Genomic DNA, 72089 nt, shown 5'->3' with positions numbered 1-72089 from the left:
TGGGAATTTCATCATTTGGTGGAGGGTGGACGGTACTGCTCTCATGTAGTGTATCCGCGGCCATTCGAACAAGGCGTTGTACCTCATGTCTTCTTCGATGACATGGAATTTGACGTTTTGGGTTATGCCGGCCACGTTGACTGGGAGGGTGATATCTCCTTTTGTTGTTTCACTTGCCATGTTGAATCCGTTGAGGACTCGAGTGGCGGGCACGATTTGGTCAAGCAGTCCGAGCTGCTTTATTACCCTCGACCTCATAATGTTGGCCGAGCTACTTGGATTCACGAGTACGCGTTTTATTTGAAATGTATTTACAAGGAAATAGATTACCAGTGCGTCATTGTGGGGTTTAGACAAGGTCTCGATGTACTCTTCGCTGAATGTAAGGGCATCCTCGGGTATATACCCTCGGGTTTGCTTTTCTTTGATAATGGATATTTTAGTCCTTCTCATCACGGGTTCCTGGGCATCGATGCCTCCCAAGATCATGTGGATGGCATGTTGTGGCTCATTTGTTTCGTTTTTCTTGGCCGCATCTCTTTCTCGAAACTGATATTTGGCTCGGTCGCTGAGGAATTCCTAGAGGTGACCTTTGTTAAGTAGTCGGGCTACCTCTTCTCGGAGCTGGTGGAAATCCTCGGTCCTGTGGTCGTGCATGTTATGAAATCCACACACCAAGTTATGATTCCTTTGCGAAGGATCTAATTGTACAGGCCTGGGTCACCTGACATCTCTGATTTTACTGATGGCAAATACGATGTCTGATACATCGATGTTGAAGCTGTATTTTGATAAGCGAGGTGCCTCCATTGGCCATGCGTTCCTATCGAATCTCGCTCTATTGATGAGTCCCCAAGGGTTCTATCCTCGGTCTATCCTTCTATCATTGCGAGGTGGGTTGCGCCTCGGGGCATTTTTTTGTCTTCAGTGTATGCCTGATATCTTTCTTTGTTTGGCTTTGGCTCCTTCACCAGAAGCCTGCTTGGATATACTGATCACAAGGGGACTCCTAGCTGGTCGTCTTCTACCCTGATCCGACTGGTATCGATTGTGGATGTCCGACCAGATGACAACGGGATACTCGACCAAATTCTGTTTCAACTGCTTTGAAGCCACCAACCTTGAGTGAAGGCCTGCACTGCCCAATCCTCGGAGACTGGTGGTAGTTCCATTTGGAAGCGAGATACGAACTCTCGCAGCATTTCATTCTCTCATTGCTTGATTTTGAAGACGTCAGATTTCCTTATGGCCACCTTGATGGCCCCGACATGCGCTTTATGAAGGAGTCTGCCAGCATAGCGAATGAGTCTATAGAGTTCGGGGCCAGGTTATGGTACCACATCATTGCCCCTTTAGAAAGTGTTTGTCTGAACTTCTTCAGCAGGACGAACTCGATCTCGTCGTCCCTCAGGTCATTTCCCTTTACTGCACAGGTGTAAGCGGTAACGTGCTCATTTGGGTCCGAGGTACCATTATATTTCCGGAGATTTAGCATTCTGAACTTCTTTGGAATGGGTTTTGGGGCCGCTTTTTGTGGGAACGGCTTCTGTACGAACTTCCTTGGGTCCATACCTTTTAAGATTGGGGGCGCTTCTGGAATTTGGTCGACCCTGGAGTTGTAAGTTTTGACTTTCTTATCGTTGGCTTCTATCATTTTCTCTACTGATTTGATCCTTCTGGTGAGGTCCTCGAGCATTTTTATGATGACGGGATCGGTCATCAACTCGTTATTGCTTGATCTCTCCGGTACCTGTTCGGTTGGGGGAGTTGATCTCTTAGGTGCACGCTCCTGTCAGTGTGGGAGCTTATGTCGACGTGTTGGGCGTCGCGTGAGACCGCGTCCACGAGGATTGGTTCCAGTGCATTCCCAGGGTTTTGTGGTGGCACACCAACACCTGGAACAACCATACCGTTTTCTCCGTGGTCCTCAAGATTGTTGTTTTCACCTCCATTCACTGAGTTAGACATTTCGACCTGAAATCGAAGATCTTGGACAAGAAAAAATGTGAAAGATAACTTGCGTCATGTAATGAAACCAACAAGAAAATAATCACTATTATTTTTAGCCCCACAGTGGGCGCCAAACTGTTTACCGTGAAAATTTGATTATGGGACTCTAAAAATACGTGATCTATTTTTATGCTAGTTGTTAAGCAGATGATGCTATGTGTGAGACTTAGAGACGAGATAAGAGTTAGGAATAAGGTGATAACCAAACCGATAGGCTAACAATCGGGGTCTCAAGCTTGTCGATTCGGGGGCCTCGAGGTCGATTCTGTGGCTCGGCTGGGAGCTGTCGAAGGTGGTCGAGGTATGACTAACAGTTATAATAAAATCAACGAAGGCTCTTTATGGCCAATGATAAGCGATAAATAATGAACAATAATGAAGATAATAAATGAAAGAAATAATGTCAAGAGAATGTGTTAGAGAGAAGAGAGAATGTTCTTGTATATTTCGTGTGGAGCAACTGAAGCAACAAAGGTTTAAAAAATGACAAGGATCCCCTTTATATAGGAGGGGAATCCCAACATAGTACAAAATACATTAATGACAAAGAAGAGGAGATGGGACAACTAGATGACACCCTGATTCAGGGTTAGGGCAGTCCACTAGGCTTTATCAGTCCTAGTCGTGTACCTTGGGAACTCCCCATTTCTACCATAGCTGTACTCAATATTGTCCCAAGGTCGGGCGTCGACGAACCTCGAGAGAGGAAACTCGACCATAGCCTTGTAGTCTCGAGGCTTCGAGATGATCTTCTGAGGTTCCTTGATGACGAGGAATTGGACCCTCCGATTTCACCTTACACAGACATGTCAATTATAAAACCTTGCGCAAAATGATTAATTTGGAAGTATTGCCTAAGTTTGAATGCGACAAAATCAAAATGTTAAATATGTATGAATCTAAGTATGTTAAACATCCTTATAAGTTATCTGAAAGAAATTTAAATCCTTTAGACTTAATTCACTCATATATTTGTGACATGAAGTCAATACCCTCTCATGGTGGAAACAAGTATTTCATAACATCTATTGATGATTGTACTCGCTACTACTATGTTTACTTACTTAGTAGTAAAGATGTAGCAATAGATGCATTCAAGCAATACATAAATGAAGTTGAAACGCAACCAAATAAGAAAATCAAAATGATAAGAAGTGATAGGAGTGGTGAATACGAATCCCCTTTTGAAGAAATATATTTAGAATGTGACATTATTCATCAAATAACGACCCCTTACACGCCCCAATCCAATGAGATTGGAAAAATAAATAATCAATTATTAAAGGAGATGATGAATGCTTTGTTAATACATTCTGGTTTACCATAGAACTTGTGAGGGTGAGTCATTCTTACAGCTAACCGAATACTTAATTGAGTACCCCATACAAAAACACAATCCATTCTATATTTGCAAAAAGAAAATGAAGGAAGTCCAACTTCAATTATTTTAAACTGTGGGGGTGTTTGGTAAACGTGCAAGTTCCTTAACCCAAAAAGGTAAAGATAGGACCGAAAACCGTTGATTATATTTTTATAGGATAAGGAACCAATAGTAAAGCATATCGATTTTTGGTAATTCTAATATTCATAATAATATGATTATAGAGTCAAACAATGTTGAATTCGTTGATATATATATATAAAGAAATGCAAGTCAATTGGTGAAGGATCCAAATGACCTCGGGAAGGAACAAAAGAAAGTACATCTTATGAGGAGGATCTAAGACGTACTAAACGGCAAAGAACATTTACTTTATTTGGACCAGATTTTGTGACTTTCTTATTGAAAAATGAGCCTCGACATTTAAGAAAGCCATGTATTCTTTTGAATTATTATTTTGGGAAGAGGTGGTCAATAGTGGAATAGAATCCATATTGGACAATCATACTTGACAATTAATTAAACTTCTTCCCGGTAACAAACCGTGAGGTTTTAAATGGATTTTTAAGAGAAAAATGAAAGACGATGGCACTATTGACAAGTATAAGGAAATACTAGTTGTCAAATTACAATCCTCATTCCACCTAAAATTTGCGGAATTCGTTTATAATTATAATTGATTCGTAGACCCGGTCGGCTAATTCATTTTAAATTTAAAATATTTCTATGGGGTCTTTTCATATTCCTTCTATGTCGTGGGGTTCAAACAAAAAAATATCTATTATTTTCTCAATATTTTTGATAAAACGAGAAGGCCTTGATTATTTAGACATATACTTTTCTATTACAAAAATTATGTCCATACAAACGTTAGTAGCATTACCTGCAGTGTATGGTATTGAAATCTCATTATATTAAGATAGTACTTGACAAGTTTAAGCACTTGAATTTTAAAGTTGCAAAGACTCGAACTGACGTGAATCTTGCACTTGCAAAGAATAAACGCCAAAACATATCACAATTGGATTATGCTCATGTGTTGGGATATTTAATTTATATCATGAATTGTATATGACCAGATATAGCTTGTGCTATAAGCAAATTGAGTCGATGCACGAGTAATCCAGGTCAATCTCATTAGATGGCAATAAAACGAGTTTTGGGATATTTAAAATATACCCAAGACTTTGATTTGCACTACAGTAAGTATCTTGCAGTGATTGAGGGATATTGTAATATAAACTGGATCACTGGTTCAACTAATTCTAAACCCACAAGTAGATATATATTCAATATTGATGGAGGAATTGTGTGTTGAAAATCATCCAAATAAATCTGTATTGCTCGCTCTACAATACAGGCTGAGTTCATAGCCTTAGATAAATCCGTTGAAGAAGTTAAATGACTTCGAAATTTCTTGGAAGATATTCCATTTTGGCCCAAACCGTTGGCACCCATATGCATAAATGGCAATAGACAAAGGACAATTGAAAGGGTTTTGAGCGTTATGTATAACGGAAAATCTTGTCATATACGACAAAAGCATAAAACCGTTAGATAATTACTCTCTAGGAAAATTATCACAATAGACTACGTGAAGTCAAGTGATAATGTATCATATACATTTATTAAAGGCCTAACTAGAGAGGCAGTTGAAAGTTCATCGAGGGGAATGGGACTATGGACGAGGATAAGTCATTGTCGCGGTAACTCTACTTAAAAGACACTAGATCCCAAGATCTAGGTGGAAGGTGTCACGACCCGAATTTCCCACCCTCGGGAGTCGTGATGGCGTCTCCTCGTGAAAGCTAGGCAAGCCAACTATTAGGGTTCTACACATTAACAATCAATCCAAACAGTTATAAATAGAAATTAAAGTTACACAGATGATAAATGCAGAAGAGTTATAACATGATCAACTAATCCAATACAAGTCTACCTACGGATCTGGTGTCACAACTTCACGAACATCTACGAGTTACTACAAATACTGATCTGAAAAGAAAGTACAACTATTCTCGGAAAGAAAAGAGACAGCAGAAACCTAAAACAGGGAAGGGGGACTTCAGGCTCTTCGGACGCCAGCAGATCTACCTTGGTCTCCCTGGACTAAAGGCAGCTACCTCAGCTACTCAACTGGTCAGGTACCAAAATCTGCACAAAAGAGTGCAGAGTGTAGTATCAGTACAACCGACCCCATGTACTGAGTAAGTGTCGAGCTTAACCTCAGCGAAGTAGTGATGAGGCTAGGACACGACAATCATATATAACTATGCAGTAAAATCATATACAGACGGAATCACAATAACAGGAATTAACAGAATAAGGTGGGAAGGGGACATGCTGCGAGGAATAATAGATTCTACAATAAGTCAATAAAGAAACATCAATAAAGAAGAATAATGATCATCATATCTAAATCAACAAAAATAATGAACGGTAACACGTGCATGGCATCACCCATCATGCTTTTACTCTCATCCTCACCATTTGAAATAATAGAAACGACACGACATCACCCTTCGTGCATTTCCTCACATAATCATGGCACGACATCACCCTTCGTGAATTATTCCTCACAATATCGGCACGACATCACCCTTCGTGCATTAACTCTCAAATCATGGCACGACATCACCCTTCGTGCATAACACTAATAATATCGGCACGACATCACCCTTCGTGCATTACACTCACTCATAATATCATGCACAGCATCACACTTTGTGCTTTACACTCTTCCTCACCCAAACAATAGAAAACAATACGTCCTGGCAAGAGAATCAACAATATCAACAAAACATCCCGGCAAGTAATTAAGCTATAACCAATCTCGCTTCAATAATTACTTTACAAAATGAATCTCAACTTGAGTCAATACTTGACAATAGTCAATTATCAAGAAACTTTCATAAACTTTGTTCATCATTGTTAATCATCAATTTAAGCATGATCGATACATAATAGAGTCACAAAAATCATGATATAAGACTCACGGGCATGCTTGACACCAATGTATAGATAGTCATCACCACACCTATACATCGTACTCGATACTAACACATAGCAAATAGACCATAACTCTTATTCCCTCAAGCTAAGGTTAGGCCAAACACTTACCTCGATTCCACGAACAAGATTAACCCAATTTCCCATGAAAAACCCTAGATTTTGAAGTGAAATCATGTAAAAAGATGTTATAGATTGAAGAAACTAAGTTAGAAATCATTTACCTATGATTTGGGGAAAAACTCTCTTCCAGAAAATTGTCTATGGAAGTTTAAGGTTTGAAAAGTTGTAAAAATGGAGAAGAATCCCGTCAAAAATCCGACTTATCAGGTGCAGATGTCGCAATTACGACTAGGGGGTCACAATTGCGAACCCTGAGAATTTCTGCCAACTTCGCAATTGCAAAGGAAAACGTCGCATTTGCGACCTCTGGCCTATCTGACAATCTTCGCATTTGCGAAGAATATCTCGCATTTGCGAGAAAGGCTAGCCTTGAGGTCTTTGAATTTGTGAAGCGAAAGCTCGCATTTGCGGTCCCTAAGTACATTGCAATTCGATGCCTAATCTCGCAATTGCGAGATCAGGGGCCTGCAACACAACTGCAACATACCAGCAATTTTCCTAAGTCCAAATTCACTCTCTAGCCTATCCAAAACTCACCCGAGCCCTCGGGGCTCCAAACCAATCATGCATACAAGTCTAAAAATATCATATGGACTTGCTCGTGCGATCAAATCATCAAAATAACATCAACAATTATGAATTAAACCTCAAATTCATGAAATTACTGAACAACATTGAAATTTCCGCTTTCTCAACTAAAGGGCCGATTTATACCAAATGAACTCCGATTCTTACCAAATTTCATAGATTCGACTTATTTATTATTTTCAACCTGTACGGGGCTCTAGAACAAAAATATGGGCCCAATACCATCAAGAAAATGCATCATTTCATTTTAAAAAGCCTTTCTATTTTCCAGCAAATAATTTTCTTTAAAAATTCTTTTCTCGGGCTAGGGACCTTGGAATTCGATTCCGCGCTTACGCCCAAGTCCCATATTTTACTACGGACCCTACGAGACTGTTAAATCATGGGTCTGAGTCCGTCTACCAAGAATATTGATCAAAGTCAACTTTAACAAATTTTAAAGGTCAATTTCATTATTTTTCTAAAATTTCACATAAAACTTTTCCGGGAATGCGCCCGAACTGTGCACGCAAATCGAGGTAAGACAAAAAGAGCTTTTCAAGGCCTCAGAACTCATTTTTGACTTCTAAAACAAGAGATACCTTTCGGGTCATCACATTCTCCACCTCTAAAACAACCGTTCGTCCTCGAACGGATATAGAAAAGTACATGAGTTGGTGAAAAGATGAGAATAACAACTCCGCATATCGTACTCGGACTCCTAGGTTGCTGCCTCAATAGGCTGACCTCTCCATTGCATGCGGACTGAAGGGTAATTCTTCAATCTCAACTGATGAACCTGCCGATCTAAAATAGCTACCGGCTCCTCCTCATAGGTCAAGTCCTTGTCCAACTGGACAGTGCTGAATTCTAATACGTGGGATGGATCGCTGTGATACTTTTGAAGCATAGACACATGAAACAGTGGGTGCACAACTGATAAACTCGGCGGCAATGCAAGTTTGTAAGCCATTCGATAAAGAATCTCAAAAGGCCCAATGAACCTAGGGCTTAACTTTCCCTTCTTCCCAAATCCCATCACGCCCTTCATAGGCGACACCCGAAGCAACACTCGCCCTCCGACCATGAATGCCACATCACGAACCTTGCGGTCGGCGTAACGCTTTTACCTGGACTGACCTGTACGAAGCCTGTACTACATAATCTTAACCTTATCCAAGGCATCCTGTACCAGATCTGCACGCAACAACCGAGCCTCTCTGGACTCAAACCATCCAACCGGCGACCGACACCGCCTACCATATAAATCCTCATAGGGAGCCATATGGATACTCGACTAGTAACTGTTGCTGTAGGCAAACTCTGCTAATGGAAAGAACTGATCCACGAACCTCCAAAGTCTATAACACATGCTCGGAGCATATCCTCCAAAATCTAAATAGTACGCTCGGACTATCCATTTGTCTGAGGATGAAATGTTGTGCTCAACTCGACCCGAGTATCCAACTCTCGCTGAACTGCCCTCTAGAAATGCGAGGTAAATTGCATACCTCGGTCAGAAATAATGGACATGGGCACACCATGAAGATGAACAATCTCACGAATATAGATCTCTGCCAATCACTCCGAAGAATAGGAAACTGCCACATGAATGAAATGTGCTAACTTAGTCAGCCTATCAACAATAACCTACACTGCGTCGAACTTCCTCTAAGTCTATGTGAGTCCAACAACGAAGCCCATAGTGATTCAATCCCACTTCCACTTAGGAATCTCAATCTTCTGAAACAAACCACCAGGTCTCTGATGCTCATACTTTACCTGCTGACAATTCAAACACTGAGCTACATACAACAATATCCTTCTTCACCCTCCTCCACCAATAATGCTACCGCAAGTCCTGATACATCTTAGCGGCGCTCGGATGGATAGAATACCGGGAACTATGGGCCTCCTCTAGAATCAACTCACGAAGTCCATCCATATTCGGCACACAAATACGACCCTGCATCCTCAAAACTCCATCATCTCCAATTGTAACCTGCTTGGCACCCCCATGCCGCACTGTCTCTAAGGACAAGCAAATGAGGATCATCATACCGTCGATCTCATATACGCTCAAATAATGAAGAACGAACGACTATGCAAGCTAGCACATGGCTGGGCTAAGAAACATCCAACCTCATGAACTAATTGCTAAAGCTTGAACATCCAAAGCAAGCGATCTCTCACGGACTGGAATATACGCAAGGCTGTCCATACTGGCTGACTTCCTACTCAAAGCATCGGCCACTACATTGGCCTTCCCCCGATAGTACAAAATGGTGATATCATAGTCTTTAAATAGCTCCGACCACCTCCTTTGCCTCAAATTGAGCTCCTTTTGCTTGAACAAATATTGCAAACTCTTGTGATACGTGAACACCTCACATGACATGCCATATAAATAATGCCTCCAAATCTTTAGCGCATGAACAATGGCTGCTAGCTCCAAATCATGAACTAGATAATTCTTCTCGTGAATCTTCAACTGTCACGGAGCATAAGCAATAACCTTACCATTCTGCATCAACACTGTAGCAAGTCCAATACGAGATGCGTCACAATACACTGTATATGACCCTGAACCTGTAGGCAATACCAACACCAACGCCGTTGTCAGAGCTATCTTGAGCTTCTGAAAGCTCGCCTTACACTCGTCCGACCACCTGAACTAAGCACCCTTTTGGGTCAACCTGGTCATCGGGGCTGCTATAGATGAAAACCCCTCCACAAACCAATGATAAAAGCCTGCCAAACCCAAAAAACTCCAGATCTCTATAGCTGATGTGAGTCTAGGCTATTCCTTGACAGCCGCAATCTTCTTAGGATCTACCTGAATACCCTCTGCTTATACAACATGACATAAGAATGCTACTAAACTCAACCAAAACTCACATTTTGAAAACTTAGCATATAACTGACTGTCCCTTAGAGTCTGGAGAACGACTCGAAGATGCAGCTCATGCTCCTCCCGGCTGCAGGAATAGATCAAAATATCATCAATGAAGACAATCACGAAGGAATCTAAATAAGGCTTGAACACTCGGTTTATCAAATCCATGAAATCCACTAGGGCATTTGTCAACCCAAATGACATCACCAAGAACTCATAATGCATGTACCGAGTGCGAAAAGTTATCTTAGGGACATCGGATGCCCTAATCCTCAACTGATGGTAGCCAGATCTCAAATAAATCTTCGAAAACACTTTTCCATCCTGAAGATGATCAAACAAATTATCAATCCTTGGCAATGGATACTTATTTTTGATTGTGACCTTGTTCAACTGCCGATATCCTTTGTACATCCTCATCGATCCATCCTTCTTCTTAACAAACAACATCGGCGCACCCCAAGGCGAGACATTAGCTCTAATAAAGCCTTCATCAAGCAGGTCTTGCAACTGTTCTTTCAATTGTTTCAACTTTGGCGGGGCCATACGATATGGCGGGATAGAAATGGGCTGTGTGCCCAGAGCCAAATCAATGCAAAAGTCAATATCCCTATCGGGTGGCATCCCTGGCAGGACTGAAGGGAATACCTCTGGAAACTCACGAACAACAGGCACAAAATCTATAGAAGGAACCTCAATACTAAAATCACGAACGTACGCCAAATAAGCCAAACACCCCTTTTCAACCATGTGCCTTTATATAAGAAACAACCTTACTGACAGAATGACTGGGAGTCCCTCTCCACTCCAATTGAGGCAAACCTGGAAAGGCTAAGGTCACAGTCTTGGCGTGACAGTCCAATACAACATGATAAGGAGATAACCAATCCATCCCCAAAATGACATCAAAGTCTACCATATCGAGAAGTAATAGATCTACACGGGTCTCAAGACCCCTAATAACAACCACACACGAGTGATAGACTCGATATACAATAATAGAATCACCCATCAGTGTAGACATATATATAGGTGCACTCAAAGAATCACGAGGCATAACCAGATAAGGGGTAAAATAAGATGATACATAGGAATATGTAGACCCGGGATCAAATAGAACATAAGCATCCCTACTGCAAACTGAAACCGTACCTGTGATAACTACATCGGAGACCTCAGTCTCAGATCTGGCTGGAATAGCATAACATCGGGGCTGGGCCCCACCACTCTGACCCTGACGGCCTGAGTAACCACCTTAAAAACTCTGGAGCGACGATGCATTGATAGGAGTTGGTGGTGCACTGTAGGGCAACTGATCAGAATACTGCATATAAGAACCACGACCACCTAGAGCACCATGAGAAGCCTGAAGTGCTGAATGAAACGACTTGGGAGGATGGCCCCTACCAAAAGAATCCCTGCCTCCAGATGAGGCACCACTAAACCTGCCTGAATGATGGGGCCACTTGTCAGAACCCTGACCACTCCCCTGTGGTAGAACCATCTCAACTCTCCTGGCCACATTGGCCGCATCCTGAAAAGAAATCTTGCTCCTTGTCTCCTTAGCCATCTGCAATCTAATCGGCTGAGTGAGTCCCTCAATGAACCTCCTCACCCTCTCTCTATCAGTAGGAAGTATGATAAGAGCATAACGGGCCAAGGCAATGAATCTGGTCTCGTACTGAGTGACAGTGATAGAACCTTGCTGGAGGCGCTCAAACTACCTTTGATAGTCCTCCCTCTGAGTACTAGGTAGAAACTTCTAAAAACAATAGCTGAGAGAATTGATCCCAAGTCAAAGCCGGTGACCCAACTGGTCTAACCAAACAAAAATCCCTCCACCAAGTCATGGCAGAACCTGACAGATGAAAAGCAACAAAGTCGACCCCATTAGTCTCCACTATCCCCATATTCCGTACAACCTCATGACACTTGTCCAAATAGTCCTGGGATCCTCTAAAGTTGTACTGCCATAATTAGTAGTGAATAGCTTGGTGAACCAGTCCAACCTCCACAAAGCATCAGTAGACATAGCTGCTCCATCACCAGTCTGAGCCACTGTCACACCCCATATTTTCGTACATGAAAATACGCCATAAATAAATTAATGAGAACCCGGAAGTGAGATGTCACATCCCGCAGTGTTACATTACGGTGATGTCACATTTTGCAATATTAAGTTACAACGATGTTGTACCCTGGAGTATTGTTCGTTAAAGATTTCGTTTTCAGTTAACTGACGTAGAATGGGGATTGAGATCATCTTGAAGTTAATGTACTTACACTATTTATAACAAGCAATAAATAAGTGTTATGAAGGATAAAGGGGTACACGGATTAACGAAAACAAGTTTTGTTAGAAGTGGCCAATTTGGAATAAAATATGGGTCGAGCGATAATACCCGATAATTATGAACTAGTACCATGCAAGATACCATATGACCACGATAGTATAATATATAAAGTATATATGAAGTATTTTAAAAATAAATAAAATTTTAAGTAATTTATGATAATTTTTAAATTATGCGAGTAATTGATTAATTACCGGATAATAGAATATTACTCAGTTAACTAATAAACAAACAAAATTTAGCTAAGTAACTCAAAGCCACATGGCACAAAGCCACAATAGCTAAGAATGACTCTTAGTCATTCAAGCCATGTGGCTATTTGTAGGGATTTCATTACATTAAGTTTTATCAACAAGACTTGTAACCAAGTCTTGCATATGGTTATAAGCTTTATTATTAAATATTCTAATTGTATGGTCATAGATAAAACAACGTTTGCAAATCTGTTCAAAAACCAAAAACGTGAAGTAGAACCATTTTCGTTGAACAAATTCAACGTCTTAAGCCAACATTTTGATTAAAAGTTCAGAAAGCAGTCAGATTTCGTTTCAAAATTTCAAACGGAATTTTGTCCATATTTTGCAGAAGAAGATTCGTTCAAATAATTCCAGGAACAGGTATGTTAAGGCTAAGCTCTTCTTTCATTTGGCATGATCTCGTCATTACATTTATATCCCAGAATTTACGTATATTTTGCTAGTCTCGCAAATTACGTATATTTTTCTAGTGTTGTAAGTTATAATATTTTCCTTAGTGGGATTTCATATTCAGTTGAGTATTTCCTTCTTCCAGTCAAGAGAGCAGAGAAGTTACATATATACAGTATTAAAAGTATTTTCATTACCATCGAGCCATAATCGATGGCAGACCCCTATTGGGCAACCTCTGATCAGATGGTAAGTTATATACCAAGCCTATTGTGGCCGAGCGCGTATGAGCAAGCACAGTTGGTCGAGATACAGAGCCTAGTATGGTCGAGCGCTTATGAGCGAGCCTACTACGATAGAGCAGTTATATATATACCGAGCCTACTGTGGCCGAGCGCTTATGAGCGAGCCCAGTTGGTCGAGATACAGAGCCTAGTATGGCCGAGCGATTATAAGCGAGCCTACTACGGTAGAGCAGATATATATGTATACCAAGCCTTATAGGGCCGGACAACTATTTTACTTACTATATTGAGAGAATTGAGTCAGTATTAGCAGGTAAGCATATCTTCAGATTATCTTTGACTTCCAGCTACTTGCAGTTATTATATTATCAGTTCAGTTTCAGCTTTCAGTATATTGCCTTACATACTCGGTACATTATTTCGTATTGACTTCCCTTTTGCCTGGGGATGTCTACAAGCCGTGTCTAGTAGAGTCTTGTTTACGGGTATGTCGTGCACCACACTTATAAGCAAGAGGCTACGGGGCATTTAGGATTGTCACTCTTTCTTCTTACTCTAGATCATATGGTAGAGCTCACTTATAAGAATCCAAGTTCCAAAATTCAAGGAATTGGATTCTTGTATGATGCCTACGTTAAATAAATGTGAGGTCTTTAGCAGATCATGAGTGTGCTGAAAGGTGTAAGCCTCTTGATAAGGGACCTTAAGGCAAGAATATTTATCCACATTTATGGTAAAAGACAATGCTTTTAATAAGTAAAAGAAGCAAGGTGAAGAAGGGTATGAGGCGCCAAGTTAGTGAAGGCTATCAACGTTTATAATTGAGGCAGAGGAACATAAGCTTTTTGAGTTATATTCAACAATAACAAATGTATGTACAGTTGATCATACCCATTTCAGTTATGCCCTGTGGAGGCTAATGGGTGTAGTTTAAGAAAAGGACAGAACATCAGGACCTGGCTGGGTTATAGTAAACCAAGATGGTGAATGGATTGTTTGTGTTAGTTGACATTTCCGAAGGATATTGCAAGTTTGCTAGTAGATCTCCTTGTGAGACACCTAGATGGTGCACCTTAAAATATTAAAGCTAGATATAAGCACTGGAAGCCTTGAAAGAATCAATATTATCTTAGTATGGCTCCCGCCCCAGTAAAGAAAGAATGCTAGGCAATTGAAAGAGCCAAGGGATGGAGCAAGGGGATCCAAAGGCAAAAGAAAGTTTTGTTCGAGTTTTTAAAATAAAGCAGTAGACATAGATAATTAGCGGGAGATAAGAATAGAGTTAATGAAGCATTATGAGTAAGATATGATACACGGATGTTAACGGTAGGTCAAAAAAAATGATGACAGTATTACAGAATTTATAGTCAAGTGAGGGGAAAGATAAAAGATGACAGGCCTTGAGACAATGAAAGAATATAGGCCATAAAGTCATATCCTCACTTCGAGAAATAAGTTCACAACTCTGACGCAATCACCAAAAGGAAAAGTTAGACCCTAGAGTAATAGAAGCCAGTATGGATTGGTGAACAAGATAAACTAAACATGAAATAGAGATTGAGTGAGTTCATAATAGTCGGCATCATAAGAATTTCATATCGTATTCTGGCAATAATAGGACGGACAACAGAAGAAGGTTCATGAGAAATTTAGAGGATTTTCATTCAAGAAGACGCTTCCCTAAAGCAAGCAATGTTATCAAAGTTAAGCTTAAGGGACTATATATACCAGTTACATTAAGTATTACCCTCGTGACTAAAGGGATTTGTCCTCCTTGGTACAGAAGGAATGCTGCAAGGTGAGTAAGGGTCGTTGATGACGTGAAAGGATATCAAAGATGAAGAAAAAAACATCTATAGGAAGGTCGCCATAGCTCCAAATCTAAGTACTCCTCTAAGGGGGAAATATGGAATGATAAAGGAAGGATGCGATAAAAACAAAAAAGGAATTAGATTACACTTATTTAGCTCCTACGTATATGCTACAATTCCAAAACATTATGCCAACACGACGTCAATGAGAGGAAGTAAGGGTCCCTGCCCGAGATGTTATTAATAGAAAAGAAGTCAGTGCAAGGCATAAGTTAAGACAAAGGAAATATCCAAGAAAGATTTCGCATAATATTGACATGAGAGTGGGCTAACGAGTAGTTAGTAGTTGATTCAGGAAGAGCCTAGTCACGACTAGACAAGAAATTAAACACAAATCAGCAGATCATGCAACATAAATGTAGTAAACTCCAGCATGGATAATTCAGCCCTGCAGTTATGACATTGTAATATTTGAGATATATTCATATAACGATTGGAGAAGTTAAAAAGGTACTATATGAGTGTTACAGAAATAAAAAAGAGTGCCACTAGGAAGACAGCCAAAATATCAGTTCAGAAGCAACCATACAAGAACAAGGACATGGAAGTAAGCAACTACAGATGATTATAGGCAAGTAAGGACATAAAAAAGGGGGTCCGTAATAAGCTCACAGCTTTACGAGAGTCAAGGGTTCTCCCTAAATACTACAATGAAAGACTAGCTGAGGAGATAAGAAAGAAGGCTTCAACCTAAGCACAACAACCTAGAGAGAAAATGGTCGTGTAACAACAATCTCGTAACAACATTTTAAGCATCCCAAGGAAAATGGCACCTACCTTGGCTAATGAACGGAAAGTAAGAATTAAAACTAATATTCGAGATCATATGAGTTGTATGAAAACTCTGGCAAGTGTGGGCACTAAGATAAGCCAAGGATAGAATAAGGGGAAGAAAGACCAGGAAAAGTAATTGCACACGTTTAAAGAAAGTTGAGATGGAATGAAAGGAATTATTCGATCAATGATCTTGAGTTACTAAGTTATGGATACACTCAAGAATTTGTAGCATTATCCAGGCTGACCAGGCAGCATATTTGTTGATTATCATACAGCCATAGAAGACTCCAATATAAGTAAAAAGAAAGAATTGAGCCAGGGCATAGACAAAAGATTGAATTGTTAGAAGATTGCACCATGGATATCCCTCAATGCCTATGAAAGGCTAAAGTAATAACCAATACCATGAGCCACAAATCGGAAGATAGCTTAAGCCTACGTAAAGGCTGATCAGAAGGAAGAGGAAACTAAAGAATTACATCACCTAAGTAAATCAGGAGTCTGATTATTGGACCTAGAAAAATTATAGAAGTGTGCTTGAGAACATGACAGTATCGCTCTTAATATTAGACGTTCAAGAGAAATAACACAACGACCATAATCTATAATGGCTCTACAAGGAAGCCAGTTAGAAGAATTACCAGCCTCATAAGAAGTCAGTACGAAGCTCCCACCGGATTGTGTATGCACCATAGGTGCGAGTATTATAATAGAGCTTCAAGTTATGGACATGAATTACACCTAGGTAGAAGGGAGGTTATGAAAGAGATAGAAGATATGATCCGAGAGTTTAAGGTAAGTAAGGTAAAGGTGAACAACATACAAGATACCTAAAGACAGAAGATCGTGAATAGTCCATACTTCAGATAGAAGGCTATAAGCACGAGGACTCAATATCCAAGAATAATAGCAACTGCGTCAGTAACATATCTTCCAACCTATGGTCTATGTATCGAAAAGCCTGATTATAAGAGTAAAGGATAGTTAGAGACGATGTGATGTCTCGCTTGATGTTCCAGAACAACATAAGGAAATATATGGTGCAAGCAAGTTGAAGGAAGGCCGCGGATAGAATAAATAGATATGTATAGATCCCAAGATAAAGTATAGTAGAGTGACAAAGTTTTAACGAAACATGAGTAAGGATGAGGAAAGGCAAGTGGAAGGGTGACGAGAACGGATAAGTCCTCGGGCTTGAAACCCATGAAAACAAGAAAGCTAATGGTTTTTCTAAGTTATAAAAAGTTCAGTATAGCCTGAATGAATTCAAAGGAGTCTAAGACTAATAACATTCAGAAGAAATGGAATGCTGCCCTGTAAATAGAATGAAGGTGTAATTATTATAGAAGAAAATAATGACGTTTGGGCTTCGATTGAGTAATGATCTGCTGAATAAAAGAAAGGGATCTCATGAATTGGACAGGATTAAAATACCCACGCAAGCTAAATCACATTAGGATACCGTGAGATACAGTTATGAAAATAGGGTATCGCCCCAGGTGGATCAATTTAATCATTTCAGATGTTCCCCAATAAAACGTGAATCCTAGCAGCAATATTACATAAAAGGTTAAGTTATCAGGGGTGGATTATGGATTAAAATTGAGGTGAATCAACAACGGATGGATAAAAGTTATAAAGTATGAGAGAGATTAGGCCGTCATTCTTAAGATGAACAGTAATTTGAAAGCATTAAAGGACATAGATTTATACATATGGGATAAGTAATAAAAGTAACCTGGAATTTGGTAGCAGACCTCAGTAACGAAAATTGGAGGTAAGAGTTATGGTATAGTATGACCTATGTAGATGCAATAAAGTCATACGAATGGATAAATAAGATATAGCAATATTCGTAAGTTCGACAAAAAGTGAAGAACTTCAGGATTGGTTAAAATTTGGAGAAAAAAGGAGAGGAGAGTCGCATAAGCACACTTACAAGGTCAGTATCGTAAAAGCTGCATGATGGGAGGTAGCAACAGTTATGAGATTGGACGGAATTTGATCACAAGTCATGGCGTGGGAAAGAGGCCTAAAAAAGGGGAATACCCTAGCCTTGGGAATTATTCACAGAACAGTTGCCTAGATGGCAAGAGGACTACTAAAGTATTCGCAAGAGCTATGGGATATGAGAACGATAAGCGCATCAGTCAACATTCGAGGACGAATATTCTAAAGGGGGGAATGATGTTACACCCCATATTGTCCTACATGAAAATACGCCATAAATAAATTAATGAGAACCCGAAAGTGAGATGTCACATCCCGCAGTATTACATTACGGTGATGTCACGTTTTGCAATATTAAGTTACAACGATGCTGCACCCTAAAGTATTTTACGTTAAAGATTTCGTTTTCAGTTAACCGACGTAGAATCGGGAATGAGATCATCTTGACGTTAACGTACTTATGAAAACAACTTTTGTTAGAAGTGGCCAATTTGGAATAAAATATGGGTCGAGCGATAATACCCGATAATTATGAACTAGTATCATGCAAGATACCATATGACTGCGGTAGTATAATATATAAGGTGTATATAAAGTATTTTAAAAATAAATAGAATTTTAAGTAATTTGTGATAATTTTTAAATTATGCGGGTAATTGATTAACTACCGAATAACATAACATTACCCAGTTAACTACCGAATAACATAACATTACCCAGTTAACTAATAAACGGACAAAATTTATCTATGTAAGTCAAAGCAACGTGGCACAAAGCCACAATGGCTAAGAATGACTCTTAGTCATTCAAGCCATGTGGCTATTTGTAGGGATTTCATTACATTAAGTCTTATCAACAAGACTTGTAACCAAGTCTTGCATATGGTTATAAGCTTTCTTATTAAACATTCTAATTGTATGGTCATATATAAAACAACGTTTGCAAATCTGTTTAAAAACCAAAAACGTGAAGTAGAACCATTTTCGTTGAACAAATTCAACGTCTTAAGTCAACATTTTGATTAAAACTTCAGAAAGCAGTCAGATTTCGTTTCAAAATTTCAAATGGAATTTTGTCCATATTTCGCAGAAGCAAATTCGTTCAAATAATTCCAGGAACAGGTATGTTAAGGCTAAGCTCTTCTTTCATTTGGCATGATCTCGTCATTACATTTATATCCCAGAATTTACGTATATTTTGCTAGTCTCGCAAATTGCGTATATTTTTCTAGTGTTGTAAGTTATAATATTCTCCTTATCGGGATTTCATATTCAGTTTGAGTATTTCCTTCTTCCAGTCAAGAGAGCAGAGAAGTTACATATATACAGTATTAAAAGTATTTTCATTACCATCGAGCTATCATCGATGGCAGGCCCCTATTGGGCAACCTCTGATCAGATGGTAAGTTATATACCAAGCCTACTGTGGCCGAGCGCGTATGAGCAAGCCCAGTTGGTCGAGATACAGAGCCTAGTATGGCCGAACGCTTATGAGCAAGCCTACTACGGCAGAGCATTTATATATATACCGAGCCTACTGTGGCCGAGCGCTTATGAGCGAGCCCAGTTGGTCTAGATACAAAGCTTAGTATGGTCGAGCGCTTATGAGCGAGCCTACTACGGTAGAGCAGATATATATGTATACCGAGCCTTATAGGGCCGGACAACTATTTTACTTACTATATTGAGAGAATTGAGTCAGTATCAGCAGGTAAGCATATCTTCAGATTATCTTTGACTTCCAGCTACTTGCAGTTATTATATTATTAGTTTAGTTTCAGCTTTCAGTATATTGCCTTACATACTCAGTACATTATTTTGTACTAGCGTCCCTTTTTTGGGGGCGCTGCATTTCATGCGTGCAGGTCAGACAGACAGACGAGTAGGGCTCTTCAATAAGTGTTGCCCGAGCTCAGCTTGATCGGTAAGCTCCATGCCTTTTGGAGTTTTCGGGTCTAGAGCCTTATGTATATCTTGTATATATACGTATATATGTCATGAGTAGGTCGTATAGCCGTTCCGATGACAGTATATCCATTAGTAGAGGCTTGTAGACATATCTTGTCAGTTAGTGCAGTATGTTGGACTTTCAGGCCTTGTATGTATATTTGGTTGGTTTGTCAGTTGTAATAAATATGACGCCCTTGTTTGCCAAGCTTTATATTCATATTTAGCCAGCATTCGTTGTCGTCTTGTAATGTGGCCCATGGCCAAAAGTAAGATATCATATGTACAGAGTCCCTTAGTTGCAAGTTGGTAAGCAATGATAGGTAAGGCACTGGGTGCCGGTCTCGCTCACCCAAGTTCGGGGCGTGACAGCCACAACACCCGGCTGAACTACCCCAACTGGATGAGCTGCTGGAGTCTAAAACTAGGGAGCCATATGCTCCGGAGTACGAGTAGCGTGAGTCTTTTCTCCTCCCCCAGCCTGAGAGACGGTTGGTGCTACAGGAAGTATGCCTACCTGGGCGACACTCTCCATAAGGCCCACTAGACGGACCAAAGCATCCTGGAGTATAGAGGTGGCGATGAACCCCTCTAGAACCTGAGCTGGCCCTGCTGGAACGGTCTGGGCTGGAGCCTCCTCCTCAAATTTTACCTGAGGCTCTGCCGCTGCTGCTGCTGCTCTGGGCTGAGCCCTGCCCTGCCTCGGCTTCTGGAATGGCCACGGTCTCGTCCTCTTCCCCTCGTAGGAGCTTCTACTAGGGGCTCGAGCTGCTGATCAGCGGATAAAGAAGCACGTTTTCTCGCCATCTGTAGCCTCTAGGGGATAAACATAGACCTCTCTGTACCGATCCCTCAGACTCTACCTAGCTTGTTCGTGAATTGTGAGACCTAAGCAACCTAGAGCTCTGGTACCTACTTGTCACGACCCGGATTTCCTACCCTCAGGAGTCGTGATGGCACCTACTCGTGAAAGTTAGGCAAGCCAACTATTAGGGTTCTACACATTAACAATTAATCCAAACATTTATAAATAGAAATTAAAGCTAAACAGATGATAAATGCGGAAGAGTTATAACATGATCAATAATCCAATACATGTCTACCCTCGGATCTGGTGTCACAACTTTACGAACATCTACGAGCTGCTACAAATACTAGTATGAAAAGACAATACAACTATTCTCGGGAAGAAAAGAGACACCAGAAAGCTAAAATAGGGAAGTGGGACTTCAGGCTCTTCGGACGCCAGCAGATCTATCTTGGTCTCCCTGGACTGAAGGCAGCTACCTCAGCTACTCAACGGGTCTGGTACCGAAATCTACACAAAAGAGTGCACAATGTAGTATCAGTACAACCTACCCCATGTACTGAGTGTCGATCCTAACCTCGGAAAAATAGTGATGAGGCTAGGACACGACAATCATATATGCATATGCAGTAAAATCATATACAGACAGAATCACAATAACATGAATCAACAGAATAAGGTGGGAAGGGGACATGTTGCGGGGAATAACAGATTCTACAATAAGTCAATAAAGAAGCATCAATAAAGGAGCAAAATGAACATCATATCTAAATCAACAAAAATAATGAACGGTAACATGTGCACGGCATACCCCTTCGTGCTTTTACTCTCATCCTCACCATTTGAAACAACATAAACGGCACGGCATCACCTTTCATGCATTAGCTCACATAACCATGGTATGGCATCACCCTTCGTGCATTATTCCTCACAATATCGGCACGACATCACCCATTGTGCATTAACTCTCAAATCATGGTACGACATCACCCTTAGTGTATTAACACTCATAATATCGGTACGGCATCACCCTTCATGCATTACACTCACTCACAATATCATGCACGGCATCACACTTCGTGCTTTACACTCATCCTCACCCAAACAATAGAAAATAATACGTCCCGGCAAGGGAATCAACAATATCAATAAAACATCCCGGAAAGGGATTCAACTATAACCAATCTCATTTCAACAATTACTTTACAAAATGAATCTCAACTTGAGTCAATACTCGACAATAGTCAATTATCAAGAAACTTTCATAAACTTTGTTCATCATTGTTAATCATCAATTTGAGCATGATCGATACATAATAGAGTCACAAAAATCATGATATAAGACTCACGAGCATGCTTGACACCAACGTATAGATACTCGTCACCATACCTATATTTCGTACTCGATACTAACATATAGCAAATAGACCATAACTCATATTCCCTCAAACTAAGGTTAGGCCAAACACTTACCTCGATTCCACGAACAATATTAAGCCTCAACTACCGATTTACCGCTCGGTTCCACTTCTAATTTGCTTGTATCTAATCACAATTTACTTAATAATAATAATATATGCTAAATAACCCAATTCTAATGCATGAAAATAGACTTCCCATTATTTTTTCCAAAAAGTCAAAAATTGACCTCGGGCCCGCTTGGTCAAAACTCAAAGTTCGAACCAAAACCCGATCATCCATTCACTCACAAACTCAAATATGTAATTAATTTTAAAATCGGACTTCAAATCGAGGTCCAAATCCCCAAAATTAAAAATTCTATCTTCTACCCAAAAACACCCAATTTCCCATGAAAACTCCTAGATTTTAAAGTGAAATCATGTAAAAAGATGTTATAAATTGAATAAAATTAGTTAGAAATTGTTTACCTATGATTTAGGGATTAACTCTCCTGAAGAAAATCGTCTATGGAAGTTTAGGGTTTGAAAATTTCTAAAAAAAGAGAAGAATCCCATCAAAAATCCCACTTATGAGGTGCAGATGTCGCAATAGCGATCCCTGGGAATTTTTTCCAACTTCGCATTTGCGAAGGAAAATGTCGCATTTGCGACCTCTGGCCTATTTGACAATCTTCATATTTGCGAAGAATATCTCGCATTTGCGAGAAAGGCTGGCCCTGAGGTCTTCAAATTTGCGAAGCAAAAGCTCGCATTTGCGGTCCCTGAGTACATCGCAATTGCGAGATCAGGGGCCTCTAACACAACTGCAACATACCAGCAATTTTCCTAAGTCCAAATTCACTCTGTGGCCTATCCAAAGATTACCCGAGCCCTTGAGACTCCAAATCAATCATACATGCAAGTCTAAAAACATCATATGAACTTGCTCGTGCGATCAAATCATCAAAATAACATCAACAATTACGAATTAAACTTCAAATTCATGAAATTACTCAAGAACATTGAAATTTCCATTTTCTCAACTAAATGTCCGATTTATACCAAAGGAACTCCGATTCTTAACAAATTTCATAGATTCAACTTAATTATTATTTTAAACCTATATCAGGCTCCAGAACCAAAATACGGGCCTGATAACATCTAGAAAATGCGTCATTTCATTTAAAAAAGCTTTTATATTTTTTAGCAAATTATTTTCTTTAAAAATTTTTTTCTCGGGCTAGGGACCTCAGAATTCGATTCCCGACATACGCCCAAGTCTCAGATTTTACTACGGACCCTATGGTACCGTCAAATCACGGGTCCGGGTCTGTTTACCAAGAATGTTGACCAAAGTCAACTTTAACCAATTTTAAAGGCCAATTTCATTATTTTTCTAAAATTTCACATAAAAACTTTCCGGAAACACGCCCGGACTGCGCACACAAATTGAGGTGAGAAAAAAAAGATGTTTTCAAGGCCTTGGAACCCAATTTTGACTTCTAAAACAAGAGATGATTCGAGTCATCGCAGAAGGAGATCAAACAAAGTCATTAATGACGGTCCAGCATTGCCAAATCCACCATTTTTGTAACACTAATTTAAGATTTCCTCCACTTTTATTTTCTATTTTATTTTGCATAAATAGCCATTTTAAACGAAAGGTCATCTTGAACAGTTGCACCTCTTCGTTTGAACCCAACCTGATGGCTATAAATACCAGACAATTCTCTCAAATTTTTCTTATGAAAAGTAATGAAATACTCTCCTTCCTTATGCATTGTTTCAAATAACAAAAAGTAGGCGTGTGATTGCTACCGCCATTTGTGTTCACTAAAACACTGGGGTTTAAAGCACCGATACACCAGTTGTGTAATCCGTTCTATCCTGGGATAAAATAATCCTAAACTTTGGGTATTAGGAGGGGATTAAGTTCCTTAGGGAAATACTATACATTTAGTAGCTAGCTCAGATTAATTTTTTGCTTCTTCTACATTTCTATTTTTTCGTTGTTTCTATTTCTAAAATTATTTGACGAATACAATTATTAACACTTGTAAGTTCCTAAGACGATGTAACGACCCGACTGGTCAATTTGAGCAATTGCGTCCAGTTCGGCAGTTTGAGGTCACGAGTAGCTTTAATAGGGTATTATGCATTGCGTGCATCAGCGGTTCGGGTTATTAAGAAGTTCAAAAAGGATTTTTAGAAGTGACTTTCATTTGAGAAGCTTGAAGTTGAAATAATTGACCAAGATTTGACTTTTGAGTATTTGACCTCGTATTGGAGTTTCGATGGTTCTGATAGGCTCGGGTAGTGATTTTAGACTTAGGTGTACGTCTGGATTTGGATTTGGAGGTCCGTCGGGCAATTTGAAGCAATTTGGCGCAAATTAGAAAGTTGAAATTTTGGAAGATTGAAAGGTTTGACTGAGAGTTGATTTTGGTGATATCAGGGCGGGAATGCAATTTCGAGAGTTGGAACAACTCTTTTATGTCATTTGGGACTTGCCTGCAAAATTTGGTGTCGTTTGGAGTTAATTTGATATGGTTTGGACGCACGGTTGCGATTCTAGAGGTTCTTGAAGTTCAATGTGATTTTCATGCATTTTGCCGTCCGATTCGTGATTTTAGTGGTTATTTTGTTGTTTCGATCGTGCAAGCGAGTTGATGTTATGTTTTCAGACTCGTGAGAGTGTTTGGATTAGATCTTCGAGGGCTCGGATGAGTTTTGTACGCGTTCCGGAGTGTTTGAAAGAAGGTTCAGTTGTGCTGGTGTTTCTGTCTCGCATTTGCGAGATCATTTGCGAAGTGTCTCATCACAATTGGATGAAGACAATATAGTCTAGTCTTCGCTTTGCGAAGAATTCTTCGCTTTTGCGAGTTCGCATTTACGAACCCAGTGTCACAAATGCGACATCAGCAGCCTACTAAAAGTTGGACATTCTGAATCTTAGCTTCCTTTTTCCATAATTTGAACCCTAGGTCCGAGAGTGGGCGATTTAGAGAGAAGATTTTCATACCAAATCATTGGGTAAGTGTCTCTAATCAAGTTCCAACTATATTTTGTGATTATATCTTAGATTTAACATCAAATTCATGAGAATCTAAAAGAAAAGTTGGGAAAAATTGTTAAATCTTTCAAAAATGAAAAATAGTTATTTGAAGGACGAATTGGTATCGCAACTTGATAATTATGGTATAGTTGAACTCGTACCGGAATGGGTGGAGAGGTTTTGTAAATTTTGCCGAGTTTTGAGGTGCGGGCTCGAGGAGTTGACTTTTGTTGACTTTTTAAAAAATTGTATAAGAATTATAGCTTTGTTAATTGAAATTATTTTCTCTTCCATTTTTTGATGTATTTAAATTGTTTTTGGCTAGATTGAGCCGAGCGGTGATGAATTGGTAAAGGAAAAGTTGAGTATTGAATTGGCCGAATTGAGGTAGGTATCTTGCCTAACCTTGTGTGGGGGACTTCCCCTTAGGATTTGAGTCCTCTACGCTAATTGTAGTCCGTGCATGCGAGGTGACGAGTGCTTGCTCAGTCTAATTTATGTAAAATTTGCCTTTTAGGGTTCTAAGGTCCTTAAATCACTAAGTGGGGAGTTGTTCTGATATGATTGGGTTTCCTATATGCTAGTTTCACCTCTATATGCTCTATACGATGGTGTTAGCTCTTCTTTATCTCTTACTTGTTATTTGGCCCTTATTTGTCTTAATTAAAGTGATTGCCCTCCTTATTATTTTGTTATTTCTTAATTGTGAGTTCCTCTATGACTCCGTGCATATTTGCTACATGTCCAAATTGTTGTGGTTGCCTGTGTAGTTATCACGTGCCTTACATGTCTTGTTGTTTTTGTAAAGGTTGTTGCATTCCTTGATTCTTACGTGATTCTCTTGTTGTCGTATTCTCATACTCTTGGTGTTAGAAATTCTTGTAGTTGAGTTGTTGAATTGTTGTTGTTGATTTTAATTATGTACGGTGGGATCGGGTTGCACGCCATAACAGGAGGAATAAGGGTGATATATCGAGGAGGAATAAGGGTGAATTGATATTATACGATAGGATCGGGTTGCGCGCTGCAATATATTATGTTTATTATGATATTGATATTGTACGGTGGGATCGGGTTGCACGCCGCAACAGGAGGAATAAGACTGATATGTTGAGGGGGAATAAGGGTGAATTGACATATCTTGTATTTTGGTATCCCCTATTTTACTGTATTGACTTTAGTCCATTCATGCAAGAATTTGATAATATGTATTTCCGGTTTTCACTGAGTTTTGAGGATCGAGTTATTTACTTGACTTATTGACTTGCCGTTATTCGCTGAGTTCTTTTCCTGATACTATTATTCTGGTGAATTAATTTTCAAAGTAAATTTTCTACGTTGAGTCATTTCCTCCTGCCCTGCTGAGTTGTTAGTAATATAGTGATTTAAAATAAAGGAATTAATATCATTCTACCTTGTATGACTTTTAAATTAGAACTCGCCGTATATATTTCAGTATTACAAATTCTAATAATTGTTATATTTTATTCCAATTGGTTTCTCAACTAAATTTCCTTAACCCTCTGAGGGTGTATTTTCTTAGAAGAAATTGCTATTAAGTTTTAATTTAATAGATCCCATATTAAAGGCGATAGCGTATTTGATGTTGTATTTTTATTTGAAAATGGTATTTTCTTCACTCAAATAATTTCTAAAAATAAATTCTTCTTTTCTCATTGATTTCCTATTTGGTTTAGAAACTGAAATTTAATTTATGTTATATAAATGGGACTCCTTGAACATCTTAACTTGCATTTGTTACGGTCATTATGTACTGAGTAGCATGTGGATTTTATTGTGCAAAGTAAGATGGAAATATGTGGGCACAAGGTGCCATGTATGTTAAAGGTTTGGAAATTGTGATTATGGTATGGGACTTCGAGGATAGAGATGGTCGGAATTCTGTATTCAGCTATGTGGGTGTTAATTTACTCGGTTATTTCTCGTTACCATCCATGTGTTCCCCTTATCGTCTCCATTGTTTGTAATTTGATTTCTTCCTGTTATTGGTATTATTTTGTTACCTTTATCTTGCTAGCTTTATGTCATATCCTATTCAGTTTATTAGACCAGTAGGTGTCTTGACTGTTCCTCGTTGCTACTCCACCGAGGTTAATCTTGATACTTACTGGGCACCGCCGTGGTGTGCTCATACTACACTTCTGTACATTTTTATACAGATCCAAGTATTCGCTCATTAGTGGCTATGCAGATCGTTGCTGTGGAGACTCAAGGTAAAGTTGCTATTGCGTTCACATGCCTCAGAGTCACCTTCTACTGTATTTATTTCCATTGGTTCCTTTTGTTTTGGAATAGTGATGCATTCATTATGTATAACTACTCTTAGAAAGGCATATGACTTGTACTACCAATTTTGGGAATTATAAATTGTCAGAGATTTCTATTTCGAAATTGTCCGATGTTAGCAAATATTATCGTTATTTCTGTTAATATTAGGCTTACCTAGTTTTAGAGACTAGGTGTCATCACGACCTCTTCGGAGGGATTTTGGGTCGTGACAAGTTGGTATCAGAGCCCTAGGGTCATAGGTGTTACGAGTCATAAGCAGGTTTAGTAGAGTCTTGCGGATCGGTACGGTGACGTCTGTACTTATCTTCGAGGGGATACAGATCTATTAGAAAATTCCACTTCTTTCATTTTTTATCATGTGACATTGATTCAGCTTGAAGCATATATCTTACATTCCTTTATATACACTCGTGTATGATGTTGCACTCTCAGTGTCCGCTATGCGCCATTGGTTCGTGATGCTACAGATGGGCTACGAGGGAGCCAGAGATGCTCAGACATTATCTCAACGTGTCATCTAGATTGAAGATGAAGAGATATTGAAGTACTATTTAGTTGTTCACATGGCGTGCAGCGGGTCCCAACATCTGGTTGACAAGTACGAACTTTAGAAGGTTTAATTGGTTGACTAGTCGTTGTGATCATGGTAGGGTCATGAGGTGGATGTTGATTGAGGATAGTTGGTGGTACTGGGGACTATGTGGTTCCTATGAGATTTCTACTTAGTGGAAGGTACATATTGTCATTCAAGGCACTGAAGGAAGCGAGTATGACGGTCAAAAGAATGGACATGAGCTTAGTGGATGAACTGGAGTACCTTGTGATTGGTGTTGTACGAGCTGTGAAGGTTAGTTTTGCGGATCATCAGATGTTGCTTTCTATGGCTTCGTGCCAAGTGGGGGAGTGCATTAGCAGCATTTAGATTGCAGAGTCAGGTGTTACCTCATTTTTGGCCTGAGAAATGTATAAAGATGGTATTGGAAGGTTCCCGAAATTTGTATATGACTAAGATCTGAGACCTTGCATGGGATGATGTTTGGGCTTACGGTGTTTCTAAATCATTAATGAATCTACATTTCAGTATCAAGGGGAGTCGGAGGAACAACTTCAGATTCACAAAAGGTCTATTCAGCGTGGGCATCGTGGTTGCGGCAGAACAGGGTGCTTCAGAGGAAATGTGGTGGTTTATGAGCTTCTGGGATACGTGGTTCATGCTAGTATTATCTGCACTTGGGCTTTGACTGGAACCATTGCACATCGAGGGGGAGAAGTATTACCCTAGATGAAAGACAAGGAGTATCCAAAGAAATGGGTTAGCTCTGTAGTGTTGAGTCAGCATAGAAATGGAAGTAATTAGTCCTTTTGAATGGGAATTCTCTACCGGCATTTGTGGCAGAACTCTTGGGTTGGACGGTTTTTATGGATCGGTTTAGTTAGGAAGATGCACTCCTAATGGTTTAGTTGCGTGCGGACGGATCTCGGAGAGTTCTCGATGGTTTCGGCAACGGCCTGAGTCAGCTGGCTGCTATGGGCATAAGGAGTATATTGTACATTATATTTTTCTCCTGGATAGATATTAGAAGTTAATATAATGTTGGCCTTATTGGATAGCATGCGTGAAGAGCGTGCATTTGGAATGCACCTTGAGTTTTGAGTCGTAAGTGCGGGGCTAGTGGCATGATGATTACTGGGTTTTGAGGTTCAGGTTTTCTTACGCGACCAGAAAATCTATATGAGTGCTTCAGTAAGATGATGGGGTGAGTGATGTATCAACCATTTTATTTGCGTAGTAGAGTTCGAGTATGGAAATTTTGGTGTTCCTGAGGTTTTGGGCTAGATGTCCCCATATGCGGGCTATTTCTTGTTTGCGGATTGTGAGGAAATATTGAAGATGGGATAACTCATAGCATACATTATCGATAGGTTTCTAAGGACTTTTGGAATGATATTTACCTATTTGGAAATGACCAGGATGTGGGTTGGGGGCTATTTGGAAGCTCAACGAGAATATGACTTTTGTATCAGGTCAAGTTGGGTGCTCTTGTGAGATTGTTATCGCGGATATGTTACCAGGAAAAATGGACATTATCTGTACCTCTGGACTATCTTATGTGCTACTCTTTTATGCTATGTTAGGCTGTAAGGTTGTATAATTATTCTCCATGTTACATCTCGCATTTTCGTACGTTAAAGTTTCATCTTCTGTTAATTGACGTATACTCGGGGATGAGATTATCTTGAGGTTAACGAATTAAGGAAAACGAGTTTCGTGAAAAGTAGCCAATTTGGGATAAAATACGGGTCGAGTGATAATACCCGATAATTATGGACTAGTACCATACAAGGTACCATATGGCCGTGATAGTATGATTTATAAAGTATATTAAAAATAAGCAAAATTTTAAGTAATATGAGGCAAATTTTTAATTATGCGAATAACTAATTAATTACCGGATAACGGGACATTACCCAGTTAACTAATAAGTGGATAAAAATTAATAAATTACACCCCCAAAATGTGGCAAGAAGCCACAAATCTAAATAATGACTAAGTAGTCATATAGTCCTATCTGACTACCTAGGAATTATTGGAATTTAATAAGTAAAAGGTCTTGTTCCATTAATTTGGACAAGAAAGAACCAAAAACGTCCCTAAATCCTAAAGCAAGATATATACTCCATTTCCTAATTCAAAAGGCTTAAAAAGGCAGAAGCTTAATTCGTTCCTAACACTTCAGAGAACAGAAGCTTGATTCGTTCAAGGCTTCAAGAACAGAAGCAAAATTCAATCCGATTTTTGGGGTTCTAAATTTAATCCACGAAGGTTTTCAACAGAAATTGTTACAATCGTAGCAATGTAAAATTTTGCGGTTCCAAAAAGAGTACGGTGCAATCTTCAAGAATATTATACGGAGTTTTCCCTAATCTAGTTATGTTAAGTCCATCTCTTCTTTCTTTTTGGCATGATCCAAGTTATACAGAAGAAACGAGCAAATGCACAGTTTTCATAAACGACTCTATTCATAGAAATACTAGGGGTGTCTGTGTTCTTTATTCCCCATATGACATATTATTATATCTTCTGTTCATGGGTCTCAGAACAATACGCAGTTGAAAAAGTTTATCCGGAAGGAATATTGAGATTATTACATATTTTTCATGCATTTAATTCATTTATACATGTACATTGACTCATGACCAGATGGTGTTATATACGAGTATGTATATATATATATGGGAAAAAGGTTACGGCGTTTTATACTCATCACCACCTGATCAGTTGGTATATGTTGATGATGTTGCCCACAGTGGCCGAGATGATATGATGGGATGCCCTCAGTGACTTGATAATGTTATGTAAACCTATACCCATGCATGACACAACATTTATATACACGTGCATAGTATTATAAATGTTTTTGAATTTACAAAGTTATTCATATTTACAGATAGATTTCTTTATTCCATGTTTCATCTATGCCTTTTTACGTACAGATTTTCATGCCCTACATACTCAGTACATTTTTTGTACCGACGCCCTATTTCACGGGGCTTGCGTTTCATGCCCGCAGGTATAGGTAGGCAAGCTGACGGTCCCCCTTCTTACGATCCTTGATCAGCGAGAGTTGGCGTGCTCCACTTGATCTGGAGCTGTTTTTTATCTTGGTACGATATGTTTTTGTGTGTGTGTGTGTATAATATATATATATGGGTATGACGTGGCTCATACCCATCTTTGTACAGTTATATTTCTAGTAGAGGTCTGTAGATAGTGTGTCTAGTTGGATAGTATGTAGCCTTGCCGGCTTCCAGTTTTGAGGTATATAGTTATCTATAGCAGCCTTGTCGGCTTGCCCTACGTATGTTGCACATATATGTATGTATGCCTTTTTGGGCACATCTCCTTCATGTATATTATTCTCGTAATTCAGCAGATGTTATTTAGGTTTATATCTTAGACGCACGCTTAGGGGTCTTGGACAGGTAGGACTCGGGCACCCGTCGCGGTCCATCAGTTTGGGTCGTGACAAAAATGGTATCAGAGCAGTTCTGTCCTACGGTTGTCTACAGACTGTGTATAGTAGAGTTTTGTTTATGGGTGTGTTGTGCACCACCTTATAGACATGAGGCTGCATGACATATAGGATATTATCCTCTATTCTTATCTTAGATCGTGCAATATAAGGATTCTTGTTCCTAACAACATGCTATATTTGCAGTGATGCCTCCAAAGACTACAGCCGCCCAGAAGGGAAAAGTCTGTGGCTGGTGAGACTACTAGTCGAGCACCATAAGTTACCAGGGCTCGAGGAGAGTCTCATAGTGAGATTCTATATCAGACTTCACATACCCTGCCCTTTCCAGAAGAGCTCCAAGGGGCACCAGCTCCAGCGCTCACCCCTATACATTCAGCACCTCAGCCAGATACACCGGGTCAAGAGATAAGAGATGCTATTCAGCATTAACTCGATTAGTAGCTGCGCAGGCTCGATGTCAGGAAGTACGTATTGGTCATGCAGATAGGTACGTTAGTGCGAGGGTCCATGAATTCATTAATTTACACCCTCCGATATTCACTGGGGCAGATCCAAACGAGGACCCTCAGGTATTTATTGATATAGTGCAAAGGACGTTAAGGGTAATGAAGGCCACTACAACTGAGTCAGTTGAGCTAGCTTCCTATAAACTCCAAGATGTTGCAATTAATTGGTACGAGTCTTGGGGATTGTCTAGAGGTGAGGATGCCCATCCAGCAACATTGTAGGAGTTTACAGAAGCTTTTTCTTCGTCATTATCTACCACCAGATCTTAGACAGTTAGATTTGATAGGTTCTTGACCCTTCAGCAGGGTAACATGAAGGTTTGGGAGTACAGTCTTTAGTTTGATTCGTTGGCTAGGTATGCACCCACTATTGCATCTAAGATGGAGGATCGGGTTCACCGGTTCATGATGGGGTGAGAGCCTTACTTGCTTAACGATTGAATGTCAGTCTCACTAAAGCCATACATGGATATTTCTCGTATTCAGGCCTACGCTCAGGGTGTATAGGAGCTTAAGAAGAAACAGAGGGCCGATCGTGAGCATGATAGGGCCTAGAATAAGAGAGCGAGATCTTTGGGTTCTTTTGGTAAGTTTCTAGGTGGTCAGAGGCAATAGAACCCGAGGTATCCAACCTAGCCATCGGCTAGCGCACCCCTCCATTTGGCGGTAAGAGATTTGATCGTTCTACATATTTAGTGTTTGGTCAGAATTTCAGGGCCTGAGGTTCTCAGTATAGGGGTGAGTCAAGTCAAATGAGGCCACCCTTGCCACGATGTGCGTAATGTGGTAAGCAGCATACCGGGCAGTACCGTATGTGATTAGGTGTTTGTCATACTTGTGGTTATCTAGGCCACGTTATGAGGGATTATTCAATGAGAGGTGATGCAAGCATAGCTCATCCAGCGGGATGTGTAGCTGGTTCGTCATCATCAGTATGCCCCTAGGACAAGGTCCACAAGCACCAATGAGTCGTGATAGAGGCAGAGGCAGAGCATGTAGCTCGAGAAGTCCTCAGAACCAAATTTATCCGTTGGCAGGACAACAGGACCAGGAGTCATCGCCTGATGTTATTACTGGTATATTATCAGTCTCCTTATATGATGTATATGCACTGATTAACCCAGGTTCCACCTCATCATACGTTACTTTATTGATTGCTAGTAAGTTTGAAATAAAAATCGAATTGGTTAAACCTTTTGAGGTGTCTACACCTGTTCGGGACTTAGTGATAGCTAAGAAAGTATATAGGGGTTGTATAATAGTAGTTCATGGTTGATCTATCGTAGCAGACCTAATCGAGTTAGATATGGCAGAATTTGATGTTATAATGGGTATAGATTGGTTGGATTCTTGTCATGACAACGTTGATTGTAGATCAAAGATAGTCCGATTTCAATTTCAAGAGGAGCCTCTTTTGGAGTGGAAAGCTAATACGGCTTCGCCGAGAGGTAGATTTATTTCCTATCTCAAGGCAAGGAAGATGATCAGTAAGGGTTGTATTTATTACTTAGTTCGAGTTCAGGATATAGAAGTAGAGTCACCAACCATTTAGTCCATCCTAGTGATTAATGATTTTCCCGATGAACTTCTGGGTATTCCGCCAGAGTGAGAAATTGAGTTTGCCATTGACCTACTACCAGATACTTATCCAATATCTATTCTTCCCTATAGAATGACCCCCACAGAGCTGAAGGAGTTAAAGGAATAACTACGGGACTTGCTTGAAAAAGGCTTTATTAGACCTAGCACATCACCGTGGGGGGCACCTATGTTATTTGTGGGGAAGAAATATTATTCCTTACGGATGTGTATTGATTATAGACAGTTGAATAAGGTGACTGTCAAGAATAAGTACCCGCTCCCGAGGATTGATGATTTATTTGATCAGTTGCAAGGTGCCAAGTGTTTTTCAAAAATAGACTTGAGGTCCGGGTGCCATCAAGTAAGGGTTAAGGATGAAGATATTCCGAAGACAGCATTCAGGACCAAATATGGGCACTTTGAGTTTCGTGTTATATCGTTCAGTTTGACCAATGCCCTAGTAGTATTCATGGATTTGATGAACCGTGTGTTCAGGCCCTTTTTAGATATGTTCGTAATTGTATTTATCGACGATATATTGGTGTATTCTCTTTCAGAGGCTGAACATACAGATCATTTGCGTACTGTGCTCAAAACTCTACAAAAAGGGAAATTGTATGCAAAATTCTCTAAATATGAATTCTGGTTGAACTCTGTAGCTTTCCTTAGGCATATCATTTCGGGTGAAGGTATCCGAGTAGATAAACAAAAGATTGAGGCAGTAAAGATTTGGCCTAGAACCACAACACCGATGGAGGTTCACAGCTTTCTCGGTTTGGTAGGTTATTACAGGAGATTTGTAGAGGGATTTTCTTCCCTTTCAACACCTTTGACAAAGTTGATTCAGAAGGGAGCAAAGTTTCAATGGACTGACGCTTGCGAACAGGTTTTCCAGGCATTAAAAGATAGATTAACTTCAGCACTGGTTCTAACGCTCCTAGAAGGGACCAATGGTTACGTTATCTATTGTAACGCTTTAGGCGTTGGGTTGAGTTGTGTGCTGATGCAACATGGCAAGGTTGTGGCTTATGCTTCTAGACAACTAAGAAAGCACGAGAAGAACTACCCGACCCATTATTTAGAGTTAGCCGCGGTGATTCATGAACTAAATATGTGTAGGCACTACTTGTATGGCATCGATGTTGATATCTATATGGATCATAAGAGCCTCCAGTATATCTTCATGCAAAAGGAATTGAATTTACGCCAAAGGAGATGGTTGGAGCTACTAAAAGATTATGACGTTGATATTTTATACCATCCGGGGAAGGTAAACGTAGTAGCCGATGCCCTGAGCCGTAGATCTATGGGTAGCCTATCATATTTACAGCCAGAAAAGAGGGGAATAGCCCATGAGGATCATCAGCTAGCTATTCTCGGAGTTCGGTTACTGAACTCAAGTGATATTGGAATTACTATTCAGGATACAACAACATCGTCTTTAGTAATTGAAGTAAAGGAACGCCAATACGAGGATCCTGTGCTAGTTCATTATAGGGATATCACCTCTCAGAAGGTGAATACACCATTTGAAATTACAGAAGATGGGTCCTCAGATATCGAGGACGATTATGTGTCTCTAATATTGCAGGGCTGCATCAATAGGTTATGGGAGAAACTCACTATTCTCGTTATTCTGTCCATCTAGGAGTGACAAAGATGTATCATGATATCAGGGAAGTGTATTGGTGGGACGGAATGAAAAAGGATATAGCAAAGTTTGTTGCTCAGTGTCCTAACTGTCAGCAGGTTAAGATTGAGCATCAGAAATCCGGTGGGTTATTACAGGCTATAGAGATTCTGACTTGGAAATGGGAAGTAATCAATATGGATTTCATCGTAGGCTTACCTCATACCCAGTGTAAGTTCTACTCAATATGGGTGATTGTTGATAGGCTTACAAAGTCATCCCATTTTTTGCCCGTTAGAAATACATATTCCGCAGAGGATTATGCAAGGCTTTATATTAAGGAGATAGTACGACTGCATGGTGTCCCTGTATTTATTATCTCGGATAGAGGAGCTCAATTTACAACTAACTTCTAGAGGTCCTTCCAAAAAGGATTGGGGACTCAAGTAAGTCTTAGTACAGCATTTCATCCCCAGACAGACGGACAGGCTGAGCGTACTATTCAGACACTGGAGAATATGTTACGAGCTTGTGTAATAGACTTCAAAGGTAGATGGGATGATCATCTTCCGCTTATTGAGTTCACATATAATAATAGCTACCATTCAAGTATTCAGATGGCTCCATGCGAATCTCTTTACGGACGGAAGTGTAGGTGTCACGACCCAAAACTAACCCTGTCGTGATGGCGCCTAACATGGTACTAGGCAAGCCGATACACTAGCAAAACCAATCAATATTTTCATTTTTAAGACAAAGCCAAAGGTATTTAACAATAAACCCGCATAGGGAGTTTAAATCAAAACAACAATGCGGAAAGAAAGCCCGGCATCAGAGTGTCACTAATCATGAACATCTACTACAACCGTCTGACAACATAAAGACTAACATAGCCTGGAAATAACTGAATACAATTAAGGGAGGATAAGGAGGGAGAAAAGCAGGGCTGCAATCACCAGGCAGCTACCTTACTAACTCCGATGGACCTGCCACTGAGTAATCAACACCCGCTACCAGGTTCAGAAATACCTGGATCTGCACACAAGGTGAAGGGAGTAATGTAAGTATGCCAACTCAGTAAGTAATAAAAGTAAATAGAGACTGAGCAGTAGTGACGAGCAATAAAACATATAGAGTTCATATCATGAAATCTCAGTAAGATACATCAGGCTTTTAAAATCAGGGGTTTGAATCAACTCAGCTCATTTAAATCCAGTTTCAGTAAAACCATATAAAATATCTTTCAAGAGTTTTCAACAAAGAGATGAAACAATGAGTAAAAATGATGAAAACATAAAGAAAGAATTACAAGAAAATATACTCGACTTCACACCATAACAAAAAATGGCCCATATTTTTAAGTTTTACCCGACCTAGCCCATATTGTACATATTTTGAAAGCACTGGCAAATTCAAAATCTTGTTTTCTTACAACCATTGCTTCTAAAAGCTATGGAGTTAAATCTATGTTCTCACAAGCATTGCTTTCACTCTCTTTTCTTCTCACATCTTTTACATATGGTCCAAGGGGCCGTCCACCATTACTACTTCTTCCATGTGTCACCTGGTTGCAATGTAAGAAAATTGAAGATTCAACATTCCACTATTGAAGGTCATTCAAAGCTTTGCTTTCAAAAATAAGATTTTTTAAGTTTGTTAGTTATTTGGATTGGGTGTTGTTCCAGTTGATTGAAAATATCAAAAGGAGTTCAAAATTTAAATTTGAAGTGATTTGGAGTAGATTTGAGCAAGATTTGAGTTAAATTTCAGAAAAAACGCAAGGAAGAAGACGAAGTTAGTTTTTTTGTATAATTATGTATAATCTTGTATAATAGTGTATAAACACATCTTATACACTATTATACGTTTTTATACACCTTTATACAAGCGTCTGTAGACGAATTCTTCCACGATTTTTAGTTGCAATTCTTGTTCAAAATCAGTCCAAATCTTCATTAAATGACTTCAAATTTTATATATAACCTCCTTATACTTATTCTAACAATTCTAGATAATATCCACTCCAAATTTCTCACAAAATCAAATTTGAAATATAAACCCACATATTTAAGTTTGTTAAAAATCAAATTTTCACAATCCAAATAGATTTGGTTTGTTGAACTAATATTTGATTTACAGTTACTGATTCGAAAATTAACTTAAAAGCTTGAACAATCTTTTTTAAAATTAAATAGTAATTTTGAGAACCTATTGGAGTTGGATGTTGAATCTTAACCTATTATTCTTGGGCTAGTTGGTTGTAAATTGAAATGTGGGCTATAAAATTGAAAAGTAGGGATCCCACTTGTTCTTATGTGAAATTTTCCCAAACATAAATAGCCCCTCAGGCAAAACTCACTCGTATACAGCCCCTCGGGCAACATAAATCAAGAACAACCCCTCGTCGAACATCACTCGTGAACAGCCCCTCGGGCAAACCTCACAGTCACTCATATAACGCCCCTCAGGCATTACCTCACAATCGCTCGTAAACAGCCCCTCGGGCAAAACATCATATCACTCACTAAGGGTACTCGTGCTCACTAGGGCTGTACAGACATTGGAGGGGCTCCTACAGCCCAAGTGCTATAACAAGCCACCTCGTGGCATAAATCAATCAGTCATGCGGCCTCAGAAAAATCATGAATCAATAACAACATGTTGCGGCATGCAGCCCGATCCCATAATATCCTCACAACACTGGCCATCGGCCTCACTCAGTCAGAAACCTCTCAAGCCACTCGGGCTATCAGTAAAACAGGGTGCTCAGCCCAAAATATCATTTTATGCATTAAAACGGAATAATAAAGATTGAGTTATGAAATCAGTAAATGCAGCATGACTGAGTATAGATCTTACATCAAAAACAGTGAAAAGATAATAAGAAAAAGCCCCTAAGGGTCCAAACAGCTCTAGCACAAAGCCCAAATATGACATTCAACCCAATTTATAGGAAATTCTTTCTAAAACACATAAGTATCATATAATTTAAGTCAAATACGCAACTTTATAGTTGCTACGGGACGAACCAAGTCACATTCCCCAATGGTGCATGCCCACACGCCCCTCACCTGGCATGTGTGTCACCTCAAAATAGTAAAGCAATGTGAAATCCGGGGTTTCATACCCTCTGGACTAGATTTACAACCATTACTTACCTCAAACAAGCCAATTCCAATACCGAGCAAGCGAAGCGATGCTCCAAAAATGCCATCTCGCGCGTTTCGACCTTTGAACGGCTCGAAACTAACCAAAAATAACTGAAATACATCAAACAATGCTAAAGCCACCAATCCCAATTGAAAAAGGTCGAATCTTTAATCAAAAGTCCAAAATCGACCAAAAAGCCCAACACGGCCAGCATCTCGGAACCCGACAAAGCTCGAAAAATCCGATAGCCATTCAATTATGAGTCCAACCATACTAGTTTCATCCAATTATGACTCCGAATCGATGTTCAAAAGTTAAAACTTCACTTTATAAAACTTCAGGCAAAATCCCCCAAGTTTCACTTTGAAATCATCAATCAAATGCCAAAAACGAAGATAGATTCATGAAATATAACCAAAACCGAGTAGAGAACACTTACCCCAATACATATGGTGAAAATCGCCTCCAAAGTAGCCCAAATTCGAGCTCCCCAACTCAAAATATGACCAAATGAACAAACTCTTATTTTATATATTTTTTTGCCTGCTATTCTGCCTCGATTCCATGCCAAACGATCTCGAAATTCCTTTTTGATGCCTCCAATAGATTTTTAGTGAAATTTTAGTCAAGTTAGACTCTTGAATCACTCCATTTGACCTTATATTGAAGGGCATATCTTGGTTTCAATATTTGAAAATAGTGCAGATTTTTAAATATTAATTTAGTGGTAATTTCGTAATTAATCTGAAAAATCTGGCAACCCAATTCTTAGTAAAATTACAATAAAATCATCATACGATACCCAAATTTGATGATTCTTTTTGCTATGACTCCGTAATTACGATACGGATCTATGCTTCAATAAAAACAGAAATAGAAGCTCATTTGCTTAATGTAGAACCATTTATGCTTGGAAAACGACGTCGAAACATAAAAAACGAGCGTAACACAATCCAAACCTATCTGAAACTCACCCGAGCCCCTTGGGACCCTGTTCGAACATACCAGCAAGTCTCATATCTAACACGGACCTACTTGAGGCCTCAAAATACACATAACAATATCGAAACGACGAATCACACCTCAATTCGAAATCAATGAACTTGAAACTTCAATCTTCCACAACCGATACTGAAACCTATTAAATCATGTCCGACTGAACTCAAATTTTGCACGCAAGTCACATTTGACATTATGGACCTGCTCCAACTTCCGGAATTGAAATCCGACCTCGATATCAAAAAGTCCACTCCTGGTCAAACTTTCCAAAATTCCAACTTGTGCAATTTAGGCCAAATTCTACTACGAACCTCCAAATCACAATCCGAACATGCTCCTAAGTCCAAAATACCCAACGGAGCTAACAGAACTATCTGAAATCCAATCCAAGGTCAAATTCTAAAAAGTCAAAACTTGGTCAAACCTTTCAAATTTAAAGCTTATAATTGAGAATCATTCTTCCAATTCAATTCCGAATAACCTGAAAACCAAAACCGAAGATTCACATAAGTCATAATAATTCCTATGGATTACTCATGCCCTCAAACAACCGAGTGAAGTGCAATTTCTCAAATGACCGATCGGGTCGTTACATCCTCCCTCGCTTAAACATACGTTCGTCCTCGAATGTGCCCAGAGTTGTTCCAAAAGCCATCAACTCATTGTATAATCTCATTATGCACATACCCGGGGGTGATCCCACGTTACCCTATTCCATATAGGTCGTATAATGCAACATGACTGAAATTTGTTAATCCAACCTAGTCCATAAGTCTTAGGGCCCAATTTCCAACATCCGGAATTTTCTATAAGATGAGAACCTCGCATCTACACACCGTATAATTCCGAACAAGCTATATCAAACCATATCCATAACCCAAGATGTAATCACATGATATACTACATAACTCAAACACTCATGGCGATAACTCCTAATCACAGTAGATGCTCAAAACAACCGAATACCGGTAATACACCTCTTAACAATCAAAGCCTCATTCTAACACTTTCATATACTACCAATGATGAAAGAAACACGCAAAAACTCATAACCATTCGTCAGATCAACAATTCATGGAGCTCCCTCTTCTCCGACAAGAAATATAGCGGATTTCTAAGTCCACTTCCGATATTATCCTTCCAACCATGTTGTAACCAATTCTGATAGTATTCATTCTTGGTCCAATGACCTCATCCCATCCAACACGACCACTTGATGACATGGCACATTAATACAATCTAAAGCCATAACCTGTGCAACTCGTGCACCCAATAAAAACATCCCAAATGTACTCAAATCATGAAAAAAATGACTCAAACGAGAGGACTGTCCCACAAGCTTAACAAGTACTGCCACAACGAAATACTGAAAAAATCCATCACACCCCGTAGGACCATCATACGAATCAAACATAAAGGTTCATACCTCAACATAATTTTGCTGCAATGTGTGCCCCATCCAAATACTAATCCATGGCATATACCTCAAGCCACCTTGCTCAAAATCAATAACCACACGCAACAACATCAAGTACTCAAACTGCATTACCATAACCATGGAAAAGCAAATGACATAACACCACACGAAACCCGAAAGAGCATAACCAATACGCCATCCACCAAGCAATACCCAATACTCTTCCCGCTCAAATTCCAGTAAAAGACTCCAATAGAACCGCCCATATGTGCATATAACCAACAAATCATAACCCCTCGTAACATAGAAGAGTAGCTCATAGATCACTCCAGAACATGAATAAGCACAACAACAATCGAATGCACATCCCTCAACAATAGTAGTTCGGAGTCAACAAATCCGACCCGGTACAAAACATACCTCCATGTTGGGCCTACCAATGAACCCCAAATCAGCTCTAGTCCCCCACGATAGATAAATAATCCTCCGAAAGTCTACAATGATTGAATCACAACACATACTAAGCTCTGACTAACCTTGACTACTTTTTACAGTCCATAACCACGAAACAATCTACTCACGAGAACTCCCAGTCTTTAAATCCATAGAACATATGAATCACCACCTTTGATCTCAACTCCACTGCTTGAATGCCGATACTTCTTCAATTACATAGTCACCCTACGAGGAATACTTATAAAGTTCTTCTATGCCACAAAGCAAAATTTGAACTCTAGCAGTCGATCAAACAAGAGAGTGCCGCAATATCAATGAAGTATCCATAACTCCCGCACATCGCCCTTTCTGAAATGTATACTCACATCAAGTCATACCAGTTAGTAATATCATTTACCTAGTCATCAGAAACTGCCCATGCTACCTAAGAATTTATGACCTTCCTTTCAGAACAGAACTGTGACCTTACACATGAAAATCCCAACCCTACACAACACACCGCATATACCATGCCATCCCATGATAAATATGATAACTTCATAATCCACTCTGAGTTACAAGCAACTACGTACTCAACTAGCCAAGAACTTTTCATTTGACCCCATCTAGGAGAAGATCACTATACATCACATGCTCCTCACGCCAGTAGAAAATATACCTCTCTAACTGTGGTAGAAACCATCATGAACTCACTGAATCCCAATTGCTCAAAACCCAACCGTCAAGACTGAATCCTTCTAACCCAACCAAGCTACGCAGGTCACCAAAACTCAAGAGCATTGCCACGAAACACCTGTAGAAACTCATTACCTCATAAACACCCAAAGAACTAATCATACCCATTACCATGCCGATCCAACCTACTACCAAGTTGTCCTATCTATCCGAGTTCCTTCTGAATTGCATTCATATTGATACTTCTCCTCAATAGCTCAATCCCTAACCCAGACTCACCACACGAGACCCTAACATAAATCACACTGCCCTAAGGCTCATAAGCCACTGAATGCTCTCTTAAGCACCCCAAAAGTACCACAATCGAGGTACCCATTCCAAAGAGACCTTCTATGAATTTCAAGTTGTTCATCTTACTTTCCTAATACTGAAATGTAGAATCCACAACGATGTAGAAATACTGCGAGCCTCGACACCATCCAATGTAACTCTCAACTTTTAGCCACATACAAACCCGCAAAAATTCTCGATTGCTAGATATAAATCTTGAATTCATTAGAACCATTCTCGAGAGTTATCAACTTTGCTCAAATCTCAATTAGACTGATCAAACGAGTCGATCGACCTGAGCCCCATTAGTAATCCAACACCCAAGGATTTAACCCCACCATAATAAAACCAGATAAGTTTCTACTCCGCACACATTACATCCTTCACCAATAACAACTCAAATCATTCCATGATTCTCATATACTCATAAAACTTAATACAACTCGTATCCAGGAATTCCCTTTACTCGAGTCATCCTTGATCTCAACCTCTGCAAGTCATAACTGATTTACCAGTATATCTCAAACTGAAACTAATACGACACTTAGTCGTGCAATCAACTTATCAATAATAGACTCCCCCACTTGGATCAAAGCCATAGATCAAAACACACAAAAACTCACAATGCCAATACTCTATTACTACCATAATACCATAGTGAGATTGAACTAAATCACTCATAAGCTCGTGTAACACAAACCATCTAGTACTTCAAATCATCTGCAAATCTCGCACTCACCCTCGTAACAGTCAAGACAACTCTCATACGCAATCCAAACTATATCTGCAGCACATATAATTCACTAGTAAAGGAAGACTCGCTACAAAACAGCATAGGGATCACACGCCCTCAGGACACCCCGCAGGAGATAACCCACCTACTTCATCTCAAACTAACATCTCTTTATACCCTTCCACCGTCATAAACATTATGCAATCACTTAATCTTCCTAAGTCTGAACTCATATCACGACATGAAATCTACTTCATTCCCTAACTAAACAATATGAAAAGATCCTTTAACACACCCATAACTCGGGGCTATACATCAAATCAAGATGAAAATCAAGCACCAAATAGTTCTTTCTACCCTCAAGCAGACCCTCCTCGTCACATCCAAATCATAGGATCACATCTCGCAGTCACATCATGCTCATCGCGTAGCCATCACTTCCACTAATAGGGATACTACCGAACATATAAATCCAAAAGCATGCGCTCACACAATCAACACCTTAGTGCTAAAGCTACAGGCAAAGCCCGACCCCAAGTCCTCCAGACTAGCCCAACATCAACACACAAAAATCACATCTCGCCTCTCATTCATGCGTGCATACCAACGCGTGGAAGGAATTTCAAGAGTTACATTTCAAGCTAAATTAATGTCGCACGATAAGAATTCAAGAATGTGGGATTTACTAAAGGTTTTGCAGCCTCTCGAAGATAAGTACAGACATTTCCGTACTGATTCGGGAGACTCTACTAAACATGCTCATGACTCATGAGACCTATGTAACCTAAGCTCTGATACCAACTTGTCATGACCCAAAACTAACCCCGTCGTAATGGCGCCTAACGTGGTACTAGGCAAGCCGACACATTACCAAAACCAATCAATATTTTAGTTTTTAAGACAAAACCAAAGCTATTTAACAAAAAACCTGCATAAGGAGTTTAAATCAAAACAACAATGCGGAAAGAAAACCCGACATCAGAGTGTCACTAGTCATGAGCATCTACTACAACTGTCGGACAACATCAAGACTAGCATAGCCTGGAAATAACTAAATACAATTCAGGGAGGATAAGGAGGGAGAAAAGCAGGGTTGCGATCGCCAGGTAGCTACCTTACTAACTCTGATGGATCTGCCACTGGGTAATCAACACCCGTTACCGGGTTGAAAAATACATGGATCTGCACATAAGGTACAGGAAATAATGTGAGTACGCCAACTCAATAAGTAATAAAAGTAAATAGAGACTGAGCAGTAGTGACAATCAATAAAACATATACAGTTCATATCATGAAATCTCAGTAAAATACATCAGGCTTTTAAGATAAGGATTTTGAATCAACTCAGCTCATTTAAATCCAGTTTCAGCAAAACCATTTAAAACATCTTTCAACAATTTTCTATGTAGTGATGAAACAGTAAGTAAAAATGATGAAAACATAAACAGCCCCTCAGGAAAAACTCACTTGTATATAGCTCCTCGGGCAACATAAATTAAGAACAGCCCCTCAGCGAACATCACTCGTGAACAGCCCCTCGGGCAAGCCGCACAGTCACTCATATACAGCCTCTCGGGCATGCCTCACAATCACTCGTAAACAGCCTCTCGGGCACAATATGAATCAAGAACAGCCCTCGGGCAAAATATCATATCACTCACTCAGGGTACCCGCTCTCACTGGGGGTGTACAGACTCCGGAGGGGCTCCTATAGCCCAAGCGCTATACCATGCCACCTCATGGCATAAATCAATCAGGCCCTCGGCCTCATAACAAGCCACATCGTGGCATAAAACAATCAGGCCCGCAGCATTACAAAAATCAGGAATCAATAACAACATGCTGCAACGTGCAGACCGATCCCATAATATCCTCACAACATACGCCCTCGACCTCACTCAGTCAGAAACCTCTCAAGCCACTTGGGTTATCAGTAAAATAGGGTGCTCAGCCCAAAATATCATTTTATGCATCAATACGGAGTAATAAAGACTGGGTTATGAAATTAGTAAATACAATATGACTGAGTATAGATCTTACATCAAAAACAGTGAGAGGATAATAAGAAAAAGCCCCTAAGGGTACAAACAGCTCTAGCACAATGTCCAAATATGGCATTCACCCCAATTTATAGTAAATTCTTTCTAAAACACATAAGTATCATATAATTTAAGTCAAATACGCAACTTTATAGTTGTTATGGGATGAACCAAGTCACAACCCCCAATGGTGCATGCCCACACGCCTGTCACCTAACATGTGCGTCACCTCAAAATAGTAAAGCAATGAGAAATCTGGGGTTTCATTCCCTCAAGACGAGATTTACAATCATTACTTAACTCAAACAAGCCAATTCCAATACCGAGCAAGCCAAGCGATGCTCCAAAAATGCATCTCGCGCATTACGACCTTCGAACAGCTCGAAACTAATCAAAAACAACAAAAATACATCAAACAATGCTAAAGCAACCAATCCCAATTGAAAAAGGTCGAATCTTTAATCAAAATCCCAAAATCGAGGAAAAAGCCCAACATGGACCGCATCTCGAAACCCGACAAAACTCAAAACATCCGACAACCCATTCAATTATGAGTCCAACCATACTAGTTTCATCCAATTCTGACTCCTAATTGATGTTCAAAACTTAAAAATCACTTAATGAAACTTTAGGCAAAAACCCTCAAATTTCACTTTGAAATCATTAATCAAATGCCAAAAACGAAGATGGATTCATGAAATATAACCAAAACCGAGTAGGGAACACTTACCCCAATACATATGGTGAAAATTGCCTCCAAAGTCGCCCAAATCTAAGCTCCTCAACTCAAAATATGACCAAATGAACAAACCCTTATTTTAAATATTTTTCTGCCAGATGTTCTGCCTCGATTCTCATACCAAACGATCCCGAAATTTTCTTTTGACATGTCCAATGAATTCCTTGTAAAATTTTAGTCAAGTTAGGCTCTTGAATCACTCCATTTGACCTTATATTGAAGGATATATGTTGGCTTAAATATTTGAAAATAGTGTAGATTTTTAAATACGAATTCAATAGCAATTTCGTAATTAATCTGAAAAATCTAGCAACCCAATTCTTAGTAAACCGACCATAAAATCCTCATATGATGTCCAAATTTGACGATTCTTTTTGCTATGGATCCGTAATTACGATACAAATCTAATGCTTCAATAAAAATAAAAATCTTATCTCACTTGCTTAATGTAGTACCATTTATGCTTGAAAACGACGTCGAAACATAAAAAACGAGCTCAACACAACCCAAACCTATCTGAAACTCACCCGAGCCCCTCGGGACCCTGTTCGAATATACCAACAAGTCTCATATCATAACACAGACCAACTTGAGGTCTCAAAATACACATAACAACATCGAAACGACGAATCACACCTCAATTCGAAATCAATGAACTTGAAACTTCAATCTTTCGCAACTGATGTAAAAACCTATCAAATCATGTCCGATTGACCTTAAATTTTGCATGCAAGTCAAATTTAACATTATGGACCTGCTCCAACTTCCGAAATCGGAATCCGATCCCGATATTTAAAAGTCCCCTCCTGGTCAAACTTTCCAAAATTCCAATTTTCGCTATTTCAGGCCAAATTATGCTACGGACCTTCAAATCACAATTCGGACGCGCTCCTATGTCCAAAATCACCCAACAGAGCTAACAGAACCATCAAAATCCAATCTGAGGTCAAATTCTAAAAGTCAAAACTTGGTCAAACCTTTCAAATTTAAAGCTTCTAGCTGAGAATCATTCTTCCAAATCAATTCCGAATAACTTGAAAAGCAAAACCGACGATTCACATAAGTCATAATAATTCCTATGGAGCTACTCATGCCCTCAAACAACCGAGCAAAGTGCAATTGCTCAAATGACCGATCGGGTCGTTATAGTAGGTCACCTATAGGGTGGTTTGATGTTGGAGAATCTGGATTACATGGTCCAGACCTGGTTCAGCAAGCCATAGAAAAAGTAAAGCTTATCCAGTATCGACTAGCTATAGCTCATTGTCGTCAGAAGTCATATTCTGACATGCGGCGACGAGATTTAGAGTTTGGGGTTAATGACTGGGTATTCTTAAAGGTGTCACCTATGAAGGGTGTGATGAGGTTTGGCAAGAAAGTCAAACTTAGCCCACGATATATTGGGCCTTATAGAATCATTCGGAGAGTGGGCCAAATAGCTTATGAGTTAGAATTGCCCTCGGAATTGGAGCATGTCCATCCGATTTTTCACGTAACTATGTTACGAAAGTGCATTGGCGATCCTACCTGAGTGGTGCCCATGGATGATGTACAGATTACAAATGACTTGTCTTACGAGGAAATTCCGGTTGCCATCCTAGACCGACAAATCTGCAAGCTGAGGAATAAATAGGTAGCCTCCGTGAAAGTACTTTGGAGGAACAACAATGTGGAAGAAATTACTTGGGAGGTCGGGGAAGACATGAAGTCTAGATATCCCTACTTATTTCCTCCTCTGGGGAAGGATCCGATTGAGATGTTATAACCTCAAGGTACGTGTACGGATTCTTGTGTTAGTTATTGTCATTGGTCATGTAAGGCCATTGTCGTTATTGATGATTGTGGTCCTATGTGGCATTGGATTATTAAGATTCTACAGGGAGAGTTGGTAGTAGTGTTGTTACAAGGGCGACCATGCCAAAAGTTATATAGATCCCGGGGAGTTTAACATTCGAGGATTAATGTTTCTAAGGGGAGGAAGGATGTTACATCTCGTATTTTCGTAAAAGTTGTCTTCCGTTAATTAACATGGACTCGGGGATGAGATTATCTTGAGGTTAACGTATTTATGCTAATTATAACAAGCAATAAGTAAGTGTCAATAAGGATAAATGGTACACGAATTAAAAAACGAGTTTCGTTGAAAGTGACCAATTTGGGATAAAATACGGATCGAGTGATAATACCCGATAATTATGGACTAGTACCATACAAGGTACCATATGGCCGTAATAGTATGATTTATAAAGTATATTAAAATAAGTAGAATTTTAAGTAATTTAAGGTAATTTTTAAATTAAGCGGTAATTGGTTAATTATCGGATAACGGGATATTACCCAGTTAACTAATAAGTGGATAAAAATTAATAAATTATACCCTTCTAAAACATGGCAAGAAGCCACAAATCTAGAGAATAACTAAGTAGTCATATAGTCCTATCTGACTACCTCGGAATTATTGGAATTTAATAAGTTAAAGGTCTTGTTCCATTCATTTGGACAAGAAAGAACCAAAAACATCCCTAAATCCTAAAGCAAGACATATACTCCATTTCCTAGTTCAAAAGGCTTAAAAAGGTAGAAGCTTAATTTGTTCCTAACACTTCAGAGAACAGAAGCTTGATTCGTTCAAGACTTCAAGAACAAAAGCAAAATTCAATCCGATTTTTGGGGTTCTAAATTTAGTCCACGAAGGTTTCCAAGAAAAATTGTTACAATCGTAGCAATGTAAAATTTTCCGGTTTCAAAAAGAGTACGGTGCAATCTTCAAGAATATTATACGGAGTTTTCCCTAATCCAGGTATGTTAAGGCCATCCCTTCTTTCTTTTTGGCATGGTCCAAGTTATATAGAAGTAACGAGCAAATGCACAGTTTTCATAAACGACTCTATTCATAGAAATACTAGGGGTCTTTGTGTTATTGATTCCCCATGTGACATATTATTATATCTTCTATTCATGGGTCTCAGAATAATACGCAGTTGAAAAAGTTTATCTGGAAGGAATATTGAGATTATTACATATTTTTCATGCATTTCATTCATTTATACATGTACATTGACCCATGACCAGATGGCGTTATATACGCGTATTTATATGTATATGTATATATATATATATGTATACATACATACATACATACATACATACATATGTATATATATATATATATATATATATATATATATATATATATATATATATGTATGTATGTATATATATATATATATATGTATGTATGTATGTATATTATATTTATATGGGATATGGGAAAAAGGTTATGGCGTTATATATGCACCACCACCTGATCAGTTGGTATATGTTGATGATGTTGCCCACAGTGGCCGAGATGATATGATGGGATGCCCTCAATGGCTTGATGATGTTATGTACACCTATACCTATGCATGACACGACATTTATATACACGTGAATAACATTATAAATATTTCAGAACTTACAAAGTTATTTAGATTTACAGATGGATTTCTTTTTTCCATGTTTCATCTCTGCCTTTTACGTACAGATTTTCATGCCCTAAATAATCACTACATTTTTCGTACTGATGCCCTATTTCACGGGGCCTACGTTTCATGCTCGCAGGTGCAGGTAGGCAAGCTGACGGTCCCCCTTCTTAGGATTCTTGATCAGCAAGAGTTGGCGTGCTCCACTTGATCTGGAGCTGCTTTTGATCTTGGTATGATATGTTTGTATGTGTGTGTGTGTGTATATATATATATATATATATATATATATAGTATGACATGGCTCAATCCCGTCTTTGTACAATTAGATTTCTATTAGAGGTCTGTCGACAATATGTCTAGTTGGATAGTATGTGGCCTTACCTGCTTCCAGTTTTGAGGTATATAGTTGTCTATGGAAGTCTTGTTAGCTCGCCCTACGTATGTTGCACGTATATGCATGTATGCCTTTTTGGGCACATTTCCTTTATGTATATTATTCTCGTAATTCAGCAAATGTTATTCAGGTTTATATCTTAGATGCATGCTTAGGCGTGTTTGACAGCTAGGACTCGAGCACCCATCACGAAACATCGGTTTGGATCGTGACACTCCACGCATCTTGTAATTCCGTTCAGGACTTATGGCGATGTGGGCGAGATAGCCCTCGTGATGTTGATTTGCTCATTGTACTTTAGTTGTGCTTGCTTTCTTCTATGTTTATTTATTTCTATTCATTTTCCCACAGTTAAACTCTTGCACTCTGTTGTGCTTGATATCAGTATTCATGTGATCAGTGACCCTGAGCACTTTGGCTTGATGAGTATTTGGGAGCGGGCTGCACACCTCAGCGGATGTTATGTAGGATACCCTTTCCTTGTGTTTATTTGGTGTTTTGTTTTCCCTGTGTGGGATGATTTAATGAAAACTGTACTTTTGTTGTTACACATGTTGTACTTGTTAGATAATTCTTATACCTTGCTTTCTTTCTATTTGTACTGCATAATTGAGTTATTGTTGGGTTGGTGTACGAGCTGTGTGGTGTAAGAATCTGTGTGGTTCCGTGATGAGTTGTTAGTTGGGCTGCTTGTATTGGCTGAGATGAGGTCCTTAGACCCGAGATTCACACTATCGTATCGGCGGTGAGGAGTACTTGGAAGTATGAGGATGTTTCCGCTAAGATTTGGATAATTGCCCTTGACAGCTGAGAGAGCTTCTTGACTTGTTGACTTCATTGGTGGTTACGGGTTCCCGCATGTTTCTTTATCATAGGTAGCGTTGTGGAGGCCCGGAACAAGGTTCTACTCAATGTGAAGTATATTACCGACATCCAGAATGTTATTTGGGCAGTTATGGTGGTCAGAGGTTATTGCTACGGGCAGTTGAGTTGTGTGGAACATCATGTGATTGTACCATGGGTTAGAATTATGGCTCGATTCAGCTTGTTCAGGTTTATACAGTGTGATGATTCAAGATTTGGGTCCTATGATGAATTTCAGATATTGAGATTTGGGTTCTGTCTTAAGGTTATGGACTAAGGATGAAGTAAGATCTTTAATTAAATTACATTGTCAGTTTTGCATAGGTTTGGTGATGGGGAATCACCCCCGGGTGTATGTATGGTGAGCTCATGCAGAGGTTTGATGGCTTTGGAACGACTCCGGGCACATTCGAGGACGAATATATGTTTAAGTTAGGGAGGATGTAATGACCCGACTGGTCGTTTTGAGCAATTGCATCCGGTTCAGCAGTTTGAGGTCACGAATAGCTTCACACATGGTGTTATGACTTGCGTGCATCAGCCATTTAGGTTTTTGCGAAGTTCGGAAAGGATTTTTAGAAGTGACTTTTATTTGAGAAGCTTGAAGTTGAAAGAATTGACCAAGATTTGACTTTTGAGTATTTCACCTCAGAATAGAGTTTCCATGGTTCCGATAGGATCGGGTGGTGATTTTGGACTTAGGCGTACGTCCGGATTTGGATTTGGAGGTCTGTAGGTTAATTTGAAGCAATTTGGCGCAAATTGGAAAGTTGACGTTTTGGAAGATTGAAAGGTTTGACCGAGAGTTGACTTTGGTGATATCGAGGTCAGAATATGATTCCGAGACTTGGAACCGCTTCGATATGCCATTTGGGACTTGCCTGCAAAATTTGGTATTGTTTGGAGTTGATTTGATATGGTTCAGACGCACGGTTGCGATTCTAGAGGTTCTTGGAGTTCAATGTGATTTTCATGTGTTTTGGCGTCCGATTTGTGATTTTAGTGGTTATTTCGTTGTTCCGATCACGCAAGTGAGTTCGAGTTACGTTTTCAGACTCGTTGGAGTGTTTGGTTTAGAGCTCCGAGGGCTCAGATGAGTTTTGTACGCATTCCGGAGTGTTTGAAAGAAGGTTCAGTTGTGCTGGTGTTTCTGTTCTCGCATTTGCGAGGATTTCATTGCATTTGCGAAAATGGGCTGGGCAGGGAAAGTTCACATTTGTGAACATTTGGGCCACTTTTGTGAAGGCCCTACTTCGTATTTGCGAAGAATTCTTTGCTTTTGCGAGTTCGCATTTGCGAACCCAGTGTTACATATGCAACATATGGAGCCTACTAAAAGCTGGACATTCCGAATCTTAGCTTCATTTTTCCATAATTTGAACCCTAGGTCCGAGAGTGGGCGATTTAGAGAGAAGATTTTCATGCCAAATCATTGGGTAAGTGTATTTAATCAATTTCCAACTATATTTTGTGATTATATCTTAGATTTAATATCAAATTCACGAGAATCTGAAAGAAAATTTGGGAAAAATTGTTAAATCTTTCAAAAATGAAAAATAATGATTTGAAGGACGAATTGGTATCGGAACTTGATAATTTTTGTATGGTTGAACTCGTACCGGAATGAGTATTTGGGTTTTGTAATTTTTGTCGGGTTTCGAGGTGCGGGCCCGGAGAGTTGACATTTGTTGACTTTTTTACAAATTGTATAAGAATCATAGCTTTGTTGATTGAAATTATTTTCTCTTGCATTATTTGATGTATTTAAGTTGTTTTTGGCCAGAATGAGCCAAGCGTTGATGAATTGGTAAAGGAAAAGTTGAGTATTAAATTGGCCGAATTGAGGTAAGTATCTTGCCTAACCTTGTGTGGGGGACTTCCCCTTAGGATTTGAGTCCTCTATGCTAGTTGTAGTCCGTGCACGTGAGGGGACTAGTGCGTGCTCGATCTTATATGTGAAAAATTTGCCTTTTAGAGTCCTTAGGTCCTTATGATCACTAAGTGGGGAGTTGTTCTGTTATGATTAGGTTTCCTATTTGCTAGTTTCACCTCTATATAATCTATACGATATTGTTAGCTCTTTTTTACCTCTTACTTGTTATTTGGCTCTTATTTGCTTTAATTGAAGTGATTGTCCATCTTATTGTTTTGTTATTTCTTAATTGGGAGTTCTTCTATGACTCTGTGCATATTTGCTACATGTCCAAATTGTTGTGGTTGCCTGTGTAGTTATCACGTGCCTTACATGTCTTGTTGTTTTTGTAAAGGTTATTGCATTCCTTGATTCTTATGTGATTCTCTTGTTGACGTGTACTCATACTCTTGGTGTTAGAAATTCTTGTAATTGAGTTGTTGAATTAAATTATGTACGGTGGGATCGGGTTGCACGCCGCAACAGGAGGAATAAGGGTGATATATTGAGGAGGAATAATGGTGAATTGATATTATATGATAGGATCGGGTTGTGTGCCGCAATATATTATGTTTATTATGATATTGATAGTGTACGGTGGGATCGGATTGCACGCCGCAACAAGAGGAATAAAGGTGATATGTTGAGGAGGAATAAGGGTGAATTGACATATCTTGTATTTTGGTATCCCCTGTTTTACTGTATTGACTTTAGTTCATTCGTGCAAGACTTTGATAATTTGTATTTCTGGTTTTCACTGAGTTTTGAAGATCGAGTTATTTACCTTGACTTATTGACTAGCCGTCATTCCCTGAGTTCTTTTCCTGATATTATTATTCTGGTGAATTAATTTTCAAAGTAAATTTTCTACGCTTAGTCATTTCCTCCTGTCCTGCTGAGTTGTTAGTAATATAGTGATTTAAAATAAATGAATTAATATCATGCTACCTTGTATGACTTTTAAATAAGAACTCGCCGTATACATTTCAGTATTACAAATTCTAATAATTGTTATATTTTATTCCAATTGGTTTCTCGACTAAATTTTCTTAACCCGTCCGAGGGTGTATTTTCTTAGAAGAAATTGCTATTAAGTTTAATTTGATAGATCACATATTAAAGGCAATAGCTTATTTGATGTTGTATTTTTATTTGAAAAGGGTATTTTCTTTACTCAAATGATTTCTAAAAGTAACTTCATCTTTTCTCGCTGATTTCCTATTTGGTTTAGAAACTGAAATTTACTTTATGTTATATAAATGAGACTCCTTGAACATCTTAACTTGCGTTTGTTACGGACATTATGTACTGAGTAGCACGTGGATTTTATTATGCAAAGTGAGATGGAAATAGGTGGGCGCACGGTTCCATGTGTGTTAAAGGTTTGGAAATTGTGATTATGATATGGGACTTCAAGGATTGAGATGGTCAGAATTGTGTATTAGAAATGATGCGATTGATTGAGTTAACTTCGCCTTCCTTATTTGAGCACATTTTTTTACTTGTTTGTATTCCAGCTATGTGGGTGTTAATTTACTCGGTTATTTCTCGTTATCATCCGTGTGTTCCCCTTATCGTCTCTACTATTTGTAATTTGATTTCTTCCGGTTATTGGTATTACTTTGTTACCTTTATCTTGCTAGCTTTATGACATATCCTGTTCAGTTTATTAGATCAGTAGGTGTCTTGACTCTTCCTCGTCACTACTCCACCGAGGTTAGTCTTGATACTTACTGGGCACCGCGGTGGTGTGCTCATACTACCCTTCTGTACATTTTTGTACAGATCCAGGTTTTCGCTCGTTAGTGGCTATGCGGATCGTTACTGTGGAGACTCAAGGTTAACCTGCTGCTACGTTTGTAGGCCTCAGAGTCACTTTCTATTGTATTTATTTCCATTGGTTCCTTTTGTTCTGGAACAATGATGCATTCGTTATGTATAACTACTCTTAAAAAGGCTTATGATCTGTACTACCGTTTTGGAAACTATAAATTGTCAAAGATTTCTATTTCGAAATTGTCCGATGTTACAAATATTATCGTTATTTCTGTTAATGTTAGGCTTACCTAGTTTTAGAGACTAGGTGTCATCACCACTCTTTTGGAGGAATTTTGGGTCGTGACAGACAACTTGCCGGAAATTCCAAATAGCAGAAGTCTTGATCGCATTGAGGTACATGTGAAGTTAGAGGATGCCAAGAAAGTCTTAAACGCTTGAAATGTAGATAAATCTGTAAAGGGAATGGAAAAAATTGAATTGACCGAATAGAGTTTAATTTTTAATACTTAACTAGTCATAGGGTATGCGTTTTCGTGTATATCCCATTTTGATGAGTAAGAAAATTAAAAATCACATAAATATTATTCAAAATATTGTATCTTGAGTTATAAATAAAAATTAAAGGAAATAGTATAAATTCCTAACAATGATAAATGTAGATTTTACTCAATAACAGAAAAAATATTGCTCCACACAAATCCTCATAGCCTCAACTCAAATTATTTACTCATTTATTATTATTTGACGGAACACTTAATTTATTTCAAGAGAATAACTTTAAATCATAAATATCAGATAGAATCTTTGACGTTGTTTTATAATTTTATCTCAATAGATCTAAGATCATTGCAAAAATGATCTGGGACAAAGTAAAAAACAAAAAAGATACTGAAATTCCTAATATAAATAAAAGAGGAAAATTCTTTTTCAAAAGAGAATCAAATTGTTTTCAATTTTTAAATTTTGACATAAATAAAAAGAAGAAACACATTTTCAAGAAAGATCAAATTATTTTCAATTCAAAATACTAAAGGGAAAATTCTTAAAGAAACATATAGTTAAAGTAAAAAATGTCAATGACAGAATTAAACGCTTCATAATCCTTCTTTGATCATCTAAAAAACACTACAAACATATTGAAAGAATACATACTATATATAGTTCATAAAGAGAAAATTATTTTATATATTTTGACTCCTATTTTCTTTTAAAAATAACATCACGGATTGTGGAAAAGTATACCAAAGGGATTAAGAATGTAATTGCTCTTTAACAATACAAAGACAAGAAATAATACAAGGAACATAGGTACTTACACTAATACATGAGTCACCAACAGCCTTGTGATTTTTGTAAACACCAATTTGAGTAAAAAAAAAAAAAATAGAATCATGAGAGGACCACCTTAACCATATGACAGTGCTGGCAAGAGCCTATATTTTTTTATTAGCACTATGTATTTGATTATTGTGGAGCTGAATGTGACTGTAAAGAACAAAGACGACGGTTGTAATTTGTTTTAAACATGGAACTATATGAATTTGACACTCTTGCAGAGGGAACTAAGTTATATATTTATTTCACAAAGACATAAGACATACTACAAAGCAAATTTATCAAGTATCCTGGGCTTAAATATTTGATTAAATCAAATGAATTGAATAACAACTACACTCAAGCACACATGCAAGATACGTGAATCTTGTGGTCATATGCAAGACATAGAAAATAAAAAATTTAATGACTGCTATTGAAATAGAAATACTCACCTTAGAATCATAAAAAAAAATAAAGATAAGAATCATCTCGAATCTGCACATTAAAAAAAAAATCAATTTGATAAGAGTTAAAGTGACAGTCTCAGACTAATTTATATGCTAAATCAAAAATAAAAAAATATAAAAAATACAAGAGCTCTCAAATTTGAAGGTAGGACATTCAATTAGTGAAAGCCACTTTAAGTTCAACTTGTGACGATCAGAATCTCCAAACGTTGGTTCAAATTTTTGTCAAGCCAATCTTTTTTTTTTTCAAAAACAAAATTTGACTACGAGAATCATTGTTGCAATACCCTTCACATACAAAATTTTACAATATGTTGAACTCTAACCTTCATTGAGATTGACACATGCAATTAATCTTTGAGAAAGAATTCATTTTTTGAGAATTTTTTTTTACCTTAGATATAGGTACCGCTCTTCCCTGCGTCAATGATTGTTTAATCCTGAAATAAGGGGACACCAGGGGTCTCAATGGATATTTGAAAACCGACTAAATCGTACTGCATCGAACCGATTTTTAGGTTTCTTTTAAAGAAATTGTAGGTTTTTATATAAATTTATAACCGTACCGATAATTAGGATAGGTTTTTTATTTTATAAAAATAAACCGAAAAAATACTGAACCGTACCGAATAAATTTTACATGTAGAAAATATATTTATATAGTAAGTTTAAAACTAATAAAGCATTAAATTTTTTATTGGGCCTTGGAATTATGAAAATTGTTACAAGCCAACAAGAAAGTAAACTCAAAATACTAATTCCTAAAACCCATTATGCTACTTATACTTAAACTAAATTATTTCAAGTATCTTTATTAGCAAGATACAAAGTATTCAAGCGATTATGAGTAGCAAACTACAATGTATTGAATATGTTTCCTTTCATATAATTTAGATTTATCTTTTTGAATATTTAATATACAACTTGGCTAATATATTTTCGCTCGTGTATTATATTTTCTTTGCTTTTACTTGATTTCTTGTACGTTGTTGTCGAACAGTTGATGGATCTGTGCTCTAGCCATCTTTCATGTCTTTTTAATTCATCACCCTTTAAACAGTAAAAATCTTTAGAGAGTTTTGTTAAGTCCTATAAAAGAACGTATGTTATTGCATTCTACTTCTACTGGTGAATTTTATATGACATTTAAAGAAATACCGAAAATTAACCGAACGGTACTGATAATGAAGTGAAACCGATATGATTGGGATAGTTTTGAAAAGTCTAATTTTAGTTATACATAATAGAATAAACAAAAAATTGGTATGGTACAAATTTTATAAAATAACCGGCCGAACCGAACCATTGACACCTTAGGGAACACAACTAAAGAATTAATAGAAGAATGCTTATTATACTGATGTGTGAACGTACTACAAATTGAAAATTGTAGAATAAATTGGAGTGGTTGATACATTACTATGATTTGATGCACCAAATTAAACTGCCGTATACGGTATACATATTCCCAAAAACCCTAAAGTGAATTCTAACAACAACAAAAAACGAAAACCTCCAACCTAAAGAACCTTTAAGCAAAAATAACATTGGTATAAAAAGAACCTTAAACGTTAAGGAGTAAAGAATCCTAAACAAAACCTAAAGAATACTAAATCTAGGTAAAAGCCCTACGACACTAAAGAATCCTAATTCTAAACGAAGAAAAACCTAAAGCACGGTAAACCTAAATAAATGAAGAGAATAAATAGTTTTGATTTTTTTCCCACAAAAAAAATAGTGATTACAATTACAATTATATCCAACACAGAATACACTTATGAGGGATAAAAAAGGCGAACGACATTTCGATAGGGCTTTCGTGCTTTTAATATAGTTATAGAGTTATAGATAATAGATATAGATGTTCATTTTATGTGCAAAATATTTTAATGTTTATTACTTAAAGGATCATTGACTATTTGAAATAGGTAAAGAAAGTTACTTTTTATTTTTTATTTTTTATATATAACAAAAACTTCACTTATCTTTTGTTATTTCACTCAAAAAGTCACTTATATTCTGTTATTTCACTCAAAAAGTCATTCTAGTTAACACCTGATTTTCACTTATTTTTATATGACATAACACCTGATTTTTAACCCAAAAAATATAAAATTAAACCCAATATATTTTCTTCAAAAACCCCCTAATCCAACCAAATACCCAACCCGTAAAATCCCTCTTATATGCTACATATATTTCGAAAGTTCCTATACTACATATGAAACTGTATTATCCTCTCTAATCAAATTTTAACTTAATTACATAGGCATATACAATTTATCAATTATATACAAATTACGTTTAAATGATTATCCCTTTATTGGGAATTGAACAGGGATTTATTTATTTCTCATCCCTGCTCTCTCTCTCCGTCTCTCTTTCTCTCTCCTCGTCTCTCTCTCTCTCCATCTCTCTATCCTTCTCTGTCCTTTTCCCGATTTTCTTCCTTCATTTTTCTCTGCTTTTATCCTCTCTCTTTTCCAGCAATTTCCTTTTATGTTGCATAATTGGTGTTCGAATTAAAATTATCAATCAATAAATTTTGAAGGTGTTCGATTCTCCACCATTAACAGCCATTAAAAACTTCAAAGCTTTGAATTTGAATTTGAATTTAAGTTTGAGTTTTAATAAACTATTGTTTGTTTGGATTGGGTGTTATTGCAAACAATTGAGAATATTCTTTGGAGTTTATATCTCAATTTTGAGGATGTTTGGTTAAGATTAGAATTGATTTTGGCTGAATTTCAGATTGAAATTCGAACAAGAAAAAGAACACATGACATACGATATACTTACAAAATTATATTTAAGTTGTATTCTGATATAATTATATACTTTTTTATTTGAATGTTATATGAAAGTTAAAAAATAGTTGTATAATATATAAATCGTTGTATGAAATTTGTATTTAAGTTATAAATACTATCTTTTTACATAAAGTTGTTGATATTTATCAAAATTATTTTACGAAAGGAAGTTTTGATTGGAATTTCAGAATGGAAGAAGAATACACCACTTGCAAAATATATACAAATCTGTCACGACCCAAAATTCACTAGTTATGATGGCACTTAAACCAACCCGCTAGGTAAGCCAACTATGCTATCCAATTCCCATAATATTTAATAAGGCAGTTTAAACAAGAGAGTTATCTAAATCTTATACAATTTCCCAAAGACTGGTAGTAAAAATCATGAGCTTCTATGTATAAAATTTACAAAGCTGATATGAAGTAAATACATCTTCTGTTTGAAAAGTACATAAGCAGAGTTTGATAAATCTACGGCTACCATGAACAAGAGGCAGCTACAACCGAAACGCAGGTACATCTTCAAATCCAGCAACCATCCAACACAGCAACAACAACAGATAACATATGCACACAATGTGCAGAAGTGTAGTATCACTACAACTGACCCAATGTACTGGTAGTAACAAACCTAAACTTAGGTTAGATGTAGTGAGAACTGGAACATAGGTCGGGTCTAACACCAATAACCAAAAGTAGTTCATAACAACGTAGAGCATATATATGAGGAAGTAACTCAGAGATAAAATGCTCAATTTTTCCATAGTTTTCCGAAAATAGTTCCGCTTTTCAAGAATATCATATGAAACTCAAATCCTTTACCGAAATTGTCATAAAATATGAGATAGTTTGAAAACTGTAATTTTTCTAAAAATTCGTTTAACAATAAATAAGATATTTCATTTTTTTTCCAGATAACAAGTGTGAAATACCTCTCTATGTCACATATCAATGTGTGTAAAAGTCATGAATGACGTGATACCGTACAACATGAGAAAAAATGCATCTCTATGCCTGTATGTCATGTGTGCATTCTAATGCCATGTGTCTTAGAGATGAATCATGTACTCATTCTCTCAAAGTACCCAATCTCACTGTCTCACACTTTCCACTCATCATGCTCAACCACTCGGTATTGTATATGACCCATTTGTTCCAAGGAAGATCCACCCCGGAATATATACATCACTGACCATCAGTCACTCAGTACCGAGGAAGGCCAATCCAGCACCATGGTGAAGATCCATCTCCAGGTATATAAATGCTTCGGACAAGATCCATATCCAGGGAAGATACATCCCTTAATATAATCAACCGCGCTCACTAGGGGTGTGTACAGACTCCGGAGGGGCTCCTTCAGTCCAAGCGCTATCACAAGCCATAGGCATATATCAATATAACATGTTGTGGCGTGCAACCCGATCCCATAACTGTTACTCATAATCAGGCTCTCGGCCTTACTCAGTCATCAATCTCTCCAATCTCACACACGGGCTCACAATGTCATGAAGACTAAGTCGGAACAATGATATGATGTGCCAATGAATAATAACAGAGACTGAGATATGATATAAATGCATGAATATGACTAAGTACGAAATATCAATGAAAACTAGTGGGATGACAGCAAGAAGTGACCACTATAGGTCCCAACAGTATCGACATAAAGCCTAAACATAATATCTAGCATGATTAACAGCTCAATTACTTTATCACATGGTAAAAACACAAATATCAACAAGATATAGGGCCACTATACAGTGCCATGGAAAATAATGGAGTCACAATTCACAGGGTGCACGCCCACACGCCCGCCACCTAGCATGTGCGTCACCTCAACACCAATCGCATAACACATAATTCGGGGTTTCATACCCTCAGCACTAAGTTTAGAAGAGTTACTAACCTCGAACAAGCCAATTCCAATACCGAGCAAGGCAAGCGATGGTCCAAAAATTCTATCTCGCATGTTCCAACCTTCGAACGGCTCGAAACTAACCAAAACAACTCAAATACATCAAACAATGCTAAAGGAACCAATCCCAATTGAAAAAGGTCGAATCTTCAATCAAAAGCCCAACCTTGGCCCGCACCTTAGAACCCGATAAAACTCCTATAATCCGACAACCTATTCAATTATGAGTACAACTATATTAATTTCATTCAAATCCGACTCCAAATCGATGTTCAAAACTTAAAAATTCACTTTATGGAATTTTAGGCAAAACCCCCCAAATTTCACTTTGAAATCATCAATCAAATCTCAAAACAAAGATGGATTCATGAAATATAACTACAACCGAGTAGAGAACACTTACCCCAATCCATATGGTGAAAATCGACTCCAAAATGGCCCAAATCCGAGCTCCTCAACTCAAAATATGACCAAATGAACAAACCCTTATTTTATATATTTTTCTGCAAGTTATTCTGCCTAGTTTCTCATGCCAAATAATCTCAAAACTCACTTTTTATTCCTCCAATGTATTTCTTGTGAAATTTTAGTCAAGTTAGGCTTTTGAATCACTTCATTTGACCTTATAATGAAGGAGATATATTGGTTTCAATATTTGCAAATAGTGCAGATTTTTAAATACGAATTCAGTGGGAATTTCGTAATTAATCTGAAAAATCTGGCAACCCAATTCTTAGTAAAATAACCATAAATTTCTCATACGATGTCCAAATTTAATGATTTTTTTGCTATGGATCCATAATTACGATACAGATCTATGCTTCAATCAAAACAGAAATCAGAGCTTATTTGCTTAATGTGGTACCATTTATGTTTGAAGAAACAGCGTCGAAACATAAGAAAAACGAGTGCAATGCAGCTCAAACCTATCCGAAACTCACCCTAGCCCTTCGGGACCCCGTACGAACATACCAACAAGTCTCATAACATAACACAGACCAACTCGAGGCCTCAAATCATATCAAATCAACTCGGAATGAACTCAAATTTTGCATACAAGTCCTAATACATCATACCGAGCTACTTGTGCCCCAAACTACCGAGCGAAACGCAAATGCTCTAAACGACCGATCGGGTCACTACAAAATCATATACAAAATACAGACAAAAGACGTATTGTATAAAATTTGCATGAAAATTATATTAAAGTTGTATGATGTTGTAGTTGTATTTACTTTGGTAAGAATGATGTATGAAAGTTGTAGATAAATTATAAATAAATTGTATACTGTATAATTACTTATATGAAATTTGTTTTTAGTTTATAATATATTGTTAGATGTATCATAACGACGGACATACCATATTACACAAATTTTTTCTCTCACTCTCCGTCTAGCTACTCCATCAAAAGTAGTAATTCTTACAGAAATACAATATGTAAATACAAAAAATTACCTATACATTCCACCCAAATTATTGTGTGTATTTTATATTGTGTATACATATTAACTATGCATCATCATCCAATAAATAGCATCTCTTTTCATTATAGGAGATGAGGAAATTTAGGGTACTCGATAAAAGCTTTTTCCAGCCTATTCTGATATCCAAGTTATCTGACAACAATTTAGCTAAGCCTAAACAATTTGAATCGATATGGTTTATTATTTTCTCGACATGCTATCCAGATCACGTAACACCTTGGCAAGTGGATGAAGAAAGAATGCCCAATTTTTGACCATATGGGATGCAGAAGGAAACTTGTTCTCTGGTGATAGGTTTGAGGATGAAATTTCTCATAATAGCATTGCTTTCTTGTGTAAACAGGAGCATCCCATGGTATGAAAAGATGAGGCCGGTAGTGAAGGGATACGATTTGTTATTTAGATATCAGAAGGTGGGGTTTGATTGGAACAATTTGGTTGAGTTTTGGTATGGAAATTAGTACCAAAGTTATGGTCATCACTGGTTGATTTAGAGGATAGGGAAAGAGGAGGGGAGAGGAAAAACAGTGTAACTGAATCCCTCAATTTAAGGCACTAATAATGGATTGTATATAAATTGTAAGAAAAACTTATTTGGGATGGGTAATATACAAAACTTGGATAATTTTGATAAATAAGTTTCAAATATTGTATTGAAAGGAAAACATCTCATTTCGAAAAGGTCCAAAGTTACCTTAGTACATGTACTTATAATCTGTTTGGCCATGATTATTTTTTTTTACTTTTTTTTCGATATTAGTATTTGTCCATACAATATTTAATTTTCACTTAAAGATGAATTTTAGAATTTTTCAAAAATTTGAAAAACTCCAAAAAGTTGTTTTTCAAAAATTTTACTCAGATCACTCGAAAAAGTTTAAAAACAACCCAAAATTATATTCATGCCCAAACACAGCTGTGATGACCCGTTATGTCATCTTATGATTTAAAACCAAATGTGTTCCAAGACCTTTAAAACCTCATTTTATCCCTCCTCGATTTGCGTGCTCAGTAGGGCGTGTTTCCGGAAAACTTTTATGTTGAAAATAGATGAAAATAACAATTTTTACCTTTAAATGTTGATTTAGTTGACTTCGGTCAATGTTTTAAGTAAATGGACCCAGAGTTGTGTTTTAAAAGTCCCGGTGGGTCTGTATCGAAATATGGGACCCGCGAGTATGCCCGGAATCGGATTCAGAGGTCCCTAGCCCGAGTTAATAATTTTTGTTAAAAATTACAAGTCTGAAATTTAATAGTTTTTAAGAAATTGTTAATGTTTAAACTTGTTGGGTCAATATTTTGGTTCCAAAGCCCGGCATAGGTTTGATATAGTTTAAGTCATGTATGTGAAATTTGGTGAGAAACAGAGTTGGTTTGACATGATACGGATGTCCCATTGAGAAAATAGAAATTCTAAAGTGTTCTTGAGAATTTCATTTGATTTGGTGCTAAATTCGTAGTACTAAGTGTTATTTTGGCGATTTGATCGCACGAGCAAGTTCGTAGGATGTTTTAAGTCTTGTGTGCATGGTTGGTTTGGAGCCCCGAGGGCTCGCATGAGTTTCAGATAGGCTACGGAGTGGTTTGAACTTGAAAAAATTTACTGGTGTAACTGATCTTGTTGTAGGCCTCTGATCGCATTTGCGAGATCAAGCATCGCAATTGCGAACTCTGTAGGTTTCACATTTGCGAGCTTCTCATTGCAAATGCGAAGAGTATCTGGGCCAGGCAGTCCTCGCAATTGCGAGGAATTCTTCGCATTTGCAAAGTAAAGTTTTGAGGGGAAGTGATCGCAAATGAGATCTTTTAGTCGCATTTGCGGAGAGTTCAAGTTCGTTATCTTCGTAATTGCGAGAACAACAAAGGTGTGAAGGACATCGCATTTGCGAAGCTCAGGTCGTAAATGCGACATCCGCAGCTGTGTAAAAGGGACTTAGACGAGATTTTTCATTCATTCTTCAAATTTTCAAAACCTAAAACACAAGAGGCGATTTTCCAAAGATCATTTTTTCCCAAATCATAGGTAAGTGATTCTTAAACTCATTTCTTTCAATCTTTCACTTCATTTTTCAAGATTTCAACCTAGAATCTATGATTTTCATGGAGGAATCAAGAATTTTTGGGGTAGAAACTAGGGATTTTAAAATTTGGGGATCTAGACCTCAAATTGAGGTCGGATTCCAAAACCAATTATGTATCCGGGCTCGGGGATAAATGGGTAATCGGATTTTGGTCCGAATTTCGAGTTTTGACCAAGTGGGTCAGGGTGTTGACTTTTTTCAGAAATGGCCTAAATTGAATTCCTTGCAATCGTGGGTAGTTCCTAAGGCTTAAATTGAACTGTGTGGTTGGTAATTTGCTAAATTCTATTGGTTCGGAGGCTGGTGTGAAGGGAAAACCGGTGATTGAACTTTGAGTTTGGCCGTTGGAGCAAGGTAAGTGTCATGGTTAACCTTGGTTTGAGGGATTAGGTAGTACTTGCCCACTTGTTATGTGTTTGGGTGTTAAGTACGACGTATAGGTAAGGTGACGAGCACCAACACGTTGTTGTCAAGTCATAGCATGTGAGTGAGACTTATTCTTTTTGTATTCTCTAATCACATTGTTCATGTTTATACCAGCTATTTGATGTGTTGAGCAATTTCTTATCATGTTTTACTGAATTTGGTATTGATTGAGTATTGACTCAAAGTTGAGGTTGACATTATGGAACCAAGTGTTGAAGTAAGATTTGATTTTGATATTCCTATCTCCTTGTTGTCATTGATCTTTGTTTTGGTGAGAGAGTATTAAAGCAAGAAGGGTGATGTCGTGCAATGTATTGTAAGTGGGTGATAAAGCATGATGGGTGATGTCGTGCACGTTTCTATTATTATGGTGAGGTTGAGTGTAAAAGCACTAAGGGTGATACCGTGCACGTTTCTATTAGTTATTATGGTGAGGTTGAGTGTTAAAGCATGAAGGGTGATGCAGTGCACGTTTCTACTCTTTTATCTAGGGAGGTTGATAGTGAAAGCACGAAGGGTGATGGCGTGTACCTTCCTTTAATGTGTTTACCCTGTTTCTATCTGTTTAAGACATATTGATTGATCATGTTCTCAATTGTGTTGTAATTCTTTGTCTTGTATTCCCCTTAGCATGCCCCCTTCCCAATATTTCTTGCCTTGTTTCTTTAGTTGGTGCTATTAGTGTATATGTACTGATTAATTGCACAGGTTTGTTTGGGGTGTCTTATCATAGCCTCGTCACTATTACGGCGAGGCTAGACTCGACACTTACCAGTACATGGGGTCGGTTGTACTAATAATGTACTCTGCACTTTCTGTGCAGATTTCGGTACGGGGCCATGTTAATCCGAGTTGAGCTATTGACTTCAATCCCACAAGAGACTCAAGGTAGATATGCCGGCATTCGCAGACCATGGAATCCCCTTCCAATTATTTTAGTTTACTATTTTTGTTATTCGAAAACAGTTGTACTTTCCTTCAGCTAGTTATTTGTAGTGACTCTTAGAAGTTCATGAATTGTGACACCTGATTCTGAGTAGTTGTATATAATTTCTTTGGTCATTATAAAATTCCGCACTCCTTTAATCTATTATAGTTTAATTGTTATTATTTACTGAATTGTTTAAGAGTTAACGTATAAATCTCTAATTGTTGGCTTGCCTAGCACCTGAAAGGTTAGGCGCCATCACGACCGACAGTGGGAAACCCGGGTCCTGACAAGTTGGTATCAGAGCACTAGGTTGTCTAGGTCTCATAATTCACGAACGGTCTTAGTAGAGTCTGGGGGATCGGTACAGAGACATCTGTACTTATCTCCCAGAGGCTACAGAGTTTAGGAATCAATTCACTTCTATTCTTCTATGTCGTGCGATTTTGTTCTCTCAGTGCTAATCGAACTCTTCTATTCTTGTTCGTTTGTTGATGGCGAGAACACGTACCACGTCTTCAGTTGAGCAGCAGCCAGAGTCCCTGGTGGCAGCTCCTACGAGAGGTAGAGGTCAAGGCCAAGGTCATGCCAGAGGCCGAGGTAGGGGTAGGTCTCATCCCCGAGCTCGAGCACCAGCACTACCGGCAGAGCCTCATGTGGAGTTTGATGAGGAGGCTCCAGCCCAGATCGTTCCAGTAGGACCAGCTCAGGTCCCAGAGTGTTTCACTGCTACCCTCGTGCTTTAGGATGCTTTGGTTCGTTTGGTGGGCCTTATGGAGAGTGTTGCTCAGACAGGCACTTTTCCCATGGCACCAGCCGTCTCCCTGCCTGGAGGAGGAGCACAGACTCATGCTACTCACACTCCGGAGCAGATGGCTCCCAAGTACCCGATTCTAGCAGCTCAGCCAGTTGGAGTAGTTCAGCCAGTTATTGGGTTCAGGCCGCTGGTGGATCAGCTATGTCCTCCGAGAGCTTATTAAGATTGGACAAGTTCACCAAGCTCTTTCTAGTTCATTACAGTAGGGCACCTTCTGAGGACTTAAAGGATTATCTTGACCGCTGCCATGAGGTGCTACGGAACATAGGGATAGTGGAGACCAATGGGGTCAATTTTGCTGTGTTCTAGATGATAGGGTTCGCCAAGAGATGGTGGAATGAGTTTGTGTTGACTAGACCAGCTGGGTTGCCTGCTTTGACTTGGGACCAGTTCTCTCAGATATTTCTTGAGAAGTTCCTTCCTGTTACATTGAGAAATGACTATTATAGGCACTTCGAGCGTCTCCAACAGGGTAGTATGACCGTCACTCAGTACAAGACCCGTTTTGTTAATTTGGCTCATCATGCTCTTCTTATACTTCCTATAGAGAAAGAGAGAGAGGGTGGGGAGGTTTATTAAAGGAATCGCTCAGCCTATCAGATTGCAGATGGCTAAGGTGACTAGGAGCGAGATTTCTTTTCAGACTACTGCCAATGTTGTCAGGTGAGTCGAGATGGTTTTAGCTCAGGGGAGTGGTCAGGGTTCGGACAAGAGGCCTCGTCACTCCGGTGGATTCAGTGGGGCCTCATCTAGAGGCCGGGGTACTTTTGGCAGAGGCCTCCTCCCAAGACATTTCATTTAGCACTCCAAGCTTCTCACGATGCTTCAGGTGGTCGTGGCCCTTATATGCAGTATTCCGATTAGCTATCCTACAGTGCACCACCAACTCCTATCAGTGCACCTCCACTCCAGAGTTTTCAGGGTGGTTAATCAGGCCGCCAGGGTCAGTTTCAGGGTCATCAACCACAATAGCTGAGATCTTGTTATACTTGTGGTGATTCGAGGTACATTGCTAAGTTTTGTCCTCGGGTATCGAGCAGTTCTCAGCATCAGGGTTCTCGTGCCATGGTCCCAGCACCGAGTGTTTCATCGCCCGCTCAGTCAGCTAGAGGTAGGGGTCAGACAACTAGAGGTGGAGATCGAAGCATTAGAGGTGGAGGTCAGGCCGCTAGAGGTGGAGGTCAGCCAGACAGGGGCCATCTTTGAGATGTAATTCAGAGTGGTGGGGCCCAGCCCCGATGCTAGGCTTTTCCAGCCAGGCCTGAGGCTTAGTCATCTGACGCGATTATCACAATTACGGTCTTAGTTTGCAGTAGGGATGCCTCAGTATTATTTGATATAGGTTCTACTTATTCATATGTGTCATCCTATTTTGCTTCATATTTGGTTGTGCCTCGTGATTCTTTGATTGCTCACGTGTATGTGTCCACACCTATGGGGTATTATATTATTGTAAATCATGTCTATCGTTCGTGTGCGGTCATTATTGGGGGTCTAGAGACTCGTGTAAATCTCATACTTCTCGATATGGTTGATTTTGATGTCATTTTGGGGATGGATTGGTTGTCATCTTATCATGATATATTGGACCGTCACACAAAGAAAATGACATTGGACTTGCTGGGTTCGCCTCGATTAGAGTGGAGAGGGACTCCTGGTCATTCTACCAGCAGGGTTGTCTCTTATATGAAGGCTCAGTATATGGTCGAGAAGAGGTGTCTAGCATATTTTGTTTATGTTCGTGATTCTAATGTGAAAGTTCCTTCCATGGATTCCATGCCAGTTGTTTGAGAGGTTCCAGAGGTATTTCCTACAGACCTGTTAGGGCACCTAACAGGGATATTGATTTGTTTATTGATTTGATTTCGGGCACCTAGCCCATTTCCATTCCGTCGTACCGCATGGCCCCACCAGAGTTGAAAGAGTTGAAGGAGCATTTGCAAGATTTGCCTTATAAGGGCTTTATTAGACCAGTGTCTTGCCTTGGGGTGCGCACGTGTTGTTTATAAAAAAGAAGAATGGGTCGATGAGAATGTGCATAGATTATTGGCAGTTGAACAAAGTCACCATCAAGAACAAGTATCCATTGCCGAGTATTGATGACTTATTTGATCAGCTGCAAGGTGCCAAGGTGTTTTCAAAGATCGACTTGATATCGGGCTACCATCAATTGAGGATTAGGGCATCCGATGTCCCTAAGATGAATTTTCGGACTCGTTATAGGCATTATGAGTTCCTGGTGATGTCATTTGGCTTGACAAATGCCCCAGCAGCATTCATGGAGTTGATGAACCGGGTGTTCAAGTTCTATTTGGATTCCTTTGTGATTGTTTTTATTGATGATATCTTGATCTACTCCCACAACCGAGAGGAGCATGAGCAGCATCTTTGGATCATACTTCAGACACTGAGAGGTAGCCAGTTGTATGCTAAGTTTTCAAAATGGGAGGTTTGGTTGGACTCAATTGCCTTCTTAGGTTATGTTATATCAGCAGAGGGTATTCAGATGGATCCTAAGAAGATTGAGGCAGTCAAGAACTGGCCTAGACTCACATCAGCTACAGAGATCTGGAGTTTCTTGGAATCGGGGGGTTATTATCGTCGATTTATAAAGGGGTTCTCATCTATAGAAGCCCCGTTGACCAAATTGACCCAGAAGGGTGCCCCGTTAGATGGTTGGACGAGTGTGAGGAGATCTTCCAAAAGCTCAAAACAGCTTTGACTACGACACCGATATTGGTGGTACCCACAGGTTCAAGATCTTGTACGGTATATTGCGATGCATCCCGAGTTGGACTTGGTGCGGTATTGATGTAGGATGAGAAGGTTATTGTATATGCTTCGCGACAACTGAAGGTTCACGAGAAGAATTACCCCGTTCATGATCTAGAGCTAGTAGCCATTGTTCATGCGTTGAAGATTTAGAGGCACTATATTTACGGTGGGCCGTGTGAGGTATTCATGGATCATCAGAGTTTGTAGTACTTGTTCAAGCAGAAAGAGCTCAATTTGAGGTAGAGGAGATGGTTGGAGCAATTGAAAGACTATGATATCACCATCTTGTATCATCCTAGGAAGGCCAATGTGGTGGCCGATGCTTTGAGTAGGAAGTCAGTTAGTATGGGAAGCCTTGCATACACTCCAATCGGTGAGAGACCGCTTGCATTAGATGTTCAGGCTTTGGCCAATCAGTTTGTGAGGTTGGATGTTTCTGAGCCCAGTCATGTTCTAGCTTGTATAGTCGCTCGATCCTCTTTTTTTGAGAGCATCAGGGATCAGCAGTATGATGACCCTCATTTGCTTGTCCTTAGGGACACAATGCACCACGGAGATGCCAAGCAGGTTACGGTTGGAGATGATGGAGTTTTGAGGATACAGGGTCGGGTTTGTGTGCCTAATGTGGATGGTCTTTTTGAGTTGATTCTAGAGGAGGTCCACAGTTCTCGATATTCTATTCATCCGGGCACATCCAAGATATATCAAGACTTGCAGTAGCATTATTGGTTGAGGAGGATGAATAAAGATATAGTTGCATATGCAGCTCTGTGTCTAAATTGTCATCAAGTAAAGTAAGAGCATTAGAGACCTGGCGGTTTGCTTTAAAAGATAGAGATTTCTGAGTGGAAGTGGGAGAGTATCACTATATATTTTGTTGTTAGACTCCCATGGACTCAGAAGAAGTTCGATGCAGTTTGGGTCATTGTGGACAGACTAACCAAGTCAGCACACTTCATTCCAGTTGCAATTTCATATTCTTTAGAGCAGTTGGTAGAGATTTACATCGGTGAGATCATCCGCCTTCATGGTGTGCCTGTGTCTATCATTTGGATCGAGGTACGCAGTTCACCTTGCATTTTTGGAGGGCAGTGCAACATGAATTGGGCACGCGGGTTGAGCTGAGCACATCATTTCATCCTCAGATAGACGGACAGTCCGAGCATACTATTCAGATCTTAGAGGATATGCTCTGCGCCTGTGTTATTGACTTCGGAGGTCCTTGGGATTAGTTCTTGCCATTAGCGGAGTTTGCCTACAACAACAACTACCATTTGAGTATTCAGATGGCCTCCTATGAGGCATTATATGGTAGATGGTGTTGATCGCCTATTGGATGGTTTGAGTCGGGGATGCTCAGTTATTGGGTACAAATTTGGTACATGATGCCTTGGATAAGGTTATGATCATTCATGATAGACGTTGCGCAACTCAGTCCAAGTAGAAGAGTTATGTCGACTGTAAGGTCCGTGATGTTGCATTCATGGTCGGAGAGCGAGTGTTGCTCCGTGTATCACCTATGAAGGGTGTAATGAGGTTTGGAAGGATGTCCAAGTTGAGCCCTAGATACATCGGGCCTTTTGAGATCCTTGAGCGAGTGGGAGATGTGGCCTACAAACTTGCGTTGCCACCAGGCTTATACGCGGTACATCCAGTATTCCATGTGTCCGTGCTTTAAAAGTATCATGGCGATCCATCTCATGTGTTAGGCTTCAACATTGTCTAGTTGGACAAGGATTTGACCTACGAGGAGGAGCCGGTAGCCATTCTAGACCGGAAGGTTCTTCAGTTGAGATCGAAGAGTTATCCTTTAGTTCTAGTGTAGTGGAGAAGTCAGCTTATTGAGGCAGCTACCTGGGAGGCCGAGTCCGATATGCGGAGTAGACATCCCCATCTTTTTCCCAACTTAGGTACTTTTCTATGTCCATTCGAGGACGAACATTTGTTTTAGAGGTGGAGAATGTGATGACCCGATAGGTAATCTTATGATTTAAAACCAAACTCTGTGTTCCGAGGCCTATAAAATCTCATTTTATCCCTCCAAAATTTGCGCGCGCAGTCCGGGCGTGTTTCCGGAAAGCTATTATGTTGAAAGTTGATGAAAATAATAATTGTTGTCTTTAAAAGTTGATTTAGTTAACTTCAGTTAACGTTTTGAGTAAATGGACCTCGACTTGTGCTTTGACAGTCCCGATGGGTCCGTATGGAAATATGGGACCTGAGCGTATGCCCAGAATTGGATTCGGAGGTTCCTAGCTCGAGTTATAAATTTTTATTAAAAATTGTAAGTCTAAAAATTTAATGGGTTTTAAGAAATTGTTAATGTTTGATCTTGTTGATATCGGATTCGTAATTTGGTTTCGGAGCCCGACACAGATTCAATATAATATTTAAGTCATGTTTGTGAAATTTTGTGAGAAATGGAGTTGGTTTGACGTGATTCGGATGTCCAGTTAAGAAAATAGAAATCTCAACGTGTTCTTGAGAATTTCATTTGATTTGGTGCTAAATTCATAGTTCTAGGTGTTATTTTGATGATTTGATCGCGCGAGAAAGTTCGTAGGATGTATTAAAACTTGTGTACATGTTTGGTTTGGAGCCCCGAGAGCTCGGGTGAGTTTCAGATAGGCTACAGAGTGATTTGAACTTGGAAAAATTTGCAGGTGTAACTGATCTTGTTGCAGGCCTCTGATCTTGCATTTGCGAGATCAGGCATTGCAATTGCGAACTCTGTAGGTTCTGCATTTGCAAGCTTCTCATCGCAAATGCGAAGAGTATATGGTCCTGGCAGTCCTCGCAATTGCGAGGAATTCTTCGCATTTGCGAAGTAAAGTTAGGAGGGGAAGTGATCGCAAATGCGATCTTTTAGTCGCATTTGATGAGATTCAAGTTCGCAATTGCGAACTTATCTTCGCAATTGCGAAAGTAGCAGAGGTGTGAAGGACATCGCATTTGCGATGGTCCCTTCACATTTGCGAGCTTCACATTTGCGAAGCTCAGGTCGCAA

Source organism: Nicotiana tabacum, chromosome 6 (assembly GCF_000715075.1).
Source record: "Nicotiana tabacum cultivar K326 chromosome 6, ASM71507v2, whole genome shotgun sequence".
NCBI classification, from domain to species: domain Eukaryota; kingdom Viridiplantae; phylum Streptophyta; class Magnoliopsida; order Solanales; family Solanaceae; genus Nicotiana; species Nicotiana tabacum.
The sequence above is the reverse complement of the archived record's forward strand: the minus strand, read 5'-3'. Positions refer to the sequence as shown.